At 37.6% G+C, this 72,089-nt stretch overlaps 2 protein-coding genes, 1 long non-coding RNA gene and 1 other non-coding gene across 10 annotated transcripts; 2 read left to right on the top strand and 2 right to left on the bottom strand.

Annotated features, from left to right (window-relative positions):
- Window positions 1–21,677: 21,677 nt before the first annotated feature.
- LOC120269355 (UDP-rhamnose/UDP-galactose transporter 4-like) lies at window positions 21,678–26,891 on the bottom strand. Of its 5 annotated transcripts, XR_005539143.1 has the most exons (8): window positions 26,635–26,891; window positions 25,354–25,567; window positions 23,701–23,885; window positions 23,400–23,600; window positions 23,064–23,225; window positions 22,554–22,939; window positions 22,395–22,458; window positions 21,678–21,941 (listed from the first exon to the last, which is right to left on the bottom strand). XR_005539143.1 is itself a non-coding variant. In XM_039276692.1 (6 exons), the coding sequence occupies exons 2-6, from the start codon at window positions 25,481–25,483 to the stop codon at window positions 22,610–22,612; spliced, it is 1,008 nt and encodes a 335-aa protein (XP_039132626.1). In that variant the 5' UTR covers window positions 25,484–25,567; window positions 26,635–26,891; the 3' UTR covers window positions 22,296–22,609. The 5 variants fall into 5 exon arrangements, 1 of the variants encoding a protein (XP_039132626.1); XR_005539140.1 differs by having other exon boundaries at window positions 22,395–22,939; XR_005539141.1 differs by having other exon boundaries at window positions 21,678–21,922; window positions 22,395–22,939.
- Window positions 26,892–38,984: 12,093 nt separating this feature from the next.
- Window positions 38,985–40,807, top strand: LOC120268783. Of its 2 annotated transcripts, none has more exons than XR_005539021.1 (5): window positions 38,985–39,022; window positions 39,163–39,234; window positions 39,365–39,437; window positions 39,623–39,703; window positions 40,769–40,807. It is a non-coding gene; the product is annotated as an uncharacterized LOC120268783 (long non-coding RNA). The 2 variants fall into 2 exon arrangements; XR_005539022.1 differs by lacking the exon at window positions 40,769–40,807 and adding an exon at window positions 40,244–40,761.
- Window positions 40,808–45,542: 4,735 nt separating this feature from the next.
- On the top strand, window positions 45,543–46,948 carry LOC120269426. 2 transcript variants are annotated; one of them, XM_039276758.1, is made up of 5 exons: window positions 45,543–45,786; window positions 45,902–46,009; window positions 46,114–46,536; window positions 46,638–46,682; window positions 46,798–46,948. In XM_039276758.1, the coding sequence occupies exons 1-3, from the start codon at window positions 45,556–45,558 to the stop codon at window positions 46,384–46,386; spliced, it is 612 nt and encodes a 203-aa protein (XP_039132692.1). In that variant the 5' UTR covers window positions 45,543–45,555; the 3' UTR covers window positions 46,387–46,536; window positions 46,638–46,682; window positions 46,798–46,948. The 2 variants fall into 2 exon arrangements, with proteins under 2 accessions (XP_039132692.1, XP_039132693.1); XM_039276759.1 differs by having other exon boundaries at window positions 46,794–46,948.
- Window positions 46,949–59,960: 13,012 nt separating this feature from the next.
- Window positions 59,961–60,067, bottom strand: LOC120269840. The gene has a single exon (XR_005539472.1). It is a non-coding gene; the product is annotated as a small nucleolar RNA R71 (small nucleolar RNA).
- Window positions 60,068–72,089: the final 12,022 nt, after the last annotated feature.

Here is a 72,089-nt window from a genome sequence, read left to right as displayed (position 1 = left end):
GCAAGCCCCTTAATGAACTCCTTAATAGCAACCTTCTTCTCCCACTTGATCTTGCTCCTTAGATCCGCCTTCTCCAACCCTTTGTAGGCCTAGAAGATTATGGTGGAGTAAGGGTGGCCAAAGACCCTCTCAAAGAAGCCATAACCCCTTTTTTAAAGTGTTCTCGGGTTGGCTTCATGGCCTTCTTTACGGGGGTAAAGGAGGTCGTCAGAGTCTCGGGAATAAGCCGAAAAAAATTTGTGAAGTGCTATAGTAAACTGCTACAGTGAAACTGCACATTCTTCATCCGGTCACGGGCATATTCACGACCGTTAGTAAATCCGTTAAGGAAACCCGAGACTTTGCCAATTTTTCATCCCATTGTGCTACAGTGCGTGTTATAGTGCCAATACAGTACATAAAGCCCTAAAATGCCATTTTTGGTGTAGATTTCTTCCCAAATGTGTTCTTAGGCTCATCTAGGTTTCTTCTAGGCCTGTAACAAAGATATAAATGATTAAACCACACAAAGGGTATCGATTCATCCAAATACATATGAATAGTCACAAGTATATATGTATAAAATATGTACATTTAGACATTTATCACCGGACTAATTCCCAAGTGCATTAGTGTACTAATTTTCTTCCAATGACTATCAAGTACATTTTAAGGTTCTTATATGTGCTTACAAGCAATGTCATACACAATGAGTTTTGCAACTGTAACTACAGTCTCATACACGATGAGTTTTGCAACTACGCAAGGCAATTAAAATTATGACAATTAACAAATGTTAACTTTTACAACTACAACTACCAAATCAAGCACATCAAGTTATATGACACAAGATTTAACAAACGAACACAATAAAACTCTATAGCCATAAAAAAAACATGTAAAATCAAAGTATACTATGCATCGTGGTTCAATAGCTCGAACATAGTAGAATAGTTAGCCCCTCATGAGTTCATACAAATGAGAAAATGAGAGAGATACAAAATAGTAAGAATCCATGACTTCCTCTTTCAATTGAAATCTTCTCAAATGAGCTCGAAAAACTTCTTTGGTTGCCTAAAATTCACTCTTCAATGTGCCTTCAACTCTGCCTTGATCTCCCTCGGAAGTGTGGTGAAGACTGCTCTTAGCCTTCATTGATCAACTGAATATGGAGGAGAAAACCCTCGCGAAAAGCCTCCAAGAAAACCAAGATCTGTACGTTAAAAAGCACTTTTGGGGCTAAGCACAACCTAAATACGGGCATGCTTAGGCCGAATTTTTCTCCGAAATTGGACAGAAAATGGCTAAGTGTCCAGGCTGTGAAAAGCACGGCGAGAGCACGATCGTGCTCAGCCCGTGGTTCCTGAAAGCATGCCCTTAAAAGGAGAAGGGAAACCGTGCTTGATATTTTCTAAAATCCAGTGAAATGTACGAGGAGAAAGCATAGGCAGAGCACCGTCGTGATCTCCATGAAACATGCCTATGTTCTGGGAATAGTGGTCGTGCTTGTATTGGTTAAGAGTTCTTGTAAATTCTAACAATAAGTACGGCCAAGAAGCATGACCATGCTTAGGCCTTGCTTAGCTTGAACACTTAGCAATTGATGTTCTTTTGCCAATTTTTGCTTAAAAACTTCTTTTTTTGTTCTAAAACCTTTTTTTTCAGCACAAAAACAACAAAATACTCAAAATAATAATGAAATATATACAAATAATGCTAAAAGACAAGAAAAACATAATTTGAATGTAAATAAAATATGATATGAAATGCACTCATCAAAGAACACTCCTTTTCTTAACCTAAAAATGTGTATTTAAACCTCCCAGGCCATAGGACCGTATGGGGCCGGTATGGAGAGCAATTTGGGTTATGCCCAATCCATATAGGTGGCATGCAAATCGTTTGGAGGTCACATGGTTAGTGTAGAAATCAAGACTGCTCAAATAAAAAGCTTCACTCTTACTTCAAAAACCTTGTGTGTGTGTGTGTGTGTGTGTGTGTGTGTGTGTGTGTGTGTGTGTGTAAAACCCTAAGTTGTGTGCCCTATGTGTTTTTGGATCCTCCTAGTCCAAACAAACCTTATTTCTAGCTTACTAAGTGGGTAGTAGCTTCATACACCATAGAGGTAGTAATTTCTCTCGGTAAGTCATCAAATATACACTTGTAATATCCAAAATTTAACTACCGAAGAGTGGCTTTCACTCTTCTAAGGTGATAACTCTTTCTACCATCTTTTTACACAATATTTATAAAGAACTGCTATGGCAACCCTAAAGAAGTCTGACTTTCTACTTTTTTTAAACATAAAAGCTCAAACCAAGGTCTCTAAACCAGGTTTAATTTCTAAATACAAGTAGCTTCACAATTAGGGCGATGTGAACAAACTTATATTTTAGAAGCAAGAGTGAATCTACAATTAGGTTCAAAATAAAGACACTAACACACGTGTCCCCTTAGACTTAGGAATTTCTATCTAAATCAATCATAGATCACCCTAAGTAATGCAATCATCACAATAATCAAAGATAAAACCCTCCCCCACATTTGAACTATATATTGTCCCCAATGTACAAATAAGCATGCATGATAAAAGAAAACTGAGGACTAATAAAAAAAGGGAGAGGTTTATTAGAGCTTTCCTGAACACAGAGAGTGATGTTGGCGGTCTCAACATGTGTTCCAATTTCCATCCATCCACAAATCATGAGATATAAAATAAGACATAAAAGTGAAGTTCAACTTGAAAGAAGATAAAATAAACACAAACTGAAAATGCAATAAATAAGATTGAAAGGAAACAAACCAAAATCTCAGTTTAGTAGGGGACTCTTGATGAGTGCATTTCATATATATATTTTTATACCATTTTCATGTATTTAGCTTGTCTTTAAGCGTTTATTTGTTGTGATTTGATGCTACTGTGAGTATTATTGCTTAATTGTGCAGGAAAATAAATTCTTGGTAGAAAGAACAAGATTCAGCACAAATGAAGTGTGAAAAGAAGTCAAAATACGATGTTTCAAGCGAAGCACATGCCAAGCACTGGGTGTGTTTCACCCCCATGTAAATCTCTGGAATTCCTCATCAAGCAAAACACTAGCACTGTAGTAAAAACCCAATATCCGAGTTACTGCAGCTGAGGTATTATAGTAAATCACTGTAGCACAAACTTCAGAAAAAGCGTCATCTCGGTGCCCAGATCACGGGCGTACTTTTGGGAAGCACAAACCAAGCACGCCTGTGCTTAAGTCGTGTAAATCTCTAATTTAGAGAAATTGAAAAGCACTGTCCTATTTTATAAAGCATAGCCTAAACGCCAATGCTTAGGCCGTGTTGAGCCCAAAAAGCACTTTTTAGGCCAGATTTACTTCGTTTTCTGGGGCATTCTTTCTTCTCCTTCTTGAGGATGGCTTCTGAGGTCTTCCTCTTCATATTTCTGGGGGCTGGAGTGGATCTAAAGGGTAAGAGTGTGAGGCGAGTGGAGTGGAGCTTTATCGTGGTAACTTAGTCGGAGCATGATCGAAGAGATTTGAGAAGAAAAAAAGAGTCCATGGATTTTTTCTTCTTTATTTTGCTTAATTTTTCCCTTATTATGTATACAATGAGGGATTAGTCATTGTTCGGTACCCCAGATCTATGAACCTTCAGTTTATATGTACTTTGATTTACTCTTTTGTAATGGATATGGAGTATTATTGTTTTCTTCTATGTTAAACCTTGTGTTTCATAACTTGATGAGCATGATATACGTAGTCATAGTTGGAGTTGTAAAACTCAACGTGTGTTGATTGTCATAGTAGTAGTTGCCTTTATGTGATTACAAAACTTGATGTGTGTGACTCCCATAGTTACAATTGCAAAACTCAACATATTTGAGCATCGTAGATGGAACATTACTTATAGAGCACACATAGGAGCTGTAGGATGTACCTAATAGTCATTGTAGAAGAGTGCATTTCATATCATATTTTACATACCTCCAATACACTCTTTTACTCGTCTTTTAGCACTTTTTGTTTATGAATGATGCTATTGTAGGTATGTTTGTCTTTGGTGCGGGCTTTTAGGGCTCATAACACATAAGGAGTAAAATCAAGGACAAAATCAATCAAAGAAGACAATTTCTAAAAGTGTCCAAGGCAAGCACAAGCAGAGCACGACGTGTTGTCTCCACATGATTATCTCTAAATGGGAACTCCTCTACTCTTCAGCAGAAGTACAGGCACAACACAAGTGTGCTTTCTCCCTTTGATTAACCTTGGTTGAAAGTTACTTGTGCTATCAGGGGAAGCAGGGTCTGCATGCTCCTTTTATGGGCATGCTCAAGCTAAGCACGAGAAGAGCATGACCATGCTCTCCATATGATTATTTCTAGATGACACATAGCCTTTTTAACTCAGAAGTTCCAAGATTAACACGGTCTGAGACCATATTAAGCCCGAAAAGTCCTTTTTAACTCCCAGATTAGGGTCTTGAGATATCTTTTGTTCGAGAGTCTTCTTCTCCAATGGCGGACCCTCAAGAGGATGATGATTAGCCATCACCACACGAGCTAGGGGGATCAAGGTTGAGTTACAGGCGCCGGAGAAGTGGACTTTTGCTCATTCCATAGAGTTCTTGATGTACAATTGAAGAGATCTTTGTAAAAGGGGGAAGTCATGATTTCTCTCTTATTTGCATTTATCTTCTACTATCAATTGTATAAATTCCTGAGGGGCTAACCATTCCACGGTGCCCCGAGATTGTGAGCTATATTGCTTCTTATACTTTAACTACTTGTTTCTAATGTCTATGGAGTTCGAAAGTGTTCTTGTGTTAATTAATGTGTTGCATAACTTGGCATGCTTGATTTGCGTAGTTGCTTGTGTAAGACTTAGCGTGTATAGATTACCGTAGTTGTGATTGCCTTTGGTAGTTGCAAAACTTGGCGTGTATGAAAGCCCGTAGTTACACTAGTAAAACTTGGTGTATGTAAGAGCCGTAAATGCAACAAAGCTTTTGAGCACCCACAAGGATCTTACAATGTACCTTGATAGGCATTAGACTCAAGGAAGTATCTTGAGCACATAGGAATTGTCCCGGGGCATTGCTCTCTTATTATCAAAACTCAACCCTAGTCTACCGGGTTCTTCTACCTTGTAGTTCTTTCTCTTTGTTTAGTAATTAACCTCTTTATCACCCCTTTGCATTAACTAGACATTAAAGGATCTATTAAAACTAGAAGTCCAATCCATGTGGTTCGACAACCCTACCCCCTTAGTGGAAATACCACTCTATTACTTGTAACGATTCTTGCACTTGTGGAGAGTACATCAGTTTCTCTAGGGGATTAGTCCAGAGTACATCAGTTTATTTCAAGCCTTTACCTATCATCCTTTCTTCTTTTAGTTATTAATTATCTTCTTTACCCAAATCATTGATCAGGCTAGATATTAGAAGAGAAATTATTGCTGAGAGTCCCAGTCCTGTAGTTTGACAACCCTACCACTCACGGGGTACCACTATATTACTTGATTATGATCTGTGTACTTGTTTAGTACCTCATTAGCATGAAATTTCATTCTTTTTTTTCACCACAGGCTTTATTTCTGTTTTAGGGGAAAAATAAGAAAATTCAGAGGTGTTTTGTAGTGAAATGAACCAAGTTGCTAAATTAAGGCTTTAAAACCACACCCATTGTCTGCACTTACCACTATCGTGATCAAGCTGTGGTAGCATGGAACCACCGATAGCAACATCTAAGCCACAACGCCCTCACAATGCCCATTGTGAAGACCACAATGCACATGATAGATGTTAGTGTAAGCCCTAGCCCCAATACATTGTATGAACTCTTATTATTTGAATACTTATTATGAGCCATAGTTTTATCTATTATTATTTATGTGCATAGTTAATAAGATAAAATATCCTTGAATATTAGTTCTAATCAATTTATCAAATGCATGATTTGGATAGTAAAACCTTGAAGCATAAACTAGAATAATATTCTAAATATCCCTAGTCGATTATTTTCATGGGAATAAAAATAAATTAAGACTAGTATGTCTTTCATGAGATGGCCTTGTTTTACGAGTCATAAGATATGGAATATCAATCAAAGAACATAGATACATATTAAAGAACAGTGTACCTGGATCGATCCGCTCTTGAGAACACTACATGGTTGTAAAGTCATAAGTATTTTTCTCAAGCAATTCTTGTACTCAAATCCTTCTACCTAAAATTAGTATAGATCTCGGATGAATCCTTACATGCTTTAACTTACGCCTAACGTCATTCGTAACTGAGTGCCAAGTACTAGCATGTTTGGGCATGTCGCGGTTCACGCTGAGAGACATGAATGAAGTGAAAGGATTGTCCCTCTCTGTAGAGAGAGTGAATATCACCGGACACTTGATTAGTGAGACTGAGTAGTGCTTGACCACACCCAAGGGAAACGATAAGAGTTATCATTTACTTGAACTAGTCAATTCACAAAGAAATCAAGAAATTAATTAGCATCAAAATAAGGGTGACTCGCTCCATGCATTATGCTAATTAAGATATTTAGTGGCAAAGGATTCCATGCGTTGCAATAGGTTCTATTAATTTTTTAAATTGACCTTCATTCAATATTGGGTAATCGTTTATCTTGCTAGAGAATAATTATGATTTATGAGCGTTAAAAATTGTTTAAGCTCATTGCCAATGTTAAATGGACTTAAAGGATTGTACACTAAGAATGCCGGGATCAAGGTTCAGTATTTGTTACTTATTGGACCACTTATTTAGAGTTTTGGTGAAAAACCTAAATTAGGTGGAACGAATAGCTTATTCGAGTTGGGTCTTATTAAGTGTTGATCCAATCTAATCAATTTGGTTAATTAAAATTGTTTAATCGATCAAGTAAAGAAGAGATTCCTAATTTAATTGGGAGTGAAGGGTTTTTTCATAAATTAGGGTTTTGAGTTTCCAATATAAATAGATGGTCTAACCGTAATGTGAGAACAAAGAAAAAAGAAATAAAAAAGATAAATAGAGTGATTGAGAGATTGCCTCTTAAGAAACCCTAGCCACCACCCACTTTTCTCCTATGGCCACCGCCGTCGGATCTCACCGCCGGAACCCACCACCGCTGCGCCTACAGCCCCTTTTCTCTTGAATCTCGGGTGCTTGCTATTCGAACCAAGAAACAAGTGTTGTTTCTTGAGGTACTAGCATACCTGCTTGATTCCTAGAACCGTTCATGTGTACATGATAGTAGAGGGGTGTTGCGATTTGTAGTCCCTTTTTGATTTCGGGGAAACAAGGGTGCGTTCAGAATCGTCATCAAAAGAAAGGTATAACTTTTAATTATATATTTATCTAGAATTTAATCCTAGTTTTGGCATGCGCTAGGGTTTTATCATGTTTACTTACTGTTAAATTTTTGTTATCCGTTGCGTTTTGATATGTATTTTTCGCATGATAATTCTCTTATTAGAATGATAAGATCCCAATAATGGTACCAGAGATAGGTTTTGCATGCCTATAGGATTAGATGTTAGATCTATTCATAATGTTATTTTAATTGGCAGTACATATTAATAGAATAGGATGATAGATATGTATCCTATTAATTTTGTTAATCCAACTAACTAGTTAATATTTCCTAATATGATTAGAAAATAATTGATCATGCTTATTTTTAGAAAGATTTTATTTCCTATTTGCAAATCTTGATTTGATTAGGATTTCAAAATCTGTTATTGGTATATATATTTTAGTTCATACGTCTAATTAGAAGTTTTTTAAATTGTTTTGTTAGGCTTATTTTGGTATGTGCCATATGTGTGTGTGTGTGTGTGTGCTCTTTTGGTATAATTGTTTTATTGTTTTTTGTATAATTGTTATATCTTAAACATTAAAATTCTATGCAAGGAATTGATTAGTTTGATTGATAGCACAAATCAACTAACAATGAGTTTTAGGGTTTTTAAGAACATTTCATTTAATGAAATAGATCAAAAGGTTTGATCCTTTGGGTTAACACCCAAGCTCGTCACTGGGTTAGTTATTAAAACCTAAACACACAATTCCTGTATGGCTTAAATTAAAAGTTAATTAAAATTCAGATTCCATGCATTTCTTGTTTGGTTTATTTAATATACGTGTGATGAATGTTGGTTAGAGCCGATCATTATAGATACCATAGTTTTCTCTAAATTCGGAGAGATTCTTTTGCGGAATAAAGTAGAGCGGCTGGATTTCTGGAGATCTGCACGACAAGAGATTGGTTTTCTTCTATATTCAAGTGGATTTTGGTGGATTTTTCAAGAGTACATCAACGAGCATCATCGGAGAAGATTGCACGTAATAGGCATCTTTAAAGATCATCATTAGAGGGAGCACAGGTGGCAAGTGTCATCCGGACAATCTTGGATCCTCTCATCCCCGACCTTCAGATAACTATTGGAGGAGTTAGTTTAGGAATACTTTGAACACATATTTATTCTTTATTTGGTCTTGTAGCTCTCTTGCGCTTTGATGCATTGCTTTCTATAATCTATAAGAAACCTAATTCGAGGGAAATTATATATCTAGGTCCCTCAATTATTGTTTATGAATCTTAATTGATTAATTTAATACATCGTTCTAGTTTTCGGTAATCATCGCATGTTCTTAATTGATTGATATTTTTGTTAATGTGGATAAGGAGGTTATGCTCCCATGTTGATGATGCCCATTTTATGATTGATCTATGCATGCTCTAAGAAGTTAGGCATAGCTAGATTTGCGGATTAGGGATTGATTGCTTCTTAGGCTTAGGGGTTGATTGGTCTCTTCTCGTGGGATTTCCGCACTTAAGGCAAATATAGGAGGTTGGGGTAAAAAATATTTAGTCTTAAGTTCCTAGTAATTTAGACCTAGTCGACAAAGGATTTGGGGCTAGTAGGCCTTCGAATTCCCCCGGTTTGATTCTAGAACAAGATTGCCACTTAATAACTGTCATAATTAATAATCCAAATAACAATCATACATACTCCCAACTCCTTCCAAGAGTGCTTAACGATATCTCCAATTGTATTATTCAATAGTGTTGTAAAAGTAAACTAAGGAAAGAGTGTAAACGTTTAGGTAATTCATTAAGTAAAAAGAAAGTAATATGAGCTTCTCATTGTTCCTAGGGAAATATAACCCTTGTGCTCACCATGAGGTATGACTTAACGACTAGTATCCTTGCGGCATTACAGACCTATAGAATTAATTGCATACTTGCATGATTATTTATTTGCATAATTTACACACCCATTAGGAGTCTATCACCTACCATAAGTAATAATCAAGATAGCTATCATACAATCTCTCAACTCCTTCTAATTGTGCTTAACGATTCTCCCATTGTATTATTTAATAAATTATATAAGTATATTAAAGAAAGAATGTAAACATTTAGGCTATTGATTAAACAAAAAAAGTAATACGACCCTTGTGCTCATCTACAAGGTATTACTTGATGACTCGTACACTTACGTTATTAACGGACTAAGTGTAATATTATTTGCACACTCGCATGTTTATATATTTGCATAATTAACACGCACCTCAAAAGTGTCCGTTAGTAAGCTCTCACTCTCCTTTCTTCTTCATTAGATTGTGAGCTTATAATAAAGCTTGAATCTTATTCTTCTTTTTGCATATTGTGGTTAGAACTTGAGAGGAACAATTACATTGATTTGTATTCCTTTGATCTAGTGGAATCCTTAAACCTTCTTCTTCCTTGTATTCAAAGTTACTGTAGAACCAATAGAACTTGGTCATTTTTTTTTTGGTTTCGTTGGTTTAGAGTGAAACTTAAACCCTTGGGAATCTATTAGAAACCTTAGAATTCGGTTGTGAACCAACCCTAGGCCTCATTAGGGTTACATTGCATAGTTGAACCTAAGGTTTTATCCATGTCTTCTTACTTGGGTGTGCTTTGGCTAGGAGGCGAGAGCTTAGCTTGAGGTAAGAGCTGGTAGAGGAGTAACTTTTTTGGGGTCTTTTCTCGCCTAAGTTTGTGAGTGGGTTATGTTGAATTTATAGTTCTAGTTAAATATCTTTAAATTTTATTTATTTGATGAAATTGTTTTCCTAGTTTTATTATATTCCAAATCGACATTTGTTGACTTAAAATGGTGTAAATTTGGTCGTTATAGATTATAGATATAAGGATAATAACTTGGGTGACAACACCCTTTTGCGTGTGAATTACAAGTGCACGGGTTTGTCGAAATAATAATACCCTGGTGAGTGAGTATATCCACAGGAAATAGTGATTAGAAATACAAAAATTGTTATTTAACTAGAATGAAGATGAATTGATAGTGTTGTGAACAAAATCAATGAAAATAGAAATAAGGAAAGAAGAAGGAGGCGCAGCTAAATGATAAGAGCGGCAATCGACGGAAAGTGGGGCACCCAGACATAGCTCACCCTAGGACGAGTGTATCAAGCGCAAGACCAACCATTATGTCTCTTAACCGATGCTTAAAGAGTCGTGGAAATCCTAAAACACACGGTCCCAAACCTAAGGTCAGCCGTGACTAACTCTACACTATGCCCCGGCGAAGAAATCGCTTAGTCTCGACGCCTCACACTGTGCAAGGTTGCTTAAAGCTCTATGGACTCCAAGTGATAAACCTTATTCCCTAATATAGATCTAACCCTTTGTTCCACACGAAAGACCCCTAGTCACAATTAAGCCCTAGATACTAAGGATTACTTCAACGCTTCACTCTGTTGTTTATGCAACTAAGCTCCAGCGGAGTTTGTCTCTTAGCACTTCACTCTATTGTGACCGCAAAGAACTCTTAAAACATGGAGGTAGGATAAATCACACCAGAGGGGAAAGGGGACGTTCCTCTACCTCTCGACCCTCTCCAATCTTGCTTTATCTAACACTCAAGGTGTGTCACTCATTTACAAGGATTACCAATGTAGACTCTCAACCCTAGTGTCACTCTAAGGAAAAATCCATTCAACAAGTATTCAAGATTGGAACTCAATTAAAAACATCAATTAAAGAAACATAATAGAAAGGTCAAAGAAACAATATCACCCTAGGGTTTACAAGTCCAAGTAACCACTAGGGATTTAGCTCTCCATGGAGCAAGATACAATCAATAATGAAATTGAAAGTAAAAACATTAAATCTGTAAGTAAAACCGCCTTGGTATTCGTGCCGATGGTCTAGTGGAGTGACCGAGTCTTCTCCAAAATTCACTCGTCAACCCTAGGGCATACCTCACCGAATCAATACTGACGAAAGCTCCCCCAATAACTATTTTCTGAAGGAACGCGTTGTTGAAGGTCGTAGAACTACTCCAAAACCCTTACCAAAGCCTCTCCAAACCCTAGTCGCGGGCACCTCCACAGATGAGAAAAGATGTGGCAAAATATATGAAAAAGGTTCCTCAAAACAGGCTAAAGACGCGACTTAAATAGGCAGGAATCAGGCATTTCCACACGCTCATGTAAATCTGCAGGAATCAATTTTTCAGCGGCTTGTGGACAGGAACTGCTACAATAATATGCTACAGTACTCCACCAAAATACTCCCGAATCCATACTTTCATCGAGGCCACATGAACGGGCACCCTCCATGCGGTAAATCGCGTTGCATCCTCAATAATATCACATTTGACGATAATCTTGCTAGCATTGCACAAGTCGGAACACATGAGTGTGACTGCCTTTGTGCCCCTCCAATTTGCATGTTTACTGGAGCACAACAGAGGTTGGTACACACTCATATGTCTTTGAGCACAACTTGTGTCTTCATGTTTGTTCACTCTAAGATTTCATCAACAACGTGCATTCACAATCTACTTTGGCTTCTTTCTTCCATACTTGTCTCCACAACCCTACATGCACAAAAGTACACAAATACACATGTATGAACGATAAAATCTAAGAAAAGTAATGCTCATTGTAAGGAAATAATACTTCATATGACTAATACACAATCACTTATCATTGGGCATGTTGTCTAAAGCACTTGGAATATCTTGTTATGAATTTGGTTTGTGATAGTTGAATTTGAACTTGCTTAGCACTGCATGTGAATTACGAAAGATCTAATTACTCTTGTATTATAGAATTGCCAAAGGTTTGAGTGATACTATGAATAAATGCATATAGCCTGAATATAGTTGAATATTGTAGTAATCTAAAGGATGTATGTTAATAAACATAATTACTACTAAGTTGAAGTTAATAAGTTTGATGTGAGTATTTGATATTAGTGGAAAGTTGGTGAATATCATGCATGCAGAAATGTTTAGATAGATTAAGTTAAGATATTTATATGCATGTACTCAATGAGTTAAGGAATAGCATTATGGGCATTAAACATGAAATTGAGATAATGTCGATGATATGAGAAAAGAATGACATTAGGGGAATAATATGTCTCTTTATTAACTAGGAGGTGATTTTAAAAAGATGCTCTTCTGTGGTAATGTATAACACTACATTAATATAGTGGACATCATATACCTTCCCATGTACATATTATCTTCAACTAAAGATTATATTCTATTATTGGTGAGGGATCCATTGAAACAGTGAGGATTATATTTGGAAAATTAATTAATTCTATTTGAAGATTGGTAAAAAGGAATTTATTTAATTGGTAAGAAATTATTTATAGGTGAGTTGAACTTGCATTTTAGCAATTGAGGCTGATAAAGACTTGTGTATTAATTAGTGAGGAACTTCAGCGAATGTCTTCTTAGCAAATTATGAGATAATGTAAAGGTGATATTAACTTTGAGAGAAATGTAAGCAAGGTAACATTTTTATGCTCTTATGGAAGACTTGGACATTAATTGTAAATTTTTCTTGGGCTTGCACTTTTTATGTTTAGTGATGTTTAAAGAAATGTTTAAGAGTTGGAGCTAGAGTAATCATAGTTGTGGATTGAGTGTTAGGCAGACTAATAACCATGTTTGTATTGATAATTTTTATCATATTTCCCAAGTGATGTATGATGTGTCCCCAAAGCATACTCAATATTTCTCTTTTGACAATTTGGATTTATTACAAGAATTGGTTTATGAAACCTTTGTTGACAAGACTATACTAGTATTATTGGTTTGGAACAATTCGCAAAACCTCACTCGTATAATTATGCTTTTGATGCTTTGGTCGATTTGGAAAGGGTTTCCATGCTGTTGAATAATTTTAAACTCTAGATATTTGGGTGAATGTGTTTATGATCATATTTACATTTTGAGCTGAAATGTATTATGAGCCTTTGATTATTCAATCATGCGCTTAATGTTGCTATTTATGGAAATAACATTTATTAGTGATATTTGAATGTTGTCCTGGATATGGACTCTTTGATGAGGTATGCATGTATTGCATTATTTAGATAGTGACATCCTACTGTAGTAGGCGGCCTTCATGACAAACCTTTTGAGGCTGCGTGTAAAACCGATTAATCTTTTTGTCCAATTCAGGAGGAGGTGTAGAACCATGATTAAATGGTCAACCGGGAGCAAGAGTTACCATACGGTGAACGATGGGTCAATGCCAAGGGCATGGGAACCTTGATAACTCTGAACCTAGTCACGACCACAGCGAAAGTTTAGAGAGTTTTCTAGACCATGGATTTAAGAATCGAGATGAAAATTTGGTATTTGAGAACTCATGTTTCTTATGTTGTACTCTTCTTACATTGATCCAATGTGTTCTTTCAAAGAAAAAAGAATGAGTTTTATGACAAGTTTTATAGTTTGATGCTCTAAAACTCGTATTTGTCTCGAGGATGATTTTCGAATGTGAACTCTTTTGCGAATCAAGTGAATTATTTATAATGTTTGATGAGTGCAATTTATATCATGTTTTATTTACTCCCAATTCATACTTTCGCTTGTCTTTTAGCACTATTTAAATACATATATATATATATATATATATGATGCTATTCTAGGTATGTTTGTTTATGGTGCAGGATTTTAGGGTTCAAATCAAATAAGAGTGAAATCGAGAACAAAATCAACCAAAAAATGGATATTTTTCTAAGAGTCCAAGCCAAGTGCGGCCTAAGCACGGTTGTGCTTTCTGGCCATAATTATTATGGTTTGAAGAAGCCTGAATAGCTAACCAAGCATGGGGGTACTTCCAAAGGGAGCACGGTCGGAGCACGGTCGTGCTCCCTCCTCATGATTATCTCCAAATTGGAGTACCATCTGCTCATAGGGGAAGCACGATTTTTGTGCTCCTTTCACGGGCCTGCTCAAATTGAGCATGAGCAGAGCACGTCCGTGCTCTCCAAATTATTTTCTCTAGATTACACTTAGCCGATTCGCTCAAAAGTCCCAAAAACAAAAGCACGGTTGAAGCACAACCGTGCTTAGCTCGTGCTGAGCTCGAAAGTCTCTTTTTAACTCCCAAATCTAAGTTTCATAGGGATCTTTTGTTCAGAGGATTTTTGATGCGGGCAGTATTAAGGAGCAAGCCAGTGTCTTTCTGGGCAAATGGGACATGGCTTAACAAGGGTATTCTGGTAATTTTTCAAGCGGTGGATTTTTTGTTTTTACGGGTCTCACTTGAAGGAAAACGGGTCAACGAGCACAACTCACTAGCTTTGCTTGTGAGTCATGCCAGTTTTCGGCCGAATTCCATCATCATGGCCTTGAAAATAGCAATTTTGCCATTTTAGGAAAGATTTGATTTCATTATATATTAGGCTACAAATCTCTGATTTGTAAGCCGTTTATGGTAATAGTCTTTATTTTGTTAAAACTTTTATTTCTTTACTATTTTTGGTAAATTTTCAAATTATCTCCTTTCTTATTGCTATTTTCGCCTATTTATTGTAAGGCTACGGGGAAGAGAAAATCAGTTTTGTGATTATCATTTTCATTGAGTAATAAAATTTTACTATTTCCCAATCCTGGTTATCGTTGATCAACAGGTGTTGGAAGGCTTGTTATCGGGTATTCGTGCGCGAATCAACGGTCTCAAGTATACCGATGCATCAATTTTTTCTCCACTAGGAAAGCAATGATGAGGACGATGATCAACCTTCACCACACCGTCTAAATGGATCAAGGACGAGTTGGAGGCACTAGAGAAGTAGAGTTACTCAATTTAGGGTTAGGTTGATTCCTTAAGAGCAATGGGCACTCAATTTAGGGTTTGCACACACACACACACACACACACATGGTCTTTGAAGTAAGAGTGTAGCCTTTTATTTAAGCATTCTTGATTTTCATTCTAACCCCTGTTGTTCCCTCTATGCTTAAGATTTCTCTATTCTCTTGAGATCAGAAGTGATGCACTCATCTTTTCTTTTGTTGAGCAATGAGAGATTGCTTGAGGGCAAGCAATGATTCAAGTGTGGGAGTATTTGTTAAGGGCAATTTATATCATGTTTTATTTATTCCCAATTCGTACTTTTGCTTGTCTTTTAACACTTTTTGGATATTTACGATATTATTCTGGGTATGTTTATTCATGGTGCAAGATTTTAGGGTTCAAAGCAAATAGGAGTGATACTGGGAACAATATCAACCAAAGAATGCATATTTTCCAAGTGTCCAAGCCAAGAAATAGTGCTTCCCATGCTCCTTAGACGGGCCTGCTCAACCTAAGCATGGGTAGAGCACGACCATGCTCTCCCCATGATTTTCTCTGGATGGCACTTAGCCAATTCGCTCAGAAGTCCTAAGAAGAGCACAATCTAAGCATGACTGTACTTATCCCATGCCAAGCCCGAAAGTCCCTTTTTAACTCCTAGATTTAGGTTTTTATAGGGATCTTTTGTTCAGAGTTTTCTTCTCCACCGGGAGAGAACTGATAATGATGATGATTAACCTTCACTACACAGTCTAAGGGAATCAAGGTCGAGTTGGAGGCACTAGAGAAGTGGAGTTAGCTCATCCATGAAGCTCTTAAAGCATAAATAAGGATATTTTGTAAAAGGGAGAAGTCATGATTTCTCACTTTAGTGCATTCCTTTATTCTTCTCAGTTGTATGAATTCATGAGAGCTAACCGTTTCATGGTGCATCAGGATGTTAAACTATATTGCTTAGTGTACTTTGACTGTTTGTTTTTAATGCCTATGGAGTTCTGATGCGTTCTTGTGTTTATTCATATTTTTACATAACTTGATGTGCTTGATTTGAGTAGTTGCTTTGTGTAAAACTTGGCGTGTGTGGATTATCGTAGTTGTGATTGCCTCGTATAGTTGCAAAACTTGGTGTGTATAAAGCTCGTAGTTACACTTGCAAAACTTGCCGTATTTGAGAGCCATAGATGCAACATTACTTTTGAGCTCCTATAAGACCCTTTGGATATACTTAGTAGACGTTAGAAGACAGTACATTAAAGCACATAAGGATTGTTTCGGGGCATTGCTCTCTTGTTGTTGAAAACTCGATTCTAGTCTCCCTGATAATTCCACAGTTTATCCTTTTATCTTGTTTAGTTAATCTACCTACCAGCCATTTCTTGACCTACTAGAGATTAAAAGAGCAATTAGTATTAGAATTCCAGTCCTTATGGTTCGACAATCCTACTCCTGACGGGGTATGATAAGTGCTTATGCGATAAGAATGCGAAGTGTTCTTTCCTTATGATGAGCATTACTTATATCGGGTTTTAACGCTAATATGTGTATATTTATGTTACTTTCATGCAGATAGGGTTGTGAGACCGAGTATTAGAAAAAGAAGCCAATGTGGATCTTAAATGCACCATTTGGAAGAAATCTTGAGAAGGTTCAAATACGAAGACATAAGTCGGGTTCAAAATGCAGGAATTTGTGCCAACCTCCTCGTATTCAAGTTAGCACAACGATTTGGAGGAGCACAAGGGCAGTCACATTCAAGCATTCCGACTTGTGCATGTATAGTAAAATCACCACCAACATGTCCGTTATTAATGAAGCAAAGCGATCTACGACGTAAACGTGTGCCCGTTTACATTACTTCAATAAAATCATGGATTTGGGAGTGTTTTGGGCTGATTCTGTAGCAGGGCACTGTAGCAAATATTGTAGCAAAACACTATAGCAGGTATTATTCATAGCCGGCCGAAGAAGGGTGAAAACAGAGATTCCACACGAGCGTGTGGAAATTCCACACGCTCGTGCGAAAAATCCACAGGGGCGCCCACATGGGCGTGTGGATTCCCGATTTCAGTCCCGATTTGAGGATCCTTTTCTCCATCTTTTCCCCAACTTGAGAGAGAGCGGCGGCTAGGGTTTTGAGAGGTATTGGCTAGGGATTTGGAAAGGTTCTATGGCTCCGACATCGCGCTCCGTTTGGAAGAAGGTTAGTGGAAGAGCTTTCGTCTGCACCGATCCGACGAAGTGTATCCTAGGCCGGACAAAGGGACCCTTGGACGAGTAAAAGACTCTCCACGAGACCATTGCCACGATTATCGAGGGGGGTTTTTTATGGATTCTTTGTTTTTACATTTGATTTCATTGATTGTAATTAGCTCTATGGAGAGCTAAACCCGCTAGTAGGTACTTGGGTATTTGTAAACCCTAAGATGTATTCGTTTCTTTGAACCTCTTTATTATGCTTTCAATTAATTGATGTTTTATTTGAGTTTCAATCTTGAATGCTTGATTATATAAATACTCCCTTAGAGTGACACTAGGGTTGAGAGTTCTTGTTGGTAACCTTTGTGAGTGAGTGACACACCACGAGAGTTAGACAAAGATAGATTGGAGAGGGTTGAGAGGGTGAGACAAGAGATAGCAGAGCGTCCCTTTTCCCCTCCGGTGTGATTTATTCTACCTCTATTTTCTCAAGTTCTTTACGGTCATAGTAGAGTAAATGGGCTAAAGTATGCCTTCCGCTGGGGCTTAGTTGTGGGTGCAACGGAGTGAAGCGTTGAAGTGATGTTAGTATCTAGGGCTTAATTGTGGCTAGGGACCTTCCACTTGAACCAAAGGGTTAGGTCTACATCTAGGAAGAGGATTTATCAGTTGGAATCCGTAGAACTCATTACAATTCTATACGAGTGCGAGGTTGAGAGGTTATTTAATTTCTCCTCCGGGACATATATAGAGTTAGGCATGGTTGACCTTAGATTTGGGACCATGTATTTAAGGATCTCCACGACTCATTATTGCATCAGTTAGAAAGTATAATAGAGGGTTCTTGCACTTGAAACGATTGTCCTATGCGAAACAATATCCGGGTACCCCATTTATATCGATTGCCTTACCTTCTCCTTTACTTGTGCTCTCTTTCTTATTCTTTTACTTTTGTTATTTTACATCTTGTCACATATATCACTATTCATCTTTCACTTAGTTAAGAAACAATTTAAGTGTTTTTATTCCCTACTCCCTGTGAATATAATACCGCACTCATCTGGGATTTTACTACTTCGACAAACCCGTGCACTTGCGGAACATACACAAGCGGCGTTGTCAGGGTACCACTTTATTACTTGTTATAATCTGTACTTGTGGATAGTGCAATCAGATGTTATAGTCTTCATCTACATGTTTATGTTATGTAAAAATGTTGTAACATTTTCAGTTGTTGTATTTCTTTTGTAAAAGCTTGAGCATTGTTAATTCTTCTTTTGGTTTTGTTATTCTTTTATAATTGTGCTAACCCAGTGAGAGAGTGACCTAGGTTACTCAATCTCTTCCTTTCTTCCAGGCTTTAGCATGTAGGGTGAGGCAGAATTTTGGGTATAACTTGCTTGTTTTTCTTAACTTTTAAATCCTATATATGCATACTGTTGTGCATGAGCTCATTGTATCACGACTATGGATCCACTAGAGTATTTGCTTCCCATGGGTTCTTTATTTGTATATCTTGAACTTGTAAATTCTATTAAGTATTGTTATCCTAGGTTCTTGATTAGCCTTGTGATGATTCGAGGGTTGAGTGGCAAGGGTGCCCCTCCTTGGGTTGTTGTAGCAGTTGTTACGTATCAGTACACGCAGGTCGAGGTGTGACAAAGTGGGCTGCTTCGAAGCCTAGAATTACATCTCCTGGGAGCCATATAACTACTAAAGGGGTATGTGATACCCATGTGGATCCATACACCCTCCACACAATGCGTATAGAGGATGAGGTTCCAGCTTTCTCCCATTTTCAACCCCCACACGAGGGCATATTGGACACGTCCAAGCCTTGTGGATGTCTAGAAACTTGCTTTTTAACCCCATTTAAATCACTTTTGCTCCAAATTTGTTCATTTTACTCAAATTGTGTCTATTTTAGCCTCAAAATGAAATCGAAATCAACTAAGTATCAAAATCATTCAAATTTGACTCGAGAACAAGCAAAGTGCTCCAATTTAATATAACATGTATAATTGAGCACTTTTTGACACCTTGAGACTCATGGCAAGGAGCAATTGGGTTGACAATCCTCCTTAATCAAAGAAAGCTTCTTTGTGTGCATTGCAACGTTGGAGTAGAAGATGATCATCGGAGTTGATCATCTCTTTTGAATAGAGAAGACCAAGTGTAAAGGCGCTAAATTTTGAGAAAAAAAAATGTAAATCCTTGCTCAAGCTCTCTATAATTCCGAGCAATCAACTCTCCAACATTAGGAAAAGGTGATCTTCTAGAAGGTATGGGAGAAAAACCAACTTCCCAAATTCAAAACTAGGAGACAAATATCAACTAAAGAATTGGAAAAAATTGAATCATATGATGCGTCCGTTTGGTGTATGCATCAGACAGTTTTTCAAGTTGAACATTTTCCATCACAAAGTTTGGATCCTTAATTTGTTGTCAATCCAGCACAAAGTTCAAGATAATTTGGTCTTTTCATAAAAGTTTAATCTTTAAAAGATTTGACTTTTAATAAATAAAAAAATAATGAGAATTATTAAAATAAGTGAAAGGCAATATTGGTATTTTATATCATTTAACAAAAATATATATATATATAAACACCCACTCCCCCTAAAAGACCCCACTTTGGGGGAATGGGTTATGAGGGGTGACGAGGGATGCCTCACCTCCTCTCACCCCCCTTCACTCCCCCAACCAAACATCCACTACACCCCCAAACACCCTCTCACCCTTCCCCACTCCCCCAACTAAACATAACTTTTAAGTCTTTGGATTAATGTGTTCCCACAATGGATGCATCAGATGAAAATTTTAAATTTTACCCTTTTTGTTTTTAACAAAGTTTATATTTTAGTATTCCTATTAATGGTGATTCAGTCCACTTCTCTTCCGGCATATTATGATGTTAACCGAGTTGCCCCACCCCTCAACCATCAACCTTTGATATCTTAGTCTTGGAAGAAATAAACTATTATTCCTCGTTCAAGTGTCACTTTAATCTCAAAGTTAATGATATTTTTATAACATCTCATTTTCTTCTATTACTTTCCAAGTAAACTATATCATCTCGCGCTACTATCAACTTGACTAGGATGTCAATATAGATCCTAAATCAAAAGATATCACTATGAAGGATGAAAGATATTTGTTATCCTCGATACAAAGGTTATTCCTCTAGATTTGAAATAAAAACAATTTTGATACAACTAATATAATAACCATTGAAAATCCTATAGCAATTAAACAGAATTGACCCTTAAAATAATTCTATGATGATAAATCCTTTTTATCTTGCAATCTTGTAGGAATAGAAAATACAGCTCCTTTCACAAATTATACATGAATAATACATGATCCTAATGAATAGCAAATAAACAACTCACTGCCACAATGGGAAGTTACTGCACTGTGTACTGGTTTATAAGGTTTCAATTCAAATTCATTTTTTACCTTATATTATGCCCCATGCACACTGTTACCTTATTGTATTATTTTATTGTATTGCTTTCCTTATTACATTATTTCCTCAGTTTGATAATATGTCTTATATGTACATATCCATATCTGCATTTTTTTTATATTACTGATTTAGAGAAATCCTATTGCCTGAATTCAAATCAAAACTTCCTTGAATCCTTCAAACTTTCTATTTAGTCAAACATTATCATGAAAACGCACGCTTGCCATGAATCCTATAACAAATATATATATATATATATATATAACAAATAGTTTGTAGGTATAATTGCCAACTACATAAAACATCTTCCTACTTTTGTAATACCTGGGCAATCCATAAATTTTGTACAACATACTTTTCAAGCCAAAACATTATAATTTTAGTTTCTGAAAGTTACATATTCACCTTTTCACTCACTTATCCTTCCCTCTTCTCCGCCAACAAGCTCCACCGGCAACCCTTCCCCCTTCCTCCAGTAAGCTCCCACCAATGGAGATGCACACTCAATAGAAAAAAGGATACACCAAAAAGCATAACTGGGATTTTGTGTTAACAGGGAATAATGCCGAAGTTTCCAAAAGGTAAAGATTGTGTTTCTTTTCAATTTTATGCTACCAGCCTAAGTTTTTTGTGTTTAAATATGTCAAACAAACATGTTTCTATGGCTGAGAAGTTATTTGGATTTTCAAACTAAGAAGTTCATTAAAACTTTCCATAAACAAGCATCAAAAATACAATAATAACAAAAATATTGTTATAATAACCGAGCGACAAAACATTTAACTTTCATACTTAGATGTCAAGTGTTTGACCCTCTCTAATATCTAGTTGGGGCATAATAAAAAGTGTGTGGTGGTTTATCCAAGTTATTATAATAATAATAATAATAATAATAATAATAATAATAATAATAATGCCATTAAGTGCAAATATTAACATCACCAAATATAACGGAAATAATTATAATAATTAGTACGTGACCACAACCTCGAGAAGACATCAAAAAACTTATGTTTAAACTCATCACATAACATGGACATCAAGACATCAATATTGAGATTATTAAAAAGCTTTTATTTAAAGAAAAAACTAAAAATTGTTTCTCAGAAGCCCTTCCATCACACGTACCTCCCACTAGTTTCTCTTAAAAAGTAGTCCTTGGACTTCTTTGCTGCTTTTGCTTCTTAAAAAAAACACAAATGCTGTCCAAACAACTATCTTTCATAAATATTTAAAAATAAAAGAAATACTTAACTTACTCCAAAAACACTTGTCCACAAGAAATAAGCAACCAAACCAATTCAATTTCATTCAATGAGAAAATAAATTGATCCGCCTGAGAAAATAAATTGATCCGCCTATATATGTATATATATATCTAGAGTGCAGTTAGGAACACAATAAACAGAAAGAGATGAATGCTTCTTCAACTTATCTTCCAATTTTCTTAGTTCCCATACCATGAAAAAATATAGAATTCAGAGGGAATACATAATCCAAAAAATCTGCCCACAAGAGAACAATAATATTGTTTTGCTCTATATGAATAGTGAAAATTCGTCTAAATAAGAAAGATTAACAATAATATAATCATCCAACAAAAGGTGTCGGTTGCCATCAAATAAAATTGGAAATTTAGTATAAATAACTTTTACCTGTGAATGAACCAAAGGGTACTTCAAACGCCGCACCATATGGAGTGGTATTTCCAAGAAAAATCTATAGAAAAAAAAAATTAATTAAGAAAATTTTAAATCCATGATAGAGATCAATGGGAGGAACTGCTGAATCAGTGACTAGAAATGCCCTCTCACCAACTTTTCAAATGAATAATGATGGCAAGAAAAGCCTAAACCCTTATATGCCAAACCTAAACCTTCTCATCAGACACTACTGATTCTGAAAATGATCCATGCTTCTGAGATTTGTCAATTGGCAGCGAGTAGCTCCGCCGCTCTTTCCCCCCTGGTTTGGATGATGCATTCCCGTACCAGATCATACCTAAAACTGCTAAGATCATGCCAAGGACTACATGAAGATTGAGACCTTCTTTACCAAAGAATATGAATCCGAGGACAAGAACAAGAATAGTCTTCATGTGACCAAGAACTTGGAATGTCACTGCTGTGAATCTTCCAATGCATATGAATTGGCTGAGGTTGGTTCCAACCGCAATTGTGCACGAGAGTACAATGAAGAACTGAAGAGAAAACAGCAGATCCTATCAATGCCGCAATTTTTACAAATTTATTGATGAAAGTTTTTGACATTTAATTGAAAAGGAAGGAGAGTAGTGGAGTTTCTAAAACCCTAAAGATGCTTACCAAAGAAGTACCATTATAATCAAATTTATCCACTCTTTTGTTTGACAACCAGAAGTCCATAAAAGGCCCCAACACAAGTAGTGTTACCGCCTGTACTGGAGCTGTATGGCTCAAGAGGTTGAATGATCCCAATGAATACTTCCGTTGCAGATAATGAACATACTGCCAATAAAATAAAAGGAGATCTTAACATAGAATTCCGAAGAAAAAGAAAATAGTAAAAGATGTATCAGGGGTAAAGATTGTAACACAGATAACACAATTCTAAACTACTCTTGTACTTCTCTGAAAGCGTATGGATAATCAAATTCTAATATGACTTGGCCACAGACTTACATATTGTTGCAAAGAAGTGCTCCAGACTGCTATTGTAGCAGCTAACAGACCTTTAGCATTGACACTAACATCAGTAACAGTACATATTGCAACTCCTATGAGAACCACAACTATACTGAGCTTTGTATCTCGTGAATAACGTACTTTATCCAACATTACTTCTAGTAGGCATGATACTGGGATCATGCATAGCTTCGCTATCTACATATCAAACAATAATATAGCAGAAAAGATGTTAAATTAATATACAATTTTGTAATGGTAAAAAGTCAAACCATTTTTTAGGATAAAGCCAACTCACTTGATAGAACCCCACAGAATTCCACATTAAACTCACGTTCATGCCAACAATTGACAAGTTTGCAAAAAGGACAAATTTCAGAAGTTCAGGCATGGATAAATGTGAAGGCTGAACATATCCCAGCCACCTAAAAACTGTAGTCATGAGGGTTGTCGTGGCAAAATGTAGAGCAGTCAAAGTAGTAGCTGCAGAAAATAAGTTGAGATATTAGAACATAACAAAACAAAAAGGAGCAAGGAAAAAAATGTAAAGATATAATCACAATAGCATTTTTTTTCTGCTTCATCTGGAACCAAACAGAAGGTCCATGTAAGCATAAACAAGATGAGCATGAAACAATTTACCTTCATTTTCATTTACACAAAAAGAAAATAAAAATATAAAGCTGCATGTAAACAAAATACAATAATCTACAAGAATCATTCACATTAGGTCTGAAGAAAACTTTCACAAGCAAACTCTTAAAGGGACAGGACAAATGCCACCATCATTCAATGGCGACTTCTTTCTGAGATCATAGGCAAGAAACTTTCTTCATTAAAAGAGAACATATGAAAAAATTATTAACGCTTGAAAGATAAACAAGATACATAATGTAGGTTGCTCAGCTAAAGTTATATATTGACTTCCCCTTTTGTTTTGAGTGAGAATTGCTTACACAAAGACCTTAGAAAACCACAGGAAAATGGATGCAATTTCATATTAGAGTTACAGCTAAAAAATGATATATTTTTGTCACCTGAACTCTGGTTAACTCCGGTGTAAGTAATGTTTTAATGAAGGCTTCTATCCATGGTATGCTGCAATCAAAATGCATGCGACTCTGTCTAATTGTAATATGCATCATACACATTAGCAATGAGCATGGCCAATAACAGAAGAAAGCCATCCAAAAACTACCTATCTGTCAAAAGGAAAAAGCATTTGCCCCTATTAACAAAATGTCCCTAAAGCAATCCCTGCTAATTCCCGCGCAACCCTTGTGAGAATAATGGAGAGAAATAAAGAGTCGTTTTAATTACATAGATACATCATAGCAGTTAATGACATTCTCATTTAGAAGGGTATCAGGAAAGATGGTGAAATGGCTTGAAGGAATTCCCAATTCAATTATCTGCCCTTATATAGCTAGGAGAATTGAATTTCACAATATGTTTCCTTCAAGTAAAAATTATAGCTAATAGTAATGTATGTTCCAATATTTGTCTGCAGAGAAACTCCATTTAAGATGCTCTCTCCAATAGACATCCATAAATATAGAGAGATAGTGTCAGCCAAATTAGAGAACAAAGTATTTCATTTGATCAAAACATGGATTCAACCCTTCTAAAAGAACTTTCAATAATATGTGAGTGAATTAAGTTTAGAGGAAAAACTCAGATTTCCCATATTGAGATTGTAGACAACAATTTCATGTTCACATAACTAATAATGTTCAAAAACAATGTTTTCTTGGAAATGACAAACAAATTACAAAGAACAATAATATCAAATTCCTTGCTTGAGATCAATTTCCACTTGATAGATAAAGCCTTTCATCAAATTTATGATCCTCAAAGACATAAAAAACTAAGAAAGATGCATTATCATGACAAGTTAAAATTAAATAAAACTACATACAATTGAGAGCTATGAGGAGTCAGACATGTTTACCAAAACTGAAGCCATATGTGCCCATCAAAGCTTTGTTGACCATGATGATTCCTACAGAAGTCACTACGTTGAACATCCATGAGGCTACATCCATTGCTGCTTTCTTGTCTGCTTTGCTCGCAGCAGCCATTGTTCTATTGAAGTTTTGTTAAGAACGTCGACTTATCCAATAAACATCCACAGAAGAGCTTCCATATCAGACCACAAAACAATTCTGTTACAAAGGCCACATGAGCAAACTTCAATACGTATTAGTTATGGCACTGAATATGGTCAACCATGACATAGAAGCAATGGGATGAGTACTTGATTTATCTTTTATTGCAAACACCCAACAAATACAGAAAATATGTTTCAAAACTTTTAAATGGTAATTTTTTTTTTTTTCCTGCATTCAACGGCAAAAAATGTTTTGACAAAGAAAGTTGAAAAGAGAAGAATTTTTATTAAACAGTCAGGAAATTTGGGTTTCTGCATAAACTGATGATTGAAACTGTTGACCACAAAAATCCATTACATTTTGAAGGGCCATGGATGTTTAAAAATAGGCTGTGTTCCTACAACATTATATGCATGTCTAAAAAATATGACAGATTTTCAAAATTGGAACTTTGAAAAAGTGAGATTGTATTACACAATACCAAGGTGAACCAACTAGTGACCAATGCTAGTAGTGATTTGGTAACAATAATTTGAAAACTAACAAATACTAACAACTAGTTATTTGGCAAATTTTGATAAATTAGTTGCTTTTTTATGTGTAACCATTCATCAATAACTAAATAATCCCTAAGATGTAAAAATAGCTGCAATAACAGAAATAAATTGGATAAGTCTTCAACTATAAGGATTCAAGTTAAAATAGATATACTGAAGAGATACTACACGGTAACAAAAGCTCCATATAATTTAGAAATTTCTTTCAAGCTCGATTACTGCAAGATTGGAGTATACTTTATCATAGTCATCATGATCCAACTTGAATCTAATTCATTAAATTGGGGCGAAACAAAAACCAATAACAAATTACAGCCAAAAAACATCATCGACAAAACAGTTGAGACAAGCGCTTAATACAATTAAACATTATTTTTTAATAAATAAGCCAACAAAAATTAACGGAAAAACCACATGATCGAAAAGGAGAGATCATAATTCATACATAAAACGTTTACAAAAACAGAAAAGCCAAACCCAGCAGCCAGATCTACAAGGATTGAAGTGATCACTGATCTAAACAAAGAAAAATTAAGAATTGGAGGAGAAGTAGGAGATCGTTACATGGGGTGGAGCAGCGAAGATCAGCGAGGCCGAGAGAGGGAGAAAGGGGGATCTGGACCTCGGAGAGCACGATGGTATGGTGGTAAGACTTGAGAATAGCGTCGAGAGAACGTGGGCGGAGAGAGAGAGAAAGAGAGAGAGAGAGAGAGAGAGAGAGAGGAATTTTCAATAGAGCATGGGGGAGGCTTTCTCTCTTTCAAGTTGGATCTGGAGCAGAGATGCGACTATGCACGTAGAGCCGGACTCATCTCCCCTGGTTTTGGAACCAGGGGACTAAAGGTCCTCCAATTGAATTTGGGCATGTGTCACCACAAGATGTTGCCATGTGGCTGTGTGATTACTGACTGAAAATCGGCATTCTGTCTCCTTTGATGGTGGATGAATCATCACCTTCTAATAAAGAGGGGGAAATGAAAATTATTTTGAACTTTTTCTTCACTTCTTTTTGGCTCTCTCTCAAGTTTTGCTCGGGATAACCATCGACTTTAGAGACCTCTTACTCATTGTAATGTGTGTTCAATCTTAGTGTTTAGTGTTTAATATTCATAGAAGTGAAAAATTTGTGATTTTTCTTCGGTTTTCTCTGATGTCTTTGAGTTTTTTTTTTTTTAGGTTCAGTGTTTAAAAGTATCAACTTTTTTCTTATTTTTCTTGGTTTGGAATGGGTTTGATTATTTTCCTTCTCCAAATCCCTTGTATGTCTTTCCACTATTTTGCCCTCTCACTGTTATTGTTGTTCTTATTTTATTTTTTTTTGTTGAAATGTGAGATTATCATGCCATTGTGGCCATAATGCTTTGCTGGGTTGAGAATTGGTTTCTGATTTGATGGGAACTAGTAGATTTTAAGTTCTTTAAATTTTCTTGCTGGCCTATGTAGGAGGATACCATTTGCTTGGAAATGCATCTTTAATGACTTTATTTGTCTAGCTTTTGATAGTGCTAGAATGCTCATGCTTTTGTTGTTGCAATTTGTCACTTAGAAGAAACAGTATGATATTGATTGTTAGAGTAACAATGTTGACAAGCCCCTGCTCAAATGAATATTTTACACCTTATTAGTTTAGAATTAATTTGTTTGTTTGCATAGGATGGCTGATAAGTGCTTAAAATAATCATATTTTCTATATCATTTACACTGCAATTAGCATAGAGTTTTACATGTTGAGCACCAAAATAGTACGAAATTTCATTCTTATCCACCACCGCCTTTATTTCTATTTTAGCGAAAAAAGAAGCAAAATGAACCAACTTATTGAATAAAGTTGCACCACGACTCACAACGGGCATTATATAAACTTACCACGCTAATTATCTATACTTACCACAATCTTTGATCAAGTCATGGCAACATGGAATCACTAGAAGCAACATAGAAGCCACAACGGCCGTTGTGAATACCATCATGCTTGTTATTGGCAGACGCGTTATCGATGTCTAAATTATGCAAATATATAAGCATGTAAATATGCACTTAATACTACAATTGGTCCGTTATACCACAAGTGTATGGGTCATTAAGTAATACCTTGTGGATCAACACAAGGGTTGTATTTCCTCAGAAACGGTGAGAGGATCATATTACTTCCTTTTCACTTAATCAAATAGCTTAATCGTAATTGTTTACACTCTTTCTTTAGTTCTACTTATACAACATTATTAAACAATACAATTGGAGACAACGTTAAGCATACTTAGAAGGAGTTTGGGGTATGTACTATAGTTTTCTTGATTATTAATTATGATAGGTGTTAAGTGTCAATCGTGTTTTAAGTTTGAACTGGGGGAATTCAAATGCCTACTAGCCCCAATAAGCCATGGCGACTAGGTCTAAATCACTAGGAACTTAAAATAGAATCTCTTCCATCCCAACCTCCTATATTTGCCTTAAGTACGGAAATCACACGAGAAGAGATTAGTTAGACCCTAAGCCTAAGGGACAATCAATCCCTAATCAGGAAACCTAGCTATGCCTTACCTCTTAGAACACGCATAGATCTATTATGTCATGACCGTCATCAATATTGGGGCATATCCTCCTCATCCACATCAACATGTAATAATTAATTAAGAACATGCAATGATTACAAAAACTATAACAATTTATATTAATCAGTCAAGATTCAAAAATAATAACCGAGTGACCTAGACATGCAATTCCCCTCGAAATAGGTTCTTATGAATCATACAAAACAATGCATCAAAGCACAAGAGAACCACAAGACCAAATAAAGAATATATAAGCGTTTAATGAATTTCTAGACTAACTCCCTCCAATAGGTCTCCAAAGATAGGGATTAGAGGATCCCAAGGTTGTCTAATAACATGTGTCACTCACACCCCTCTGATGATGATCTTTGAAGATGCCTGTCACACGAGATCTTCTCTAATGAATATCGTTATATACTCTTGAAAAATTTGCCAAAATCCATTGGAATATGGAAGAAACACCATCTTCCGCAGCTCAGATCTCTAGAAATCCAGTCACCCTAGCTTTTTTAGCAAAAGAGTCTCCCTGAATTTAGTGAATACTGGGGTATTTATAGTAATCTGCTCCACCACGGCCTCACCACGAGCGTTGTGATGCCTGTCGTGAGTAAGTTGTTGCTTAGGCTCTAAGTCGCGTCCTAGCACAGCCTTTGGGCATTATATGTCTTGACAACGGTCATTATGGACTTCACAATAGCCGTTCTGAGGCTGTTATGGATTGTATGTTGCTATCAGTGAGCTCATGCTGCACGACTTGATCATGGTAGTGGTGAGTGTAGACAACAGGCATTGTGTGTTGCTATAATGCCAATTGTGAGTCTTGGTGTAGCCTTGATTCAGCAACTTGCTTCATTTTGTTTTAAAACATTCTCAAATTCACTTATTTCTTCCTAAAATAGAAATAAAGGTTGTTGTGAACAAAAAAATGAAATCTCATCCCTAATGAGATGTTAAACACATAAAATTTCATGCTAAATGTAGTATAAATGATATAGAAAATATGATCAGTTTAGCACTTTTCAAATATTCCCACACTTAAGCGTTTGCTTGTCCTCAAGCAAATAAAACCGATTAAAATATAATACCTGATAAGTGCTTGATCTCAGGCAACTAAGTATGGAGTATCAGTAGTACGGGGGAACAATCAAACGCCAGGTAGCATGAGTATTTCTCTACAAAGAGTAGTCTACTCTACAACAAAAAGTACTTTCCTAAGTGTCGGTCTCCTGGGCCTCTATCTTATAGTCTAGATTGTGTAAAGAAACTTTTTGGGGTGTTCTTTAGTCTTTGTCTTTACAGCTTTTCATATTTTTTATACATGATTACCCTTTTTCTCTCCTTTTTGTTTGTGTGTGTGTTTTTTTCACAGTCAGTAGCTTTCACACTTCATAGGAGGTAGCCCTCTCTCCCACTAGGGTATACACTTTGTATTCCATTTTTTGGGAGCGACTACGCACTACAAAGGAGATAGCTCTTTCTGCTATACATATATCTTATCTTGGAGCAATAAAGTAAGTACTGATCATACCCTCATATAAAACATCACTCACTAGACAAACATAAGGTGCAAGGTTGATGCACTCTCCGCAAGTATACAGGTTGCACACAAGTAATCCAGTGGTACCCCTACGAGGGGTAGGGTTGTTGAACCACATGAACTGGACTTAAAGTACTAATTATTCTTCTAATCTCTAGTTAACCAAGAATAGGATTTGGTGTACAAACAGAAAATAAAACAAGTAAAGGATTGGACATGTGGAATTATTAGGGAGATTAGGATCGACTCTTTCAACAGTAAGAGAGCAATGCCCTGGGACGATTCCTATGAGCTACAGCATGCTGAATGACTTCTAATGCCTACCAAGTACATTCTATGGTTCTTGTGTGTGCTCAAAAGCAATGTTGCATCTATGGTTCTCAAATACACCAAGTTTTGCTAAGGTAACTGTGGTTTCATACACATCGAGTTTTACAATCACACAAGGTAACTATACCTATGGCAATCCACACACCAATTTTTACCTAAGCAACTATGCAAATCAAACACATCAAGTTATGTAAATACAAGGTTAAACACAAGAAACCAAAAGAACTTTCTAAATCTTTAGAAGAAAGTATTCAAAGCATACAAAGCATCATAATTCAACATTCCAGGACACCATGGACGGTTAGCCCCTCATGGATGGGTACAACATGGAAGAAACAAATAAAGATCTAAGAGAAGAAAACATGACTCCCTCCTTCTCAAGATATTCTTCCTAGTTGAGCTCTGTATGCTAGCCCCACTTCCTTTGTGCGTTCGACTTGTCCTTGATCCCCTTAAATGGTGTTGTGAAGCTTCATCTTCACCCTCATCAAAGTCCTCCCAGTGGAGAAGAAAATCCTCGAACAAAAATGATCTTCAAACCCTAGAAAGCTGGAGTTAAAAGGCTGATTTCGGGCTCAACAAGGTCTAAGCACTATTGTGCTTGGACCGTGCTATCTCATTAAAATTTCTGAGTGAATTGGCTAAGTGCTTGCTTAGGAGAATCAGGGGGAGTCACACGATCGTGCTTCGCCCGTGCACGACCGTGCTAAGAGCATCCTGAGTGTGCTTCCTCCGTTGGGCAGAAACTAATTTCAAACTAGAATAATCAAGGGGGACGAGCACAGTCGTGCTGAGACCGTTCTTGGCCTAAGAGCACCCCCCTGCTTGAATTATCACTGTTTCATCTCCAGGCTTAAATAATCAGTGGGACAGAGCATAACCATGCTATGCTTGTGTTCAGCTTGAGCACTTAGCAAATATCTCCGTTTATTTCTTGTTTCATCTATGATTTCACTCCAAATTACTCCGAGCCCCAAAATCCTGCACACAGAACAACTATACTAAGAGTAGCACCAAATATACACAAAAGTATGCTCAAGGACGAGTAAAAGAATGAATTAAGGGCAAATAAATATGATATGAAATGCACTCATCAAAGGTGAAGTCAAGAGGGATACAAGATAGGTTAAAGACTCGCAAAGCGGTCAAACCCTCGAGAGGGAATGAAAAAATTGCTCGTCTAGCATATCATGTCCCTAGACCAATGAAACTCCAACAAGTAAGTGCAATGCCTTTAAAAATCAACACTAGCATATGTATAAGATACATGCACCCGCTAAAAAAACATTTTACAAGATAGATAGTATAGTAACATAGTATAGTATAGTATAAAATTCTCAATAACATGCAAAGGAAAAACAAACCTACACTTCCCTAGCTCCCCACACTTAAAGATGTACATTGTCCCCCAATGTACGCATGCATGTACAAGTGTAGTGATATATAGCAATAAATTATATTAAAGGAGTTATGGTTACTAGGACTCCACTAATTTTTTAGTTTGGTCGATCAGAGTGATAAAGTTACCCTTATCCAAGTAACAAATTGTGTGGTTTAGAATAGCACCCGATCACCTAAAACATGATAAGACACAATTGGAATAGTTAAATACACAATAAACAAAAACTATATACTGCTGTAAAATAAAATCCACTAATATCAGAAGGTACAAAAGCAGCAGGGCAAGTGTCCTTTATTGTAATAAAATGTACAATGTACTGAAATATAAAAGTACAAAAATGGTATATAAAATCAAAATGATCGAAGTCAGCAGGGGAAGTCCAACTCTATATATGGTTAATTAAGGGCTGGTGATAAGTGTCTAAATGTACATATTCATGTATATGTATTTGTCGCTTCTAGCATGTATTTTTACTAGAATTGATGTCCGTTTTGTGCTTAATCGTGTATATTTTGCTTTGTAGGGCATGGGAATGCCATGGAAGACACGAAGATATAATTTGGGCGAAAAGGAGAAGAAAACCAGGTCGCATTACTGTAGTGTATTCCCTGTAGCAAAAAGACTGTAGCTGGACTATTGTAGTAGTAGTACTATAGCACTGACATTGTAGCAAAATCACACAGTTGCCACTGTAGCACCTGGGGAGTTTTTAAGACAGAAATCGAAACATGGCATACGGCCTCAATGCTGCCCGGTATAGAGCCCGGGATGATCACTGTATCACAAAGAAAGTTGATTGATTGAAGGCATACTGGCTCAATAAGGTGCTCATTGAGCCAGTATCGATACTATTTGGAGTGCATTTGAGGAGTCCTCTTGCCCCGAACAGTGTCAATGGGGAGCTCAATGAGGTCCTCATTGAGGTCGATTTGGAGGAAATGATTGGGGTATATTAGGGCATTGGTGAGGACTTTTTGGGAGACTTCTTCTTGGCCTCTTGGGCCGCCGCCACCACACACTCTTGAGGCCTTCCGGCCATCTTCCGGCGACGATCCTTGTGGGAAACGAGCACACATCATCACCAAGAAGGAGAGGAGCATAGGAGAAGGAGTTGGATTGAAGATCTAGACCACCATTGCATCACCATTCGAAGCTTCATCGATTCAAGTAGATCAAGATCGTAGAGGGAGTTTTCTTGCTTCTTTATTGTCTTTCTTTTCCTTGTATGTTGTATAAGTATCCCTTGTCATGAGGGATTAACTTATTGTTGTGTTTGGATTTGGATGAACCCTAGGGCTAATCTTGTGTATGAACTTGGAATGTTATTCTTAATAGAGTTTGATGGTTGTTTGAGATTTAATCTTTCATGCTTTCATGTCTAGAATTACATGTATGGAGAGATCCGTAATTCTACTATGAGTTGTATACGTAGATGTGACCTACTCACGTATACTAGATCTAGGAGAGATTGAAAGGGGATACTTGTATCTACACGCCGAGAAATCGGGTGTTCGTAGCCCTCCATTGCTAGGTTTAAGCCGAAGGATAGTAGGTTTACTCCTATTAGAGATTTCCTAGAACTTAATGCGATCATAGCTTTGTTAATCCGGAAGAAATTCCGATTGACATTCGTATGGGATCAGGGGTTAGTCACCGAGAGATTGGGGCTAATCTACTCACGAGATCTCTAGGTCTCAATTATCATCAATGCATCTTTAACTCATCCTAGTTCAGGACTTAATGACAACCCTAGGTGGATTCCTTGTCCAAACACTACCTTCTCATGCTTGATACTCCCTTGTTTATTTACATATGCGTGCTAGTTACCCGGCCATAAATTAGTTAGTTTATTTTATTTTATTTCATTTGTTCTTCATACCAAGAATTGTAGGCTAAATAATAGATGAAGGGTGAGTAATAATACTTCCTTCGCCCCGTGGAATACTATGACTCCTGTGTCACTCACAGGGTATTACTTGGCGATCCCGTACACTTGCGGGCGATCAATCAGCTGGTAAAATTGCTGAAGTGGGTGGAGACTCTGGTGTCACTAAAGCTGTAATTGTGGGTGATATAGGCGCCAGAGTAGTTGAGGAGTTCTAACACTGCAGATGCGCCAGGATCTGTAGAAGTAAACCCTCGATCCTCACTTAGTCCTCCTCGAGACGGGTCAAGCGCTCCTCAGGAGTTGATAGAGATGATGTAGTTGGTGTGATAGTCGTCAGAGGAAGAGGAGAAGCAGCAGAGTCAGTAGGAGTTAGAGCCGGGATCGGGGGAACTGTAGTGGTCATGGTCTTTGGAAGAGACTCCTCATAGTAAAAAAACTAAGAGTTGATCCCATGGACCATCCACTACTGCACCCCGTGGGGTGTGTCCTACCGTTCAATCATGCACATGGCCCAGAGCGTGGTGACTCTGAGTGGCTGCATGCCCTATACGATGCATGCCTGAGTAGCGACCGATCAGACCAAGCCCTTGTGTAAGCATGGTTATGTAAGGACCAAGGAATATGGTAACCAGGCGGGGGTCCTGAGACTAATATCTCAACTAGCAGGTTAGTGCGAGACCAATGTGAATCGGCTCCCAAGATACCATGCTCCACAAGAAGTACAAGTCACAGAGGTTCACAACCCCCGTGTTATCTCCTTTCCTAGTCAACGTCCAAGATAGGATGGTATAGAGGTGCCTGAAAGCAGGACATCCTAGGGCAGACACCTTCGAGGTCCCATAAACTTATGTCTTGCGGCCTCGGACTATCTAGGTCTAGACCTGATCAGCGCTTGATAAGTGCTTATGTATTAGTAATACAAAGTATTCTTTTCTTACATTGAGCATTACTTTACTCAGATTTTATCCCTTATACATGTGAATTTGTGTTCTTTTGTGCATATAGGGTTATTGATGCAACGGTATACTTGAAACCCGTTGATTCGCCTTCAAATGCCAAGTAACAAGTTGTACAAAACCCTGTTGATCAAAGATAGTCAGGAATTGGAAAAAAAGAGTAAATCTTATTACTCAAGAAAATAGTGATAACAAACTGATTTTCTCTTACCCATAGACTTACATTAAATAGGCGAAAATAGCACTAAGAAATGAGATAATTTCGAAAATTTATCAAAAATAGTAAATTCTCAAATATCAGTTAGAAATAAAAAAATCTATCAAAATAAAGACTATTGCCACAAATGGCTCAAAAATCAAAGATTTCTATCCTAAGATATAACGAAATCAATTATTACTAAAAACGGCAAATTTAGGGTTTTCGAGGCCTAAATGATGGAATTTAGCCAAATTTTGATATGACCCACAAGCATAGCTAGTGATTTGTGTTCGTTGACCCATTTTTCTTCAAGTGAGACCCTAAAAAACCAAAACTCCACCGCTTGAAAAATTACCAGATACCCTTATTAGGCACAAGTTTGCTCCTCAATATGCCCCTACATCGTTCTCCCTAGGTTGAATAGATTTTGACCCTCGAATTCGCCTTTGATTTAGAAGGCTCACACTAATCTGATGTTGAACATCACTTAATGGTGGTAGCTTATCAGGTAGTTCTTCTGGACATACGTCTTTGAATTCAACTACAATTGGCTTCACATTCTTTGGGATTGCTTCTTCAGTTGCACAACTACTTGCATCAATCACAAAGTGGCATACCTTACCTAGGAGGGTACAAGTGGTTTGAAAGATGTTAGTTCTCAACCAGTCATCCTCGATAGACCGTGGTGTCAAACAAGATCTGCGTATAACTAGGACACCCCCGATGTCTCCCTCAACTATCTCCTCATCGAGACCATCTTCATTAAACACCAGCGGTCCTACATCGGTTGTGTCTTCTTCCTCCTCTAGCTAACATAATTCTCTTATCCATCTTCTTATAGTCCGCTTTACTATGCCCCTTTTCTCCACAACTAAAATGCTTAATGGTGCTATTAGTTCCCTTGGTCACGCTAGTTCCTAGAGAACACTCAGCAATAACTCCCCCTTGGGCTGGCCCATCCATAGTAGAGGGAAACGGACAACATCCCCCATGTGTTCCCCCAGAACTTAAAGGGATTGAACCCCGCATGTTGTCTCTCAATAATCAAAGCTTGTTGATGGGCTGTCGAGATGGAGATTGGGTCGAACAAGTTTGATGGTCTCCTGGATCTAGGTCCGTAAGCCACTAATGTATCTTGCCACCAACTGATCTGTTGATTCTTGAACTTCATTCCGAGCCAGCAACTGATAGAACTCCATGATGTACTCCTCCACTGTGCGAGCTCCTTGTCGTAGATTATGAAATCTACTGAAAATCACACGCTGGTAATTGTGGGGTAAGAAATTAGAGCGCATGTGCTTCTACATCTTCTCCCAGGAGTTGATCTTGTCCTTTCCCAACCTACTACGATTGAGCTTCAGTTGTTTCCACCATGCGATTGCGCGCCCACACAGCCGCGTCGCCACTAGAGCCACTCTTCTATCATCCGGGACCCCTTTGAACTCCAAGACCTCCTCGAAGTGGTCAGCCAGTCAAGGAAATCTTCCGCTTGCAGCCCCCATGGAATTCAGGAATATCAACCCGTATACCAAATTCCCAATGCCTATCTTCATAGCGGTAGTGTCGATTGTCACCCCCACGATCTTGCCCTCCTTGTCGCCCTGCCAGGGCAACGTCAGCAAAGTAGCCATTGTCTTCCTCATTGGTGCCTTCGCTTCACTCTCGGAGACACGCCCTTGATTGATGCTACCCATCATTTGGGTAATCTGTTCAGTTAGCTCCTCCATTATTCACTCCACCTGACGATCTAAGAGGCGGCCAACTCGCTACTCAAATCTAGCATCATCCACAGGATCGTAGATCTCCTCCATCCTCTACGTAGGGTGACCCACATATCGTCCTCGTGGTGGCATGATCGATTCGGCTCTGTTACCAAATTGATGCAGCGGTATATTTGAAACCCGTTGATTCATCTTTGAATGACCGGTAACAAGTTGTCCAGAACCCTATTGATCAAAGATAGCCAGGAATTGGAAAAGAAGAGAAATCTTATTACTCAAGAAAATAGTGATAACAAATTGATTTTCTCTTGCCCATAGGCTTACATTAAATAGGCGAAAATAGCACTAAGAAAGGAGATAATTTGAAAATTTAACAAAAATAGTAAATTTTCAAATATTAGCAAGAAATAAAAAATCTATCAAAATAAAGACTATTGCCACAAACGGCTCAAAAATCAGAGATTTCTATCCTAAGATATAACGAAATCAATTATTACTAAAAACGGCAAATTTAGGGTTGTTCGAGGCCTAAACGATGAAATTTGGCCAAATTTTGATATGACTCACAAGCATAGCTAGTGACTTTGTGTTCGTTGACCCGTTTTCCTTCGAGTGAGACCCTTAAAAACCAAAACTCCACCGCTTGAAAAATTACCAGAATACCCTTGTTAGGCCATATCCCTTTTGTCCAGAAAGACACGGGTTGCTCATCAATATGCCCCTCATCGTTATGGAGACAATAATGGAGGAAAGAAACCAAAGATGATCGTGGATGAACCTTGTTGATAAAATCTTGGAGTAAACAAACGTGAAGACAGAAGTTGTGCTCGAAGACATGTGAGTGTGTTCCAACATCCATTGTTCTCGAGTAAACATGCAAATTAGAAGGGCACAAAAGTAGTCACACTCATATGTTCTGACTTGTGCATTAATAGCAAGACCTTCATCAATGTGACGTTTATTGAAGATGCAATGCGATCAATTGGGTGGATGTGTGCCCATTCGTGTGGACTCGATGAAAAGTGTGGATTCGAGAGTATTTCACTACAAGAAATACAGGAATAGGCAATGGAAATATTGCCACGTATTTGTTTCATTGCTATTTGTAAACATTGGCGATGGAATTAGCATCGGATTACCGACGAAATAAAACTTTAGAATTTAAACATGTTTTTATTACATTACCAACGGAATTGTATAATATATCAACGGAATTGTGATAAATACCAATGGAAACACAACAATAAAATTAGTCCATAGCTATTCCGTTACTAGAGCTTACGCACCCTAATTTTCCCGCCTATTTCCGTTGCTAATAAATTGTTACGGATTCATTCCGTCGCTATTTGTAAGCATTGGCAACGGAATCAACATTGGACTACCGACGGAATAAAACTTCAGATGTTCAACTTGTTTTTATTATATTACCAACGGAATGTTAAAACATAGCGACGGAATTTAGATTAATAGCAACGGAATAAGTCTGTTCTATTCCAAACTTATATATATATATATATATATATGTATATTATTTATTAATATTTTGTAATTTATATATTATTCATTAATACATTTTCACTTTTAATAACAAAAATAAAATTTTAATTATAAAATGTTTGTTATAATTACAAAAATTAAATTACCTTAGTGTCCAAAATAAATGTTCATAAATCAACTAATATAGTGTTACCCAAATATTATCATCAATGAAGATTTTTAAGCAAATCAAGATTATTAATAAATAATAAAGGTGAAAATAGCATTTCCCAATCCAACCACTCATTGAGCTTCATCATGCCACTAATTTCATATGCCCCACCAAATTCCCATTCATAATAAACAAACATTAAAACACGATCATCAAAAACATGGGACCAAAAAAATAATCACTCCACCAACCAATCCTCTTCACACAGACATAGCCCCAACTTTTTTTTAATATACATAGTTAAATTAATAAGGGAAAAAAATGAATAAAAATCACTGAATTATCATTGTTTTATTTGCAAGTCATTCTATCATTTAAAAAGAAAAACCAACCTCTCCAACCCTAATCCCTAATCGCAGCACCATGGTCACTCCTTCCGCACAATGGACCATCCAAACTCTCTACATGGTGGATTCATCTGCTGATCGACAACTCCAATGGCATCATCGTTCTTTAGCACATCCTCGAGAAGCTTCACCCACTCAACTCCATCGCATTGCCAAGCTCGGCCTCAGAAACCTCTCTATCATCCCCATCTCCGACATCAACCTCTGCTCCAGCCTCCTCATCAACCCTCTAGATCCCAACCCCTGATGACCCTAATCCTCCCAAATACTTGAATTTTTGTGATCTTGAAGAATGCCAAGTTGAAAAACAAGGTGAAAAATGCAGAGATAGCTTGTTGTTCTCTAATTTCCCTCATTTATTTATGGTGTTGTTGATCATTGACCTTCAATTTAGAAATCTAGGGTTCATTTGTTTTTTTTTTTTCCTTTTTGATTTTTGTGATTTTTTTTAGGTCTCACTGCCAGTTTGGAATTTGGCACCAGATTTTGAGTCGGAAGCTATTCTTAATTGGGAGTTTATTAAGGTATATATATATATATATATATATGTTCAATTTATTATCTAATGTTGAATGTGTTTGTTGCCTATGAAAATAAAACTTTTTTTTAAAAGATTTTGGAAGTGTTTCAAGCAATTTTGTGTTTTCCTTGTAGGCGTCATGCGTAGTGAAATAACTGATTAAACAAAGCAGGATGCTTGTTGTGATATAATGATTGAAAAATCAAGGTAGTGTTTCGGAATTCAGTGAGTGGTTGTTGCCCAACATTAGTCATCTCTCTATTATATGATTGTTAGTAGTTCGTAGTGTTATGCGTCACGAGGTTGTATTTTTTGCCTAGATGAAGCTTATGTTGCACTTTTTATTTAGATTGTAAATTTACCAAGCTTTGTTTTGTTGGTTGTTTTTGTAGGAGAAGCTATATCAATGGATCTTGAGACAACATAAGGAAGGATCGAGAGTATCAGTAGCTGATATAGTTGTCCATCTGCAGGTTTGTAGAATAATTGCTCTTTTATATTGAATTGTCTTATGGTCCCCATTATCAAACTCTCTTAATTGTATTTTGCATTTGTGTAAGTCGCCCTACCTATGTACTTATGATTTTGACCAAGCAAAGCTGAATCTTTCTCATTTTTGAGTGGGAAACACAATATACAGTACACATTTCATGCATGATCTGTTAGTTCTTAGGTCAACTTTCTCCATTGTTCACATTCTATTCCCCAACTTTTAGCTTTACCAAAAAATACATGTTAGGCATAAACACAACCCAAGAGATGATAACTTTTGAATTTAAAAATAGTAAAAATAAATTGAATTAGGGCCCTTATCTGAAAATTTTGGAAATAGCTTCAGCTAGCCTCTGTTGATTGAAGTAATTAGTTGCAATTTCATGTTCTTTTTGATGAAATATGAGAAAGATTTGAGATTTTATTAGGAACCTTATCTGAAAATTTTGGAAATAGCTTGAAGTAATATATAGAGTCCTGAATATTTTATATATTGGTTTGCCTTTATTGCCACTTAACAGGAAAATGGACATTCTTCTACATATACTTGGATTTTGAGCACAAGCTGGTGGGAAGATGCAGCTCCTATTAATCAAGATGTTGTTCTTTTTGTGGGATTCTTATGCACTTGCTTATTTGTAGGCTTTATTTATATTAATAGGTGATGATACTCTTAATATTCAATTGTCCCATGAAAGTTTATTAATGGATGTGTTGGATGTATTTTCTTTGCAGTAGTAATTAAATATAGATGCTGATTGTGACCTTTTGGAAGCCAAATTTGATGTTATTGAGTATTAGTCACACACAATTAGTTTTAATAGGCTCAAAGAGCTGCAATCCCTTTAGCATATTATTAGCCAACATCAAACATCAGACTGTGAATTTGTATGCTTGTACTTTCCTTTCCATTAGTTTCAATGCAGTTCAAAGTTATATAAAGAATTCATATGACTTCACCAGAGAAACTACTTTGAATTTTGAAAACTACATATATTTAACCTTCAGGAATTTTGATTTTATTGATTATTTGATTCCATTGTCAGGTTGCAGGTTTGGCACCTATCTCTCTCATGTGCTTTGTGTCATCTTCCATATTGGCCCGTCATTACAAATATACATGTATGTTCCAATTACTAGTCTATTTTGGATTACATTTTACAATAGAGAAGACTACACTACTGTCTCTTAAACTCTCAATGATGGTTATAGTTGCAGGTGCTCTCCTATTGGTTACCAGATTAACCAAACAACATATATAGTTCGGTCTTCATATTTCTGTATTACTTCATAGGTACTCGCATTGCCTTTTGCTATAATTTTAGAATTCAAACCAGCTAGTTATGTCATATGAATGAAATTAAATTGAGCTTGATCATACATTTGTTCATCTCTTTGTGAACCAGCTACTAGTTCCTTCATAGGAGATGAAGATTATGTGTTTTCCAAAGTGAATGCTTTTATTATATTGCATATGTTAGATCCCAGATCGCTCTTCGATCTTCTTTGGGAATTTTACTGCACTTGTAATTTCTAATTTTACCATTATATGCCTTTGAAGATTTTTATTTCATTACTTGCTAAAAAAATATACAATGATACCTTGCTTAGTTAGTTGAACCACAAGATTAACTAGAGATCATGAGAATGCTACTTTTAATTAGTTATGTTTACCATCTTTCTTGTTGCTACCTTGTAACACAACTTAGGGATGTGTTCACATATTTGCTTAGGTAGTTATAACAAAGAAGACTGTTTGCGATTATAATATGGTTGTCTCTATAGTGTATCATAACACATCAGATGCTATTTATATGAAATAATTGAACATCGTCCTCATTTATTAGTTTCTGAAAGCTGTCACCATGCTTAATTGGAACCAAAATTATATTATGCTTGAACCATACTTCACTATGGAAATATTTGTCAGGTTCATCGGTCCCATCGGGCTTTGTACCATGGATAATGAGAGAAATGCCACCTCAACTCATAGTTGAAAGACCGATGCAGTCTAGGTTTATCTATTTGTTCTTCTTCTGAGTTCCTAATATTGAGAGTGATCTCAATGGAGAACATGTTTATTATATATATATATATATATATATATATATATATTGTATTTGAGCCAAATTAGAAGTGACATGTTTGTACTCTAATTGCTAAAAACGTGTTCTCCACCATCACCACCGCTTCCTCTTCTCCTGCGGCCGTTCGCTTGGACCCACTCATTTGGTCACTATCACCATCTCTCTCTCTCCCTCTCTCTCTATATATACATATATATATCTTTAATATCTCTATTATGTGTTCCAGAAGATCCAAAGGAAAAAAGAAAGATTAGTAACACTATTAAATTTAAGAGTGTTGCTGATCATAAGTTAGAACAAGTGTCAATTATACACAGAAGAATGTTTGGTTAAAATTAATTAAAAATATTGTAGATTTATTTATTTATTTTATTGATAATGAGAATAAACTATACACAGAAGAAAATCAACCATGACTTATGGATTTAAAGTCATATGTAATTTATTATCATCTAATAATAAATGAACATGCATGATATAAACCAACCTGTAATAAATTAATTTAGTATTTTGGTTTTTATGAGTACATGCTACTTAATGCAATCATGGTGCTCTCTAAGCTTTTATGAGTAAAGGCTATATAATGCAATCAAGTTAGTACGATTATCTAAATAAATCTATTTTCTCATCTATAGGAGCAAGGTTCATTGAAGTCATCTTTTCTATTTCTTTGATGTGAGTGAAGATTTTGGAATTCATTTTCACAAAATCATCATTACTCAAAAAATGTAGGGAAACCATATTTGGTAAGTTGAAATTGCCTTCATTTTCTTGCATTTATTTATTTATGTATTTATTTATTTTATAAGTAAAGTAAATGCATACCCATAATAATCACAATATATAGGTTTATATGCTTTCAACATGCATGATGCCAAGAATAAAACAAATCTCATGTTAGCCCTACCTAATACTTTGACTATTATTCTAGATAAAAGGCAAAATTATCTTATTAAGATTTTTTGTCTATAAGTTATAATAGACTACTATTAAAATAACAAAAAAAAGTAGTAATGCTTGATTATAATTAAATTTAATTAGTCAATCAAGTAATTAAATTATGATTAGCATTAAAATAATTATATGTTTATGACTTTAAACTATTTTCAAATGGATTTTATTTTTATTTAAAGTTAAATAAGCCTTACCTTGGTGAAATTGTAACACAAATTTATCTCTTTATGTGAGAACAAATTGTTTACTTGGTAGCTTTGTTAGACTTGAAACATGAACAGAGATCGATCTTGGATGTATTGTCGTAACGATGGGGCATCATTTATCAATGATGAATTTATTAAGGGAGTTGAGGAATTTATTTCCTTTGCATATTCTCAAACTGCTATTGTAAGTGGGGCTTCTATAAAGTGTCCTTGTCGCCGCTGTGAAAATAGCATGTTTCAAATTGCCGATATGGTCCGTAAACACCTTTACTATAATGGTTTTTTGATTGGCTATACAACTTGGACTTCTCAAGGAGAGTATAAAATTGGACAATCCTTTAGATATGGAGATGAATATATTTACACAATGCCTCAAATAGGAGCCTGAAATCCATATGCTCAAATGATGATGGATTTCATTTTCCTAACTTTTAATATTCCTCCTTATCATGATACGGGCTCAAGTTTCATGAAAGAAGAACCAAACCCCAAGGCATCCACATTCTATTTTTTACTGAATGATGCAAACGAACCCTTATATGAAGGTTGTACTAAGTACTCAAAGCTATTAGCTTTATCACAACTATTAAATTTAAAATCTGATTTTAACATGAGTGAAGCATGTTTTGCTCATCTTATGATGATGATTAAGAATATGCTACCACAAGATTAATGCTTGCCTGATAACTTCTATAGAACAAAGCAGAAGATGAAAAGTCTAGGTATGAGCTATGAGAAGATAGATGTTTGTCAGAACAATTGCATGTTGTTTTACAAAGAGGCTGCTAAACTTGACCATTGTGCTATGTGTGGGCATCCACGGTATAAGATTAGACAGTTGGGGAAATCATAAAAGAGGAAACAAAAAGCAAATTCCTTGCAAGATTTTGACGCTATTTGCCACTTATACCGAGACTTCAGAGGCTTTACATGTCCGCAAGATTGCTGAAAACATGATATGGCATGCAACTAATAAAAGCACTGATGGAGTTCTTAGGCATCATAGTTGATGGGTAGGCATGGCAGCACTTTAATCAAATGTACCCATCTTTTGCACAAGAATCCCACAATGTGAGACTTGGGTTATGTGTAGATGGTTTTAGTCCTTTTGGACCTGCAGCAAAACCATATTCTATTTGGCCAGTAATGCTTGTTGTTTACAATTTACCACCTTGGATGTGCATGAATCAATCATATATATTTATTAATATGGTTATTCTAGGCAAAAAAATTCCAGCCCAATGTGGATGATGGAGATGATGGAAATAAATATGAAGATGATGAAGAAAATGATTTTCATTACTCTGATGATAATTAAGAGCTTTTAATATAGTACTTGTCAAGGACATATTTTTTATATCTAGACTTATCTATGGAAGTTTATACAATTTACTTTTTTTCATGAAAAAATGTTAATCTCTCCATTTATTTCATGCACAAAATTTATCTTGCCTATGAAAGGTTTTTTTTGTTCATTTTAAGTTTTTCACTAGTGTACTCACTCAATATATGTTTGCAATTTGTCTAAAGTAGTCACTAGCTTATAGGCTAAATGTATGTATTTTTGTTGTTCAAGAATATTGTTTAGTTTTTGTGTATGTATGTTTTGGCTATTATGGTAGTCACTAATGTATCATCAATATGAATATTATTTAATTTTTGTATTAATATGTAGCTAAAAATTTTCAATTTGAATTGATCTTAACAATTAATGTTTTTTTGCAATAGTGCTACAATGGTTAGACCCAAAGATCCCAAGACAAAAAATAAAAGTAAAGGTCAAGCAATTGAAACAAGCAACAATCATCCTACAAGGAATTCTGCATATCATCTACCTTTGAAATGTAACTTCCACTGTTCAGTCCACTATGGAACCAGTTAGATTGCATCTTCTATAGGTAATCCAGGCAATCAAACATCAACAAATAATGATCCACCACTTGAAGTGCCATCTAATTTGTCAATTGAACCAATAGTAAATGAGACATTGGAATTAGCTTCTAGTGGATTATCGACTGCAAGTGAAGATGTTTCAAGACAACGTCGAACAAAGGGTCCTAGTTTAGAAAGAATCGCTCCAGAAGATGCAAATGAAAAATGTACTTTGACAATTCTTGGAGATAGGTAATTTGAAGAAATTTTTGTATTTATCGTGATATATTCACAAGTGATTTTTTCTTTGAGTTTATTAACTATTTCTTTGTTTTTATATGTTTATTGTTTGATAGCTAACTATAACTTGTTACAGTGTTTTTGCAGAGAAAGGGGTGTCATCAACTATTGTTAAAATAATTAAAAACTATTTTATCAGGGTGTGGCCAACATGGAGAAAAATTCCAGATGATTTAAAAGAAGCTATGTGGAAGAAATTTGGGGTAACTATCAATTATGTTTATCTTATCTTAATTTGCCTTACTTCCGTAAACCTTAAATCTTATTTTTGTGGATGTGACTTCTAATTTTAATGCACAATATTAGGAATATTTTAATTGGCCCTTACAAGAGGAACCTAATGTACGAAGAGTATGGGAAAAGACATGTAAAGAGCAATTGAAGGATACATTGAATGGTGAAAGAACAAAAGCTATGAAAGAAGCTGGTGTCACTAATATTGTTGATATTAAGAAGTGTAAAGGAATGAAAAGGCATTGGATGCCAACTGAAATTTGGGATGCTTTGATTGATACAATTTGGAGTACAGAGAGTTGGCAAAACAAATCCAAGAAAGCATTGGCTAATCGTTTAACTGAAAAAGAAGGAAGTATCACGAAACACACTAGCGGTTCTCGTTCATTTCTTGCTACTCAAAAGCTAATGGTATATAACTTTTTCACTTCACTCATGTCATAGATTTAATTTTTCCAATTTGTTATACACACATTCACAATAATAAAATTATATGTATAGTCTAATTAAAACATTTCTTATGTAGGAAGAAGAGCTTCAACGACCAATACAATATCCAGAATTATTTGAGAGAACTCATAAACGGTCAAAAGGAAGTGGTGATTTTGTAGATAATAAATCCAAAGTTGTTAGTGTATGTTAATCATTAGTAATTCATTCCTTAAATTGTGAATTGTTACTTCATATTTTGGTAAACTTAAATCAATTAATGTTTTTTATGTTTTTCACTTGTTATAGGATAAATATCAATCTGTATTATCCGAAAAATATGGTGATAATACTTCTGATCATCCTGAGTTTGATCTAGAAGCAAGGACATCATCAATTGGAGGAAAGTTAGCTACACGCATGCATGTATATGGGTTTAGCACCATGGTCAATTCTAAAACATTATTTGATGTTACTTCTAGTGCAGCTGTATACACAACAAATTCAATTTCTGGTCCATCTACTAGTACTCCACATATGGATGTTTCTCTTAATGATGATAGAATTGTGAGTCTAGAGTAGAAGCTTGAATTATTGACTGATGATGTGAGTCAAGTGAAGAATGCTGTAGGTGACATAAGCAACTTAAAAAATCAATTTCAGATTAAGATGAGTTTCATGATCGAGAAATTTGGATCAAATATTCCTCCACCAACAAGTAAATGATTTTAGGTATGAATTTGATCTTACTCCTCTTAAGTTTTAGTGCTTTACTTATAAATTTCTACTTACAATTTAATTTGATGGATTTTAAAATTTCATGATTTTCATAGAGGAAGATATTGGGGCAAGAAGAGAGCAACAAAAAAAAACTCAAGGTAATTAAATGTACCTTCATATATTAATTTTACTTTGTTTTTTGTTCCACAATTGTATTTCTATAGCAATTTTTTTTTATGGATTTTAAATTTTTATGATTTTTAATAAAGGAAGACAATGGCCAAGAAGAGGGAACAAAGAAAATTAAGGTAATTCAATGTATGTTCATGATGAATTCTTGTTTCACTTTGTTTGTTGGTGACAATTGTATTAATGGATTAGAGAATTGTTGACGATGGATTTTTGGTTGTGATGGAATGTTGGACCATTTGTATGGATTATTTGTATTTTTGGTATGAATTGAATGTTGGATCATTTGTATAAATTAATTGTATTTTTGGTATGATTGAAATGATGGATTGTGGATACTTGATGAGATGATTTTTTATATATATCATTTGTATTATTCATATTTGTATGGGTAATTTTTTAATTTGTGCAATAAATTGTGTAGGTTGTGTGAAAAACAAATTTAGTAGCTAATAGCTATAATAATCAAAAACAAAGAATAGCGACGGATATTCCGTTGCAAAATAACAAATGATAATGGAAATTCCGTTGGAAATGGAAACATAGCATCGGAAATTCTGTTGCTAATACATATGTTGAAATTGTGTAAGGAAACAACAACCAAAATTCCATTGCTACAAAAACATAGCAACGGAAAAAAAGGAAATCCTGCTAATAAAAAAACAACAATCGAATTCCGTTGCTACAAGAAAAATAACAATGGGAAAAACTCCGCTGCTAATAAGAAAGACAACCACCAAAAATTACTTTGCTACAAAGGAAATAGCAACGGAATAAAAGAAATTCCATTGCTAATAAGAAAATAACAACCGAAATTACATTGCTACAAGAACAATTGCAACGGAAATATAATGGATTTTGTAGTTAATGAGGGCATAGCAACGAACTTTCATTAGAAATAAGATAATAGCGACGGACATTCCCTTGCTAAAATAAGAAAAAGAGTAATGCTATATAACGCGAAGCAGCCACACCAACCAGCCACACGAATGATGTGGCTAGTGACGTGGCTGCTTCACGTGGGTGCCTAATTTTTAATTTCTTTTTTTTAAAATAACCATGAAAAAGGGTTTAGGGTTAGGGTTATGTATGTGCCGCTGCTCTCCCTCCTCTTCCTTCTCTCTATCACTCTCTCATCTTCGTTCTCTTTTGCAACCCCAAACCCCAGCCGCCGATGTCCTTCTCTCCCGCATCGCTCTCCCGGCCCCCAGTTTCCCTCTCTCCCGCATCACTCTCCCGGAAGCCGATTTCCCTCTCTCCCACATCGCTCTCCTAGCGGCGGTTTCTCCTCCCGCATCGCCTCCGCCTGGGCGGTCTCCTTCTCCCAGCATCGCTCTCCCTCGGGCTGCCCTCTTTCCCGGGTTTTCTTTCTCTTGTGGCATGAGTCCCCAACTGACCCACATGAACTAGTCCGAGCACCCTCGCTCCAGCCCCACTCCCGACAGCGCCACGCGCCATTTCCCTCTCTCATACATCGCGTGGCTGGTTCTCTGAAATTCTTGGAAAAAAAGCCCGGCTCACCTTAAAACCAGCTACAGAGGCAATGATGCCCTAAAAATTTCTCTCCTGCCCTTTTCTCTCTACAACGATGGTATAGTAGCTTGGATGGCCTAATAGGCAACCGCTACTGTTATTGTTGTAGAGGGAGGAGGAAGAATGGGAGAAAATCATTATTGTTGAATCTGAGCCTCTGTTTTGATTCTATTGCTTGATATTTTATTATTGTCGATGTGGCTGGTTCGTGTGGTTGCTTCGCTCTATATAGCATTACTCTTACCATTTTGTGGCTATGATGATTTGCCCTATGAAAGAGAATAAAGATTGGGTGGCGTGGCAACTTTAGTTGCAGCCCTTGATTCATGTTTATCCATGCGAAAGAATAAAGGAGCAATGTTTATCCATGCAAAAGAATAGAGGGGCAAGATTTGAGCCTTTGTTGAAATATGAATTCAATTTCTGAATTTTTTTTGCAATGTAAATGTACTTGCAGGTATATTTCATTACTTCTAATTGCTTTTGTATTTTGGTGTCCATTATGTGGTGTTTTCTGAGACAATACTTCTTTGGCTTCACCAATTTCCACATGTCTCTAAATGGCTGCAGTTTACGTGAAGTATTTCATTCCAGAAATTTTTGCTTATGGATACCTGCAGTGTGGTTTGAGGTTTCTCCAGCCACAGTCAATGGTTTGAGGTTTCTGCACTAATGGTTTGGTTAGTATCAAATTTTTTCTTTTTCTTTTTCTAATTGAATCATATCCACAGTTTGAGGTTTCTAATGGTTTGAGGTTTCTATAGGTTTCTCAATCTAATGGTTTGAGGTTTGTACAGGTTTCTGCACAGTCAATGTACTATTTTATTGCTCATTTGTTGCAGAGAAATGCTTTTAATTACTAGGAAGTTCTTAGCCATGGTCTCAGATTAATTTAGGCACACTTGGTGATGACCTTCTTTGTGTGCTATTATTGTTTAGTAAAACTTAAATTTAATAGTGTCTGTTGTACATTGCATTATGTATTATACACTGTACCCAGCATTATAAATGGTAGTATTTCTTCATATCCTTGTTAACCTGTGTGGCATTACACCTTATTAATAAGTGATAAAGTTTAACGGATTTGATTTGTATGTGTTAAGCTTTGCACAAGCATATGTATTGTGGTAGTTGACCGGATTGCTTATAGTAATAAAATTTATAGTATCGAGATAAATTACTTGAGACCATGTAATGTTGAGCAGGGTTACACGAGTACAGTGGTGTTAACTATATCTTCTATGCTTGTTCTTACTGTCCTTTATAAAATTCTATGGACCATTGATGAAAAATCATTCCCATTTTCTTGGTTAGGAAGGAGTGATGAGAAGGCGGATGGTGACAGTGCAGGATCTAATCGAGGAGTTTAAGGTCTGGACTGTCTATTGGGTCATCTGCATCTTTGCCATCTCTTACTTCTTGTCCTGTGAGTTGTTGTTACCTGTAAAATTAGTTTGATTTGTTATCCAGGTTTTGCTAGTGATTTCCGTTTGCATTATGTTTCTGTGGATTGATTTGGATCATCAGAGTTTTAATTATGGGAATTGAGGTGAAAATTTGTTTTTTTTTCAACTTGTTTAGGAATTTGGTCTTTATTTTAGGTTTAAAATAGTAGAATATGACTAATAGTGCAAGTCAATCTGGTGATCATACTGGTTATATGTTTTACATTTGATGTGTTTTCTCCATGGGGATCACATTTTTCATTTCAGAAATTGATCATGAGTGTTGTTTGTTCAGGTTGGTGTTCTCATTGGTAAATCTGGTGAAACAATCAAGAATTTGCAAATCAACTCTGGGGCAAAGATTCAAATCACAAGGGATGCTGATGCTGATCCACGTTCTACAACTCGACCTGTGCTCTAGAATTGTAATTTTGTTTTTTGACTGGTTGTTTGAAAATTATAGACACCAATCTCTTACCATTTGTAATTTCTGGGATAACAATCATATAAATCACATACATTAAATTCCTAAGTTGTTTATCAAGATTGCAGCTTAGATTATCTCAACATCCTAAACACCAACCATCAATTAAGCACATCAAAATACCTAACCAGTTAATGTCAAACATGTTTTATAAACCACAATCATTGCCTTGCCAAACAAAGGCATGCTTTTACATGGAAGAAAAGAGTAACATATGCAATTGATAATATATGATACTTCAATGAGTTGCCATGATAAACAAACAACAAAAACAAGTGAGCTCATTAACAAATTCTGCATAGAATGGTAGTGATTCCTTGACATAAGCATTCTTCAAGTAAAGCAACTGCATGTATAGAAAAATCATATCAATAACAGCCAGCAAGGTAAGAATAATATAAAATTAGAAAACAAATCAAGATGTCCTTCACCTTTGTTGTACACAAACTTGGGTCTACATGCACATCACCAAGATCCGCAACTGCAACATTTGAAAATTGTAAGTATAAATCTAATATAAAAAGTACAAGAGTACGACCCAGAAATACAAAGTGCAATTCACCTTGATCAGAAATCATTGCAATGGCTTGCAAAACCTAAAGAAGAACTATGATGCATGTCCAAATTGATCGATATAGAATTTGAATTCACCTAAGAAAAGAGATTATAGTCCAACAAATCAACATTTGAAATTAAATGATTGAAATTCTTAATTTGGACATTAGTGACAATTACAAAAGGATTACCGCGCTCTCTTCTGTGCAATGATCATCTTGTGTAAATTTTTGAGCTGATGCATCTCCCTTTGTTTGTGCCTTCTGCCAATAATAACATGGATGTTATACACTCAAAAAAAAAAATTCATCGAAAAAAATGAGAGCAAATAATGAATATTATACTACATAAAAATACCTTTTTTCTTGTTTTTGATTATTATTTCTTCAACTTTTGACTTCTTCCTTTTTGATGGTGGACGACCCTTACTCCGCACCTTCAAAGGAGTGAGAAAGTTTTGGTGTGGCACAATAGTCGCCTCCGACAACATAGGTGTAAACTTTTCCTTACAAGTTGTGTTGTCCATCAACTTCTCAATTGCCTCATCTACATAATTCATCAACAAGTTGTACTTGTCATTTGACTCTGCTCCAAGTTCTGCGGCTTTAGTAAAATAAGAGCACAATTTATTGTACCGTAGTTTCTCCTCACTGGTTTGTGGATCATCATAATAGTTTTGTACATATGTATGCATGCGTTTGATGTCCTTCCTCCATCGTGGTAAAATATACCTAGACGGAATGTCTTTCACATTCTTCTTAATAAGCACCTTGCAAATGTGCCTACAAATAATCCCCTTGAACTCAAACAACTGACACGAGCATTTAATGTCAAATTCTTCCTCGTTAGTGTAAACATTGTATACCACTTGCTTTATAAATGCACCTTCTTTCCCTCTGACAACGTCGGACACTTGAAATGTGTAGACTGCCCCATGTGAACTAGTGAGAGTAAGATTGCAATATATCATGCCTCGCAACTCATCTTGAAACAATTTAAAAATTTCATTTGTGTATGCATCTTGTAGTTGCTTCTCAAAATAGTAATCAGTGATCAACGGAAAACATGAGTTAAATGAAGCAAAATTAGCTTTGTTCTCCTTCTCAATCTTGCTTTTCAAGGCATTATCATATTGCTCAACAAACTGCTTCAATGAAGTCGTCGGACCAACATACCCATCGAAAAATGCATTGACGCTTTCATTTCTTTGAGTGGTGGACATTCCAACCCAAAATAAGCCTTTAACTTATGCAGGAGCCCAAAAATCACAAATCTTGAATAAAGAATTCAGCCATTCATCATTCTCAATGTTATAGTCCACCATCATCTTAAAGTATGTGTCTTCAAACTCTTGAATATCCAATGCTTCATACGTGATGCGTTTCAAAATCTTCTTGATTGCTTTGTATTCATTTAAACCTCTAAGCTTCTCGGGGACCTTCTTCATGATATGCCAAAGGCAAAGGTGGTGATGGGAATTTGGAAAAACCAATCTAACTGCACCCTGAATAGCCATACACTAATCTGTAATAATACATTTAGGAGCCTTGCCTGACATACACTCCAGTCAAGTTTTAAAGAGCCAAATATATGTTTCTGTATCTTTCTTCGACAATAAGCCACACCCAAACAATACCGTCTGTCCATGATGATTTACACCAACAAACGGAGCAAATGGCATGTCATACTTATTCGTCAAGTATGTTGTATCAAAGGAAATTACATCACCAAATGCTTCATAAGCCACTATAAACCTCGCATCCGCCCAGATAATATTTCTCAAATGACCTTCTTCATCCATGTCAATCAAATGGAAAAATTTTGTAATTCTTTGTTGCATGTGGGAGAAATATTTTTCAAGTGCCACGGCATCTCCAACGCCAAGCCTAAATTGCCTTGTTTTCGCAATATAATTCCTACAATCTTTCTCAGTGTATGTTAAATTTTCATAACCCCCACTTTCAACCGCTAGGGAATGAAAATTTTTTCTTAAGCTTATCCCTGCTTGGCCGTTCAATTCAAGCCTTCTTTTCACATATGCATCAATTTTTTTTATTGCACTTTTGGAAACGAGCTTTTTGTGGGCTAAGTGCATGATTGTGCTCCAAATTAACAGTAGAAATGGTAAATCGCCCATCATTGCCAACAATGACATTCTTCATCGCCGGACAATTTACTTTGGTGGATAGTCTTGGGTTGAAGGAGTTTTTTGAAGTAGATATTTGTTTGCCACCTCTTGCGCATGCTAGCGTGTAATATTTCAATTTTCCATAATCATCTAATCTTGTGCTTTTTTTGGTGATGCCAAACCCTTCACGCCGCGCATATTGGACATACAAGTTATAAACTTCTTCTTCAGAATCAAGCATCATACCGGCCCCGGGCACAATATTTTCAACTAAATCCAAATCTACCGGTTTTTCTTTGGCATGTTCTTCATAACTTGAACATCCAACTTCTACATTATCTTTTCATTGCTTAGAACACCCAAGTGCCACTTCTTCCATGTTCTTGCTTTAGACACAAATTAGACAAATGTTTAGAACACATGAAACAAATCTTTAAATATATGTCTAAACATCCAACTTCTACATTATCATTCATACAAATACAGAACCTCTCCTCCAATTTACTCTACATAAATGTCCAATCCTCACTAATCTGACCAATATCCATCTTAAGCAAAATTAATAAAAATAAATCCAAATCACAACAACAAATTTCTATAGTCTTTCATAAATATCCATCTCAATTAACTCAAGAGTTAAACTGTTACTCTAACCGTAAACTTAAATAATGAAAACTACAAATAAAAAAATATGGAAAATAACATATTTGTGTATTTCAACCTAGTTTAAGGACTACAATTCATGCAAAATTAACACAGAGTCTCATTCTGAAGGAAAAAATTCAAGGACTACAATTCATGTAGAATTAATTGGTTCTATCAACTAGACCACAAAAATATCTATTTATAATCTTTCATAAATATCCATCTCAATTAACAAAGAAAAAATGTAAAAAAAACCATACATTTCTGGGATTCTCATAGCGGGGGTGTCACGGCCGGGAACGCGGGTGCGGGTGCTGGACAGAAGGATAACCGCTGGGGACTCGTGCCACAAGAGAAAGGGTAGAGGCACCGGGAGCGGGGCTTTAGGAGACAGTAAAGCGGCGTCGGGAGCAGCGTCTAGTGGTGGCTAGAGTGAGGATGCTGGACTGGTTCTTGTGGCTGTCGGGGACTCATGCCACAAGTGAGAGGAAAGTGGTGGCCGAGAGAGCAATGTAGGAGAGAGGGAAACGGAGCCGGGAGCAGCGTCGGGAGCGGGCTGAAGCGAGGGTAGCTAGACTGGTTCGTATGGGTCAGTCTGGGGACCTGCGGTCATGGGAGAGAGAAAACCGGTGGCCGAGAGAGCGATGCCGAAAAGAGGGAAATCGGCGGCTGGGAGAGCGATGCAAGAGAGAGGGAAATCTGAGGCCGGAGTTTGGGGTTACAGGAGAGAGGAAAATCTATTGCTGGAGTTTGGGGTTGCAAGAGAGAAAAATCGGCGGCCGGAGTTTGGGTTTGCAGGAGAGAATGAAGACAAGAGAGAGAGAGAGAGAGAGAGAGAGAGAGAAGCTGACTCAATCCTCTTTTTGAGTTTCATGGTTATTAAAAAAAATTAAAAATTAGGCACCCACGTGAAGCAGCCACATCACCAGCCACATCATTTGTGTGGCTGGTTGGTGTGGCTGCTTCGCGTTATATAGCATTACTCTAAGAAAAATATTGTTACTAAACTAAAACTTTCAGTAGCTATAACAATAATAGTAACAGAATAGTCCGTTGCTAGCCAACACTAGCGACGGAAATATAGCAATGGAAGTTTCGTGAACCATAAAAGATTGAATATTTTATTATATTAACGATGGAGTTCTTGTGTTTGGCAACGGAAGCGTCCGTCAGAACAACATAAGAAATAACGACGAAATTTTATCATACCAACGGAATTTGAATAGCGACTTGGGAATAGCCGTCGGAATGATTCCGTTGCTAATTCCATTGCTAAATATTTATAGCAATGGAAATGCAGTATTTAGCAACGAAAAAATCTGTTGCCTATTCCTGTATTTCTTGTAGTGTTTTGGCGGAGTAGTGCAGTAGTTACTATAGCAAAGCACTGTAGCAGTTACTGTTCACAGACCTCAGAAAATCATTTTTCTGGAGATTCACACGGGCGTGTGGAAATTCCACAGGCCCGTGTGGATGCCCGATTCCAACCCTATTTAAGTCGCTATTTCAGCCAATTTAAAGAATCTTGTGCCCATCTTTTTCTCATCTTTGGAGGTGCTCACGGCTAGAGTATAGAGAGGCTTTGGTAAGGTTTTTGTAGTGGTTATATGGCCTTCAACATGTTAGAGAGGCTTCTCACCACGTTCCTTCATAAGAGAGTTATTGGGGGAGCTTTCATCTGCATCCATTCGGTTAGGTGTGCCCTAGGCTTGACGAGGGAACCCTTGGAGAAGATGAGGCTACTCCATAAGACCATCGATATGGACTACAAGGGGGTTTTACTTATGGATTGCATGTTTTTATTTTCGATTTTATTATTGATTGTATCTTGCTCCATGGAGAGCTAAACCACTAGTAGGTTCTTCGACTTGTAAACCCTAGGATAATTTTGTTTCATTGACCTTTTATTATGTTTTCTTTAATTAATGTTCTAATTGAGTTTTAATCATGAATGCTTGTTGAAGTGATTTTCCTTTAGAGTGACACTAGGGTTGAGAATCCATCTTGGTAATCCTTGTGGATGAGTGACACACTATGAGGGTTAGACAAAGCTAGATTGTAGAGGGTTGAGAGGGTGAGTTGAGTGTGATTTATCCTACCTCCGTGTTCCAAGAGTTCTTTGCAGCCATAATAGAGTGAAGTGCTAAGAGAGGAACTCCACTGGGGCTTAGTTGCGTAAGCGACAGAGTGAAGCGCTGCAGTAATCCTTAGTGCTGGGCCTTAATTGAGACCAGAGGTCTTTCGCCTGGACCAAAGGGTTAGATCTAGATTAGGAAATAGGGTATATCACTTGGAGTCCCTATAGCTTTAAGCAGCCTTTCATAGTGTGAGGTGTTGAGATTAAGCGATTTCTCCATCAGGGCATAGTATAGGGTTAGTCAAAGTCAACCTTAGGTTTGGGACCGTGTGTTTAAGGATTTGCACGACTCATTAGACATCAGTTGGGAGACATAATGGTTGGTCTTACACTTGAAGCAATAGTCCTAGGATGAGCAATGTCCAGGTGCCCCACTTTCTATTGATTGCTTTCCTTCTCATTTTATTGCGCCTCTCTTTCTTATTTTCTTTATTTCTTTTCTTTTCACATTGATATTGTTCGCACCACTATTGGTCCATCTTCACCATAGTTAAATAGTAATTCTTGTGTTTCTACTTTACAAGGTCCCCTTGCGTATATCCTTCAAGTGCACGGGTTTTTTGAAATAATAATCTCGGATGAGCGGGTATCGTATCCACAGGGAGTAGGGAATAAAAACACTTAATTCGCTTCTTAGCTATGTAAAAGATAAATAGTGATATATGTGACAATGATTCAATTCTCAAAACTAAAAACAACAAGTAAGAGAGCACAAGTAAAGGAGAAGGTAAGGCAATCGATAAAGATCGGGTACCCGGATATTGCTCCGCCTAGGACAATCGTTTCAAGTGCAAGAACTCTCTATAATGCTTCCTAATTAATGCAATAGTGAGTCGTGGAAATCCTTAATTACATAGTCCCAAATCTAAGGTCAACCATGCCTAACTCTATACATGTCCCGGAGGAGAGATTGGATAACCTCTCAACCTCACACTCGCATAGAATTGCAATGACCCCTAGGGATTCCAAGTGATAAATCACTTCCTAATTATTGACAAGGTCCCCTTGCGTATATCCTGCAAGTGCACGGGTTTGTCGAAGTAATAATCCCGGGTGAGCGGGGTAGAATCCACAAGGAGTAGGGAGTAAAAACACTTAATTCGATTCTTAGCTATGTGGAGTATCAACAATGATAAGTGTGGTAATGATTCAATTCTCAACAATTAAAAGCAACAAGTAAGAGAGCAAAAGTAAGGAGGAGGCAAGGCAATCGATAAAGATGGGATACTCGGATGATGCTTCACCTAGGAAAATCGTTTCAAGTGCAAGAACTCTCTATTATGCTTCCTAATCAATGCAATGGTGAGTCGTGGAAATCCTTACATACATAGTCCCAAATCTAAGGTCAACTATGCCTAACTCTATTCATGTCCCGGAGGAGAGATTAAATAACCTCTCAACCTCGCACTCGAATAAAGTTGCAATGAGCTCTAGGGATTCTAAGTGATAAATCGCTTCCTAATTATAGACCTAACCCTTTGGTCCAGGCGGAAGGTCTCTAGCCACAATTAAGCCCTAGATACTAAGATCCCCTCAACGCTTCACTCCATTGCACGCGCAACTAGGCCCCAGCAGAGGTTCATCCCTTAGACCATTCACTCTATTATGGCCGCAAAGAACTCAAGGAACGGAGGTATAATCTATCACGTCAGAGGGGAAAGGGGACGCTCCTGTACCTCTCGACTCACCCTCTCAACCCTCTCCAACCTAGCTTTGTCTAACCCTCGTGGTGTGTCACTCACTCACAAGGTTACCAACAAGAACTCTCAACCCTAGTGTCACTCTAGGGAAAATGTTCATACAATCAAGCATTCAAGGTTGGAACTCACAATAAACATCAATTTATTGAAAGCATAATAAAGAAGTTCAAAGAAACGAATACATCCTAGGGTTCACAATCACCCAAGTACCCACTAGGGGTTTAGCTCTCCATGGAGCTAAGTACAATCAAAGAAATTGAATGTAAAAGCAATGAATCCATAAAAAAACCCCCTCGATAGTCGTGTTGATGGTCTTGCGGAGAGTCCTCTACTTGTCGTCCAAGGATTCCCTTGTCCGGTATAGGATACGCCTCGACGGAAGCTCCCCTACCAATCTTCTTCCTCAGGAATGACGATGTCGGAGCCGTAGAACCTCTCCAAAAACCTTGGCCAATACCCCTCAAAAACCTTAGTCGAAAACTCTATCAAGTTGGGGAAAAAGATGGAGAAAAAGAATACCAAAAATCGGGGTTGAATTGGCTTTTAAATAGGGTCGAATCGGGCAACTAAAGCGGGCGTGGACGCTACACGCCTGCGCGTACTTCCACACGCCTGCGGATAATTTTCACACGCCCTGTGGATTCTCTCTTCTCGATTTCTGCCGGCCTGCGCTTTGAACCCGCTCCCTAGCATCTCACACCTGCCCCTATGTCTTCGCTTTGAACCTTTGCAAGATCTCCTCCAAAATAGGTGCATTATGATCCACATTGTCCTATTTCCTTCATACTCAGCCTCACAACCATACCTGCATAAAAGTAACATAAAAACACACATATTAATGTAAAAACCTGAGAAAAGTAATGCTCGACATAAGGAAAGAATGCTTCACATTCATATCACACAAGCACTTATCAATTATAGACCTAACCCTTTGGTCCAGGGGAAAGTTCCCTAACCACAATTAAGCCCTAGATACTAAGATCACTTCTACGCTTCACTCCATTGCACCTGCAACTAAGCCCCAGCGGAAGGTCATCTCTTAGACCATTCACTCTATTATGGCCGCAAAGAACTCGAGGAACGGAGGTAGAATCTAACAGATCAGAGGGGAAAGGGGATGCTCCTATACCTCTTGACTCACCCTCTCAACCCTTTCTAACCTAGCTTTGTCTAACACTCGTGGTATGTCACTCACTCACAAGGTTACCAACAAGAACTCTCAACCCTAGTGTCACTCTAGGGGAGTATTCAAACAATCAAGCATTCAAGGTTGGAACTCACAATAACCATCAATTAATTGAAATCATAATAAAGAGATTCAATGAAACGAATACATCCTAGGATTCACAAATACCCAAGTACTCACTAGGGGTTTAGCTCTCCATAGAGCTAATTACAATAAAAAAAATAGAATGTAAAAGCAATAAATCCATAGAAAACCCCCTCGATAGTCATGTTGATGGTCTTGTGGAGAGTCCTCTACTCGTCGCAAAGGGTCCTTCATCGGGCCTAGGATACACCTCGCCGGATCGGTGCTAACGAAAGCTCTCCCAATAACCTTCTTCCAAACGACGCACGATATTGGAGCCGGAGAACCTCTCCAAAACCCTAGGCAATACCTCTCAAAACCCTAGCCGAAGCCCTCTCTCAAGTTGGGGAAAAGATCGAGAAAAGAATGCTAAAATTGGGGTTGAATCGGTTTTAAATAGGGCTGGAATCGGGGATCCACACGCCCCTGTGGACGCCCCTGTCGATTTCTCACACGGCCGTGTGGAATTTCCACATGCCTGTGTGGATTCTCTGTTCTGCAGTTTTCTCAGCCGACTATGAACAATGCTGCTATAGTATTTTGCTACAGTGTTCCCTGTGGATACGACTACCGACTCACCAGGGTATTTTTATTACTTCGACAACCCGTGCACTTGTGGTACACACGCAAAAGGTGTGTCAAGTTTTTAGTGCCGTTGCCCTAGAATAGGCATTTTGGAAACACCTTGCACTTTGCAATTTTAGCTATTCATAACTTATTCTATTTCATATTTTCTTATTCATTCATTATTCTGATTTGTTTTCTTTTCTTTGGTTACAGCCCCAGGTTATGAGCCGAGGAAACCCTTCGACATTGGTTGAAGGAAATCTGGACATTGAGCGAAGAATTCATAGAAGGGGAAAAGTACCCATGCAAGAATAGTCTAATCAAGATGAGATAGCAGGTGAAGGGTCTGATAACATGGCAGAATAGAATGAGCAGCAGAGGACACTCTCAGATTATGCCAGACCCGTAGTTCTTGGCACGCAGTCTAGTATTGTGCGGCCACCAATCACAGCTCAGAATTTTGAGCTTAAGCCAGGCTTCATCCAGATGTTACACTAGTCAGTATAGTTTAATGGTTTGGCCGATGAGGATCTAAATAATCACATAGAGAACTTCTTTGAGGTGTGTGACATGCTCAAGATTAATGGTGTTATAGATGATGCTATCAAGTTAAGGGCCTTCCAATTTTCCTTAAAAGGGAGAGCGAAGCAATAGCTACATTCATTAACTAGAGCATCGATCACTACATGGGAGGAGATGGTAGAAGCTTTTCTTGCCCGATATTTCCCTCCCAAAAAATGTGCGAAGCTTAGCAATGAAATATCCTCTTTTGTGCAAACAGAATTGGAGTCTCTATTTGAGACATGGGATAGGTTCAAGGAGCTCCTGTGAAAATGCCCTCAACATGGGTTCCCCGAGTGGATGATTATTCAGACTTTCTATAATGGGTTGAATGCAAGCACGAAGTGGTTACTTGATGCTATAGCATGAGGTACCTTAGGAAGCAAGACCCTCAAAGAAGCCTGACATCTCATTGAAGCAATGACTATGAACAGTTATCAGTAGAATACAAGGGACAGAGAGAAGATAGCCTGACTTCATGAGATTGATGCAATTACTTCATTGGTGGCCTAGGTTGAGTCATTAAACAAAAAGTTAGACGCTCTAACTTCTCCTAGAGTAGCAGCCAAGACTAGTTACACTGGGTGTGGGGGAGGACATGCTCCATCTGAATGCCCGATTTCTATTGGTGGTACATCCTCGGTGGAACAAGTGGATTTTATGGGTAATGCAATGAGAGGCCAAGGGAATCCATATAGCAATACCTACAATCCGTGGTAGAGGAGCCGCCCAAACCTTTCATGGAGTAATCAAGGGCAATAGAAGACTATGGTACCACCCGATTTCCAACAACAACAATAAGCACCGAACATGGAGAACCGAGTTTCAGGGTTGGAAAACCGGATGACCGACCTAGAGAAGGCCTTGACCAAGTTCATTCAATCGTCGGATACAAGATTTCAATCGGCTAAGACCACACTTCGCAACCACACCGCATCATTGCACATCTTAGAGAACCAAGTGGGCCAAATTGCGAAGTCACTCTCAGAAAGACCTCAAGGGAGTTTACCTAGGAACACAGATATAAACCCAAGAGAACATGTGAAGGCGATCACTTTGAGAAGTAGTTGTGAAGTTGAGGGTAGGCTCTCGAGTGAGAAGACCAATGTTGAAGCACCCGAGGTCGTGGAGGTTGAGGAGAGAGCCAACAAATAGAAAGAGGTGGCACCCCCACCTTACAAGACAAGAATCCCTTACCCTTGAAGGTTGAAGAATGACCAAAATGATGAGCAATACAAGAAATTCTTAGGTCTATTGAAGCTATTACACATCAACATTCCATTTGTAAAGGCGTTGCTCAAATGCCTCATTATGCAAAAGTTCTTAAGGACCTCTTGACCAATAAGAGGAATTTGGAGGATAGTATATCTGTGATTCTAGATGCTTCATGTTCGTGGTGTTGGAAAAGAATATGCTAAACAAGAAGAAGGACCACGGAAGCTTTATCATTCCATGCAACATTGGTAATTTGGGTGAAGAAAAGGCATTGGCGGATTCAAGAGTTAGCATCACATCATGCCTTATACTTTCTTCCAGAAGCTAGGCTTAGGAGAGCCTAGACCCACTCGGATGACACTTAAATTGGCAGACGCAACAATTAGGCATCCGAGGGGCATCATTGAAGACGTACTTGTGAAAGTTGACAAGTACATATTTCCTGTAAACTTTATAGTGTTGGATATTTATGAGGATGTCGGTGTTCCGCTGATCCAAGGCTCTTATTGATATAGATAGTGGGGAGTTGACTTTATGAGTTGGTGATGACAAATTGACATATTGAAGCCATATCACATTCTATTGATTTTGATGATACTTTGTATTTCCTTCACACTACTAGTGAGCTAATAGATGAATACATACAGGAAATGATGTGTCCAGACCATATGAAGAGATGTTAGATCAAGAAATGGAGAACGAAGAAATCTTATCACTTTGTCTAGAGGAGAAGATGCAACCTACCCCAGAAATCATTAAGAGGATGATCCAAAAGATAAAGTGAGTAAGGAGACGCCACACAAAGCACTCCAAGGCTAATAGGGATGTGCAAGAACAGCGTAAGGGTGACAAACCCTTGTGTGGTAACAAGCTCGATAACTCCCCCTCTACCTTGAAAAGACTATGTTCATCATGCTTTCAGGTTGTCGGTTAGAGGGAAACCTTCATTTGTGAGCCCCAGTGAGGTAAGAAGAGGTACATAAAGCTTAGTGACGTTAAACAAGCGCTTCTTGGAAGGCAACCCAAGTCTTTACTTTTTTTTTAGGGCTTAGTTTAGTATTTGCATGAATAAGGATTTAAGTGTTGGTGTCTTAATTTTTACATGCTATTGTTGTGTTTTTCTCGTGGATCATTCGTGTTTTTGTATGCTTAATTATGATTGGCGAAGTTTCTTGGTCATTTGAACATGTTTTTCATGATTCTCTGGTCAATTTTTCATAGTATAAGCAGGCTCTATGTTTATATGAGTGTGCGAAATTTTCTGCAGAGTCTGTAATTTTTTTCAAGTCATCCAAAGAAGACACACGGCCTAGTGGGTAATTAGCTCCATGGAGAGCTAAACCCCCTAGTGGGTACTTGGATTGTGAACCCTAGGATGTATTCGTTTTATTGAACCTTGTTATTATGATTTCATTAATTGATGTTTTTATTGAGTTCCAATCTTGAATGCATTGATTATATGAATACTCCCTTAGAGTGACACTAGGTTTGAGAGTTCTTGTTAGTAACCCTTGTGAGTGAGTGACACACCACAAGAGTTAGACAAAGCTAGATTGGAGTGGGTGGAGAGGGTGAGTCGAGAGGTAGCGGAGCGTCCGCTTTCTCCTCTGGTGTGATTTATTCTACCTCCAATTCCTCGAGTTCTTTGAGGTCATAGTGGAGTGAATAGGCTAAGGGATGACCTTCCACTGGGGCTTAGTTGCGAGTGCAATGGAGTGAAGCGTTGAATTGATTTTAGCATCTAGGGTTTAATCGTGGTTAGGGACCTTCCGCCTGGACCAAAGGGTTAGATCTACATATAGGAAGAGGATTTATCACTTGGAATCCCTAGAACTCATTGCAATTCTATACGAGTGGGAGGTTGACAGATTGTTCAATTTCTCCTCCGGGACATGTATAGGGTTAGGCATGGTTGACCTTAGATTTGGGACCATGTATTAAAGGATCTCCATGACTCATTAATGCATTAGTTAGGAAGTATAATAAAGGGTTTTTGCACTTGAAACGATTGTCCTAGGCTGATCAATATCCGAGTACTCCATTTATATCGATTGCCTTACCTCCCCTTTACTTGTGCTCTTTGACTTTTGTTTGCATTACATCTTACCACACAAATCACTATTCATATTTCTCTTAGTTAAGGAACAACATAAGTATTTTTACTCTCTATTCCCTGTGGATACGATACCCACTCACCTAGGATTTTATTACTCGACAAACCCATTTACTTGAGGGACATATGCAAGGTGCTTGTCAAAGTAATAAAATCAGTGCCCTAAACTCAAGGGACATACGCAAGGGACATACGCACGGGTTCGTCGAAGTAATAAAATCCCTGGTGAATGGGCATCGTATCCACAGGGAGTAGGGAGTAAAAATACTTAATTTGTTTCTTAACTAAGCGAAATATGAATAGTGATTTGTGTGACAAGATGTAATGCAAATAAAAGTAAAAGATACAAGTGAGAGAGCACAAGTAAAGGAGAGGTAAGGCAATCGATAAAAATGGGGTACTCGAATATTGATCCGCCTAGGAGCAAAAACCCTCTATTATGCTTCCTAACTAATGCATTAATGAGTCGTGGAGATCCTTTAATACATGGTCCCAAATCTAAGGTCAACCATGCCTAACCCTATACATGTCTCGGAGTAGAAATTGAACAATCTCTCAACCTCGCACTCGTATAGAATTGCAATGAGTTGTAGGGATTCCAAGTGATAAATCCTCTTCCTATATGTAGACCTAATCCTTTGGTCTAGACGGAAGGTCCCTAGCCACAATTAAGCCATAGATGCTAAAATCACTTCAACGCTTCACTCCATTGCACTCACAACTAAGCCCCATCGGAAGGTCATCCCTTAGCCCATTCACTCTTCTATGACCGTAAAGAATTCAAGGAATTGGAGGTAGAATAAATCACACTGGAGGAGAAAGGTGACGCTCCGCTACCTCTCAACTCACCCACTCAACCCACTCCAATCTAGCTTTGTCTAATTCTCGTGGTGTGTCACTCACTCACAAGGGTTACCAATAAGAACTCTCAACCCTAGTGTCACTCTAAGGGAGTTTTAAAATAATCAATGCATTCAAGATTGGAACTCAATAAAAACATCAATTAATGAAAGCATAATAGTAAGGTTCAATGAAACGAATACATCCTAGGGTTCACAATCCAAGTACCCACTAGGGAGTTTAGCTCTCCATAGAGCTAAGTACAATCAACGAAATCAAATGTAAAAGCAATGAATCCATAGAAAACCCCCTCGATAGTCATGATGATAGTCTTGTGGAGAGTCTTCTAGTCGTCCAAAGGTCCCTTTGTCCGTTTTAGGATACACCTCGCTGGATCGGTACCAACGAAAGCTCTCCCACTAACCTTCTTCCAAATGGAGCGTGATGTCAGAGCCGTAGAACCTCTCCCAATCCCTAGCTAATACCTCTCAAAACCCTAGATGCAGTCCTCTCTCAAGTTGGGGAAAAGATGGAGATAAAGAATTCTGAAATCGGGGCTGAAATCGGCCTTAAATAGGGCTGGAATCGGGAATCCACACGCCCATGTGAATAATTCACACAGCCCGTGTGGAATTAACGCACAGGCATGTGGAATTTCCACACGTTGTGTGGCTTCTCTGTATAACTCCTTCTTCAGCCGGCCGTGAACAGTACTTGCTACAGCATTTTACTACAATGTTGCTACATTACCTGCTATAGTACCAGTCCAAAACATTTCCCGAAACCATGCTTTCATCGAGGTAACGTAAATGGGCACACGTTTACGTCGTAGATCGCATTGCTTTTTCAATGAACGGCCGTGTTGGTGGAGATCTTGTTACACATGCACAAGCCAGAATACTTAGAATGTGACTGCCTCTGTGCCCCTCCAAATCATTGTGGTAGCTTGAATACAAGGAGGTTGGCACATATTCTACCATCTTGAACCCGACTTATGTCTTCGCGTTTGAGCCTTCTCAAGATTTCCTGGGCTTTTATCAAGTCTTTAGAGTGGTCTTACGGATTTGACACCACGCTTCTCTTGGAATAAGGTTATTGGGGGAGCCTTCGTTGGCACCGATCCAGTGAGGTGTGTGATAAGTGCTTGTGCGATATGAATGCGAAGCATTCTTTCCTTATGTTAAGCATTACCTTTCTCTGGTTTTTACACTAATATGTGTGTTTTTATGTTACTTTTATGCAAGTAGGGTTGTGAGGCCGATTATGAAGGAAAAAAGCCAATGTGGATCATAATGCACCGATTTTGGAGGAAATCTTGCTAAGGTTCAAACGTGAAGACATAGGTCGAGTGTGAGATGCTAGAGTGTGTGCCAACCTCCTCGTATTTGACTTAGCACAACCATTTGGAGGGGCACAAGGGCAGTCACACTCTAGCATTCCGACTTATGCACATATAACAAGATCTCCATCAACTTATCCGTCATTGAAGAAGCAAAGCGATCTACGACGTGAACGTGTGCCCGTTTGCGTTACCTCGATGAAAGTATGGATTCGGGAAGTATTTCAGGTGGGCACTGTAGCAAGACACTGTAGCAAAATACTATAGTAGCACTGTTCACAGTCGGCTGAGAAAACTGCAGAACAGAGAATCCACACGGCCGTGTGGAAATTCCACACGCCCGTGTGAAAAATCCACAGGGGCGTTCACAGGGGCGTGTGGATCCCTAATTCTAGCCCTATTTAAAACCGATTCAGCCCCAATTTTAGTATTCTTTTCTCCATCTTTTCCCCAACTTCAGAGAGGGTTTCGGCTAGGGTATTGAGAGGTATTGGCTAGAGTTTTGGAGAGGTTCTACGGCTCCGACATCATCATCTCTTTGGAAGAAGGTTGGTAGGGAAGCTTCCGTCGAGGCGTATCCTATACCGGACAAGGGGATCTTTGGACGACGAGTTGAGGACTTTCCACAAGACCATCGACACGACTATCGAGGGGGTTTTCTATGGATTCATTGCTTTTACATTCTATTTCTTTGATTGTACTTAGCTCCATGGAGAGCTAAACCCCTAGTGGGTACTTGGGTATTTATAAACCCTAGCATGTATTCATTTCTTTGAATCTCTTTATTATGCTTTCAATTAATTGATGTCTATTGTGAGTTCCAACTTTGAATGCTTGATTGTGTGAATACTCCCCTAGAGTGACACTAGGGTTGAGAGTTCTTGTTGGTGACCTTGTGAGTGAGTGACATAGTTGACCTTAGATTTGGGACTATGTAATTAAGGATTTCCATGACTCACTTGCATTGATTAGGAAGCATAGTAGAGGATTCTTGCACTTGAAATGATTGTCCTAGGCTAAGCAATATCCGGGTACCCCATCTTCATTGATTGCCTTACCTTATCCTTTACTTGTGCTCTCTTACTTGTTATTTTTACTTTTGAGAATTGAATCATTGTCACACATATCACTATTTATCTTTCACATTGTTAAGAAGTGAATTAAGTATTTTTATTCCGTACTCCCTGTGGATACGATACCCACTCATCCGGGATTATTACTTCTATAAGCCCGTGCACTTGCGGGATATACGCAAGGGGATCCTTGTCAGTATGCCCTAGGCCGGATAAGGGGACCTTTGGAGAAGAAGATGATACTCCACAAGACCACCGACACGAATACCGACTGGTTTTCCTATGGATTACTTGTTTTTACTTTCGATTTCATTATTAATTGTATCTTGCTCCATGTAGAGCTAAACCCCCTAGTGGGTACTTGGATTTTGTAAACCCTAGGATGTTAATGTTTCTTTGACCTTTTATTATACCATCCTTAATTTATGTTTTTAATTGAGTTTCAATCTTGAATGCTTGTTGAATGATTTCTCCCTTAGAGTGACATTAGGGTTGAGAGATCATCTTGGTAACCTTTGTGGATGGGTGACACACCATAAGGGTTAGACAAAGCTAGATTGGAGAGGGTTAAGAACGTGAGTCGAGAGGTAGCGGAGCGTCCCTTTTCCCCTCTGGTGTGATTTATCCACCTCTAATTCCTAGAGTTCTTTGCGGTTACAATAGAGTGAAGAACTAAAGGATGAACTCCGCTGGGGCTTAGTTACATGAGCAACAGAGTGAAGCATTGAAGTGACTTTAGTACCTAGGGCTTAATTGTGACTAGGGGCTTTCGCCTGGACTAAATGGTTAGATCTATACATAGGAATAGGGTTTATCACTTGGAATCCCTAGAACTTCGTGCAACTTTGCATAGTATGAGGTGTTGAGACTGAATGATTTCTCTGTCGGGACATAGTGTGGAGTTAGCACGGTTGACCTTAGGTTTGGGACTGTGTACTTTAAGATTTCCACGACTCATTAAGCATTTATTAGGAAGCATAATAATAGGTCTTGTACTTGAAACATTAGTCCTAGGGTTAGCATTGTCTGAGTACCTTACTTCTATCGATTGCCTTTCATCTCACTTACTTAGGCCTCTCGTTCTTGTTTATTTTTTTCCCCCTACATTACACTTTATCAAAACAATCATTATTCATCTTCACTTGGTTAAGTAGCAATTTTAGTATTTTTATTCCCTACTCCCTGTGGATATGATACCCCACTTACTTGGGATTTATTACTTCGATAAACCCATGCACTTGTGGGTCACACACAAGGGGCGTTGTCACCGATTCACATGGGGCACATTTTAGTAGAGTATGTGAGGCACTAGGGGTAGTATGCGAGAGTCGGCATCTTCTTCTAATGCCCCTACATTACGAGACTTATCATGGGGATGGGTCTATTGAACGCCATTCGAGGGCCCGACAAGATTATAGTACCGTCTCCACTCGGCATAGAGACCATGCATTTGATGGGCATGGTGAGGAGATATCAGCCAGGGGTTTATGTGATGGTTATGCCCAGCAGAGGGATCCTAGCTTACACTTGAGACCCAGCAGGAGCCGATGGAGACAGAGGCACCTCTCACAGCACAAGAGCCATCTCTACTGCATATATTTTCTCCCACTCAAGCCCATGATCACTTTGAGAGGCTCGAGAGTGCTGTGGAAGTGTTACAGGCACACTTGGTAGAGATTTGCGCTACACAAGTCGTGAACCACACAGAGGTTATGGCGCGTCTCGACATCTTATAACAGATCCTCAAGCGAGACGCAATATCTCCCTTTGTGATGAGACGGAGGACTCCTCTGGCATCACTAGCACTAGCATCTTCACCAGCATTACCTACTTTAGCAGCAGCAGTAGAGCAGACAGCAGCAGACATCAAGGCTTGAGGCGTCTATTATTTTACTTGTTTTTGTATTTCATTCTGCATTATATTTTAGACTTGTATTACTCAGAAAGGATCTTCCTTCCGAGGTTTATTTTTTATTTTCAGTTGTTTTGAGTTGTATTTCATTTTTTTGTATCCTTTTTATATACTCGAGTTTATTTTTGTTTTGTTGAGCTTCACGGAACCCCCTTATGTATACATGCAGATGGTCTTGTGAGTATGGAATTTGAGGACTAGTCATGGGCACGGTCATTGTGATTTTCACATGGCCATGTATACTTCACAACCCATTGGAGCTCAACTCTCAAGGAACATAGCTCCATCAAAAGTACTATTAGGAGTTCAGTGGAGTATTGTTTCAATTGCCCACCTTTACATATGTTTCTTTAAATTGCTTTATATTTTATTGTGCTTGCATGTGTACATTGAGGGCGATGTACATCTTAAGAGCAGGGGGGAGTTCACATTACACATGTTCTATACTTACACTTTTATTGTGCATGCTCATGTAGCCAATGGCAGTTCACCTTAGTTGCAATGGTTGTATTCTTAAGTTTAGGAGAATTTTTAACATTGAATGTTCTCATGCTCTAGTTTCTACTTGAATTTTTAGGAATTTTTGCCCGATTGACACTTGTTGCACTACTCGCTCATTAAACCTTATGGAAACTCAAGTTTGATGTTTAAGGGACTAGTTAGTTTTGTCTCTTTTGTTAATTGTGTAAAAAAAATGGTTGAATGAAAAGAAAAAGAAAAGTTAGGTTTGTTTTGTTTATGCAGTGGGGGTGGAAAGAGCTACCACCTATAAAGTATGGAGCTACTCTCGTAAGTCGGATACTAGCTATGCTCTAATGAGTGAAAGAGCTATCTCATGGGATGAGTGAAAGCTACCACCCCGGTAGAAAGAGCTACCACCTCGAAAGTGTGAAAGCCACCTTTGCGGCCGCTTAGGAAAGGGCTACCTTAGAGGATGTATGAAGCTACTACCATCTCTTTTCTTTCTTTTTGTATATAAATAAGTCCCTTGTACTTAGAACTTTGAGGAGTACATGTTGGGTTGACTTGAGTGAGTTTACACACACTTACACGATATTGGGTTTGTTGTCATTTTTTATTCGAGTTTTTAGCTAGAGCATTGATTTTTCTTATTCGGTGTTAAAATTTTTCCTTACTTGTAGAATGCTTCCCTTGCATGCTTTTGGTGAAGCTAAGGTCAAGCACTTTCAATTCTTCCTTATTCTATGCTTTAATGTGTTATTTTTATTTTTTATTTTTTTTTTTGCTTGAGGACAAGCAAAAGCTTAAGTATGAGGGAGTTTGATAAGTGCTTGTATATTAGTAATACAAAGTATTCTTTTCTTGCATTGAGTATTACTTTTCTCAGATTTTATCACTTATACAAGTGTATTTGTGTTTTTTTGTGCATATAGGTTATAGAGACAATAGTGGAGGAAAGAAACCAAGGTAGATCATTGATGTACCTTGTTGATGAAATCTTGGAGTGAACAAACGTGAAGGCACAAGTTGTACTCGAAGACATGTGAGTGTCTGCCAACCTCCATTGTGCTTAAGTGAACATGCAAATTGGAGGGGCACAAAGGCAGTCACACTTATGTGTTCCGACTTGTGCATTACTAGCAAGACCTTCATCAATGTGACGTTTATTGAAGACGCAACATGATCTACCGCATAGATGTGTGCTCGTTCGTGTAGCCTCGATGAAAAGTATGGATTCGGAAGTATTTTGGCGGAGTACTGTAGCAGGTTACCATAACAATTCAACATAGTAAATTACTGTAGCAGTTACTGTTCATAGACCGCAGAAAATAAGTTTCCTGGAGATTCACACTGGTGTGTGGAAATTCCACACGCCCGTGTGGATGCCCGATTCTAGCCCTATTTAAGTCACGATTTCAGCCAATTTGAAGGATCTTTTGCCCATCGTTTCCTCATCTTTGGAGGAGCTAGCGGCTAAGGTTTGGAAAGGATTTGGCAAGGTTTTAGGAGTGATTCTAAGGCCTTTAACACCGCATTTTTTTGGAAGAGAGTTATTGGGGAAGCTTTCATCGGAATCGATTCGGCGAGGTGTGCTCTAGGCTTGACGAGAGAACCCTTGGAGAAGACTAGGGTACTCCACAAGACCATCGATACGGACTACAAGGGGATTTTACTTATGGATTGCATGTTTTTATTTTCGATTTCATTATTGATTGTATCTTGCTCCATAGAGAGCTAAACCCCTAGTGGATGATTAGACTTGCAAACCCTAGGATGATTTTGTCTCATTCATCTTTTATTATGTTTTCTTTAATTGATGTTTTAATTGAGTTCCAATCTTGAATGCTTGTTGAAGTGATTTTCCCTTAGAGTGACACAAGGGTTGAGAATCCATCTTGGTAATCCTTGTGGATGAGTAACACACCATGAGAGTTAGACAAAGCTAGATTGGAGAGGGTTGAGAGGCTTAGTTGAGAGGTAGCGGTCACAATAGAGTTCCAAGAGTGAATTATCCTACCTCCGTGTTCCAAGAGTTCTTTGTGGTCACAATAGAGTGAAATGCTAAGAGAGAAACTCTGCTAGGGCTTAGTTGCACAAGCGACAGAGTGAAACGTTATAGTAATCCTTAGTATTGGGGCGTAATTGAGACTAGGGTTTATCACTTGGAGTTCCTAGAGCTTTAAGCAGCCTTTCACAGTGTGAGATGTTTAGATTGAGCGATCTCTCTACCGAGGCATAGTGTAGGGTTAGTCACGGTTGACCTTAGGTTTGGGACCATGTGTTTAATGATTTCTACGACTCATTAGATATCAGTTGGGAGACATTATGATTGGTCTTCTACTTGAAGCAATAGTCCTAGGGTGAGCAATGTCCGGGTGCCCCACTTTTTATCGATTGCCTTTACTCTTATTTTATTGCGTCTCACTTTCTTGTTTTCTTTATTTCTTTTCTTTTCATATTGATATTATTCGCAACACTATTGATTCATCTTCACCATAGTTAAATAGAAATTCTTGTGTTTCTGATCACTATTCCCTATGGATACAACTACCGACTCACCAGGGTATATTTATTACTATAACAACCTATGCACTTACACTACACACGCAAACGGTGTGTCAGCACTCAGGTGGACAGGAAGGTCGACATGGAGCTTTGAGTATGACTCGATGCGAGTTTACTTCACGTGGACGAGCCCCATCGCCAAAGAGAACTTCATGTACAACATTAGGTTCTCCACCCCGAACATATGGAAGCTGATAGTCTTGTAGTGGCTAACGCTGATGATCATCCTTTCCAACTTGAATGAAGTCATCACCTTTCATGTTAGCTCCCAAATAGTCAACTCTTGTATGCAAAAGAACTACTCCAAGCCCTATACAGAAATTAGGTCTCATACCTCACTGGTAAGACCTATACACTTGAGAGTTGGCAGACTTTGTGCTCGGGATTCCAGAACCATGGTACTACTGGCCGAGAAGACTGGCCCATTTTATTCTACTTCTCATCCTCTGCCTGTGGACCATTGGCAGTTTTCTTTTAACCCATAACCTACAATTCAGAATGAATAAGGAAATGAATCAATAGAATACCGAAAATGCAATGCAGGAAGGGACAATGGGTATATTAAGGCTGTTATGTAGGAAAGAATAACGGGTGCACAACAGGTATATGACTCCCATGGCACGTCCATTGTGTCATTAAGTGGAGCAACGACCAGCTGACAGTGGGCTTCCTCCCGTAGTCAAGTGTTGTTGAGGTGAGATGAGCGGGAAAAATCTCATAATGGCCTCACAATGAGCGGACAACACTCTCTATGGCTCATCTTTCCCTTGTTAAGTGTTTAAACACAATGGTC

Source organism: Dioscorea cayenensis, chromosome 9 (genome assembly GCF_009730915.1).
Source record: "Dioscorea cayenensis subsp. rotundata cultivar TDr96_F1 chromosome 9, TDr96_F1_v2_PseudoChromosome.rev07_lg8_w22 25.fasta, whole genome shotgun sequence".
NCBI lineage: Eukaryota > Viridiplantae > Streptophyta > Magnoliopsida > Dioscoreales > Dioscoreaceae > Dioscorea > Dioscorea cayenensis.
This window is presented reverse-complemented; position numbering and strand designations above follow the sequence as displayed.

Bases quoted from the DNA above. Each gene is read 5' to 3' on its own strand.
- LOC120269355 (XM_039276692.1), bottom strand. From the start codon at position 25,483: ATGGCTGCTGCGAGCAAAGCAGACAAGAAAGCAGCAATGGATGTAGCC. The intron at 23,226-23,399 runs GTAAGTCTGTGG...TTTTATTGGCAG, and splicing joins GCACTTCTTTGCAACAATAT to TATGTTCATTATCTGCAACG. The intron at 22,940-23,063 runs GTAAGCATCTTT...TTTTCTCTTCAG, and splicing joins ATTATAATGGTACTTCTTTG to TTCTTCATTGTACTCTCGTG.
- LOC120269426 (XM_039276758.1), top strand. From the start codon at position 45,556: ATGAAAGAAGCTGGTGTCACTAATATTGTTGATATTAAGAAGTGTAAA. The intron at 45,787-45,901 runs GTATATAACTTT...TTTCTTATGTAG, and splicing joins TTGCTACTCAAAAGCTAATG to GAAGAAGAGCTTCAACGACC. The intron at 46,010-46,113 runs GTATGTTAATCA...CACTTGTTATAG, and splicing joins ATAAATCCAAAGTTGTTAGT to GATAAATATCAATCTGTATT.